A 71,805-nucleotide genomic window follows, 5' to 3' on the forward strand; every position below is an offset into this window, starting at 1 on the left:
CCCTTTCTTCCCCGGCGCGACCTCGGCGGGGCGCTCCAAGGTAGCTCGCTGGTCTGACGGCAGCGATGAGGAGCTAGACCACGTCGACTACGACTTCACCCCTTCGCCCTCCCCGCAGCCAGCGAGCTACAATGAAGTCGTCTGTCATCCCCCGAGCCCGGCGCCGACCCAGGTACCGCCCCAGCTGCATACCCCTGTTGTGTCGGTCGCGATGCAGGTTGTTGAGGTGCATGAGCCCTCTCGTTGTCGCCGCCGCCGCCCCTTGCCCCGAGCGCATCGCCGACAGCTGCCTCCACTTCGGGCCTCTGCGCCTGGCGGCGATGCTATGGCGTCTCAGGCTACCGGGCGCGTCACGGCTGCTGGGCGTGTCGTGTCTGCTCCTGTGGAATGTCACCGCCCGAGGATCGATGTTGATGGTTTCTAGGAGGTGCTCCCACGCTCCACCAGGCAGCGCCTCCGCCGAGATGGGGCTAGCAGCCCGCCTCAGCGTCTCCCACTAGAGTTAGCGGACCGATGCTTGAACTGTTTGTCGTTCAACCATCGGGTCACCACATGCAGGCTTCCCTGGAGATGCCTTTATTGTCATGGCTTCCGCCACCTCGCTCGCGAGCCGCAGGCCAAGAGCCCTGCCCCCCCCCCCCGGTCCGTGAGGCTGCTGGCGAAGCTTGGCGCGCACCAACCAGGCGCTTCGAACGGTTGAGGAACAACAGTCCTCCCACGCCTGTGTCACACCCAATTTATGAGAATATAAACCGAGCAATCATATATGCGCCAGGATCAAGTCACGCATATATACATCAGAACTATCAGGATATCACAACATATATCATGAAATAAAAGCGTATAAATTGTAAATGAATTCTTTATTACAACTGAATCAAGAATCAGTTCAAGGAGTGCGGAAGCGTAAAATAAATACATGAAGAGCAGGGCGCCACAGGGACGTCGGCTGGGAGACAAACGCCTAGAAATCGTCAAGTTCGCTGATGTAGTCCTCCACGTCGACTGGTACTGAGCAGCAGTCGAAGATATCCCAAAGAGAACAGAAGAGTAGAGAAGGCAAGTGTGAGTACACAACTTGTACTCAACAAGTATAACACGAATTATGAGGCTCTACGGTTAGCTGACTCAACTGCATTAGCTTTTAATCTTGGCAATTTTTATTAAAGCTATTTACTACAAGCGGATGAATTACCATAACCCAAGTTACTAAAGCAATTAACTAAAATTACTCATAAGTCTACTGAAATTCAAACCAAACCACCAAAGATAAATCCCGTTAATCAGACGGAGGATCTGGGCCGCTCATAACCGTGAGCACAGCTAGTATACCAGTTTTACACTCTCGAGAGGTTGCACAACTTTACCCACAAGTCATGAGCTACGCTAGTTGTTCGTCACACTTCCTTAGGTGAGATGACTAGCAAGCGCACTACGAGATCGTTACAAAGGATCACGTTAGTAAGGTGTAACCGCTAAGGTTTCTGGATCGGCGACGATGGGGCCCACCTTAGGGGGGTACAAGCACACAGCACAGACCAAGCCGGAAGAGCAGGGACCATTGAAGCTTACCACCACTCTTGCCCCACAGGTAAGTTACTCCCAAACCAAAATACCCTAATTAGTAAGTCAAAACCGTCCCATTCCAGTCTTATGGTTGCGCGGTTGTCCCAGATTGTCGCTCTATGAACCGGTCCTTATGGAGCATGGCCAACCAAGCACTAAGCACCGTGCTGGTCCCCTAAACCATGTTTCTACAAAAAAACATATTTTAACGAGACGTGAGCCGCTCAAGCACACAGCACAGAGGACCACTCTCAAGATCAAGTTGCATATACCATTAATAAAATTTAATTAAAATGACCGTAATGTGCGAGAGCGCAACACCTAGCACAACTAACCAAAATGCAACCCAAGGTATTTATATTAAAGGATAAAAGTGGCTAGGAAATTCTTATAGGCATACAGTATTAAAATGCAGTATGAGATTGTATTTAAAAGTGATAGGATATTCATGTTATACTTGCCTTCCTCAAACTCTCCTGACTACTGCTCAAACGCGTTTGAAGAAGGTGGCTCCTGGTACTCCTCCGATGGCTCAACGTCTACTCGCGATCACAACGCCAAAACATGGTCCACACATGCACATACATGCAAACAATGGCAAAAGATAAGAAACAGTACAACAATACAATAAAACAACACACAAAACTGAGCTAAAACTATTCTACGTGTTACAATGATCGCGTGAGCGTGAAAACCACCTAAAATGGAGCTAAGACGCGAAAACTAGGGCTAAAACAAGGTCTAGGGGCTTAACTGCGAGAAAACTGAAGGTTCCAGGGGGTTCTGCGCGAAAACTAGGGACTTATACACAATTAAACTACAGACGTAGGGTCTAATGTGCAACAACTACAGGGCTGGACGGCGGACCCAAAATCTAGAAAGCTCAGGGGCTTCGGTGCAAAAATAGGGGCTCAACTGGAATTACTTTTGAACTAACGTGGACTGCGGGTTGATTTCAAGGAAACTCAGGGGCTCTTTAGCAAAACCGCACGGCTGAAGCGGTATCTTCTAATCTGGACCACCAGATCTGGATCTAACGATCCGGAACCAATCTGGGATGGATCTAATCTGGCGCGTCGGCTTCGGATCGGGTGGCTAGGACCGACTGGGCGCGCGGGGACGGCGGGGCGGTCGCCGGAATCCAGTTTCCGTGGCGGCGCGCGGCTCGGGCTCGCTGGATTTCGCCAATTCCGGCGCTCTGGTGGCCAAATCGACCAGGGTTTGGGCCAGGGAGGTTCACCACACCATGCGTGATCGACCTAGTGCATTGGTGGGCCTCGGGGTGCTCTGGGCATGCGCGTGCAGCGGCGGAGGCGGGTCTGCACGGCAGCGCACGCCGGCATGCGGCGTTACAGCCTCAGGAACGGGCCAAAGTCTACGACATCTAGCACAAAAGGACCAGGGGGACGTGCTGAAGCTCACCGAGGGCTTGGTCCGGGCTGGATGGCCGTGCAGGGGTGTCGGCGACGTTGACCGGTGGCGGAGACGGGGCGGCGCTCGCGGGGAGGGCTGCTGCAGGGGCTCTCCGGCCCCTGGGCTCCACGGATCGGCACGGAGTGGTGATGTGAAGGTACTACGGGGGTTAAGGAGGACGGAAACATGCCGGCGGCGAGGAATCAAGGTGGCTGAGCAAACTCACCGGCGGCAGTCCTCGGTGAAATCCCAGCGCTACACGGGTCGGGGTCGCGGGTGAAGAGCTTTGGAAGCTTCCTGGCGGTGGGGCAAAACTGATGCGGGGGTTGGCCGGGGCTGGGGTGCGGCGGAGCAGCGAGTCCACGGTGGGGCAGGGAGCTCTGCGCGGCGGGGTGAGTGAGCGGTGGCGCTAGGGTTCGGGTGGTGGCTGTAGGTTTTAGGGTTAGGGTCCCAGGGAGTTGGAGATCCTATTTGTAGGGCGGCGGGGCGTCCTCGGCGTGCGGGCCCGGCGCGAGGGCTCGCCGGAGATCTCGGGGACTTGGGCGCGTCGGGGAAGAAGGAAAGGAGGAGGAAGACAGGCGCCGACAGGTGGGGTCAAGCGGTCAGAGAGAGAGAGAGGTGCGTGCTGGGCTGGGGTGGGGGTGCGGGAAACAGGGCCAAGCGGGAAAAGAAAGAGAGAAAGAGAGAATGGGCCTGCGCGAGGAAAGGAACGGCCCAAGGGGGAAGAGAGGAGCAGGCTGGGCTGGAGTGCAGCTAGGGTTGCTTTCCTATTTCCTTCCCTTTTTCTTTTCCAAACCAACTCGAATCTATTTGAATTCAAATCAAATTTGAATTCAAACTCCTATGCACTCACTCCAATAAAACTTATGCACCGGCATGAATGCACAAACATGTTGAACTAAAATAAATTTTAATTCTTTGTGGAATTTAATTAAATTAAATGCAAGCTAGGCAAGATAAATCCTTAGAAAATTACTGGAGCCAATTTAAATTCATTATAAATCTCGGAATTTTACTTTAGGGTGTTACAGGCTGCCGCCTCTGAGGCACCCAGCCGCACTCTGCCACCTCCGGGTGAAGATGCAACCGCCCCCAACCAAGCAACATCGACGGGTCCGTCTCATGATACCTCGCGAGCGGAACCGGAATGCTGCTACGTGGAGCGCAGTGAGGCGATGGTAGCGGAGGATGCAAGGCTCCGGCTTGCACTCATTAGCCAGCTGGGCAATGCAGCGTACACCACCACTGCTGCGGACGTCCTGCGCACCATTGCGGCAGCGCTTGACAGAAGCTGGCGACACTGCCACGGACGCAGCAGGACGGGCGGCGTTGTTGCCGGAACCTCGTCAGTGGCTTGCGGCCATGGAGGTCGATGTCAAGTAGAGCCCACCTCAGGGGCAGAGGTGTCCGCGATCCCGAAAGGGAACCCTGTGTGCACCTGCCCCGTCCGGGCATGGCAAAAGACCTTTCCTAAAGAGGCCACGATCGGGCAGGTGGAGACAAGGGCAGACCACGAGACTGTGCAAACAACCGAGGCAACCATCAGGTCAAGAGACGTTGCTACCTCCGGGGAGGTCGTGGGTGGCACCTGCGGGTCCACCGACCCGTCTCCGATGTAGGCCAGAAGGAAAGCCGCTTTGCTGCTGGAATCTCTGGCGGATGAGGTCGGGGCAGTTGGCTTTCTGATATTGCAGCACAGAGAGGAGTGGGTCTCCAGGATGGAGGACCCAATGCTTCTGGAGGCCAGCTTGGATTCAAGCATGGTGCGTTTGACAGAAGCTATTCCTGTGATGGTCCCGCCAGTCGTGCCAAACGATGCGATGGTTGACCAGATCTCTGCTATGGCTTGTATTGTCCCACTGGCTTCCCCCCCCCCCCCCTTGTTGGGCTGCAGAACCGGTCCTGCTCGTTGGGCCAACGGCGTCTGCACCTAATGAGGCTTTGGGTGTGCTTGATGGGCCGGTCTCGCCTATGCCACCCGCTGTTGGGTCTATGGCGCCTGCGTCCTTGGAGGATGAGGGGGCACCGGTTGGGTAGCTTCTTCTGCCGAGCCTAACCCAACACTCAGTCCCTAAGCCTGCTACAACAGCAGACCCAACACCGTACTTGGGCCTGCCTAACGCTGGCCTTGTAACGGAGGTCGAGGACCCGGAGGAACAGCGCACACCTATCGCGTCTGGCTGCAACACGCCGAGGATGCTGCAAGCCATGAACGTCAGCTCAAGGCTTTTGCGGAAGAGTTCAGGTGTCCCATCCGCTCTCCTCTATCACCAAAGCCTGCCAAAACCAAGCGGGTTGCCCCTGCTCAACGGGGACAACCCGTGCTGCCGAAGCGTAGTGAGTGCCTGGCCAACCACCCTCTAGCTAATGGTGCTTCCTCTAAGTGTGCAGAAGTAGTGCTGATGCGTCACTTCAAGGCCATCCCGGAGACGGCTGCGGCAAACTCAGACTCCAAGAATGCCTACTCCAAGCTTCTTCGAGGCTGTTAGGGATCTCCTGCCAGTGTTGTGCAATAGCTCGCCGGCTGAGGGCATCATGGCCTGAGAGTTGAGCCCGGCTCACCAATGATCAACGGTTGTTTTTGTTGGTGTAAATAGAACAAATGTAAAGGGCTTTCTTGCATATTGGTGAAATATAATGAGAGTGTGGGTGCTCTGTAGAGCAACACACCATAAAACTTCCCCAAATCCAACATGGTATACAGAGCTAGGGTTAGGGTATCGAGCTCCGGCGAGGACACCGCGCGTGGGCCCGCGGGCTCGTGAGCGGCGCATGCCTGCGGACCACACGCGTGGGCCCAGGCGTGGCCGTGCGAGGGAACGCGTGAGGTGGCCAGCTGCGGGCGACTGCTGGCTGGCTGGCTGCTCTGCTCCGCTTCTCGGCTGGCTGGCAACTCTACTTCACGAGTTGTGAGGACTTTGGATGAGAAGGTGAAGCGCAAGGTGGAGGCCGCTGAGCAGGGAGGAGATAGACCGCATGGTGTAGGAAGCTGCTACGTAGGAGAATTAAGAAAGGTGAAGCTGTGCTACTCTGTGGCATGTTCGGGTACCTGCTGGTAACTGATTTCGGGGAAGGAAGCCTGATTTGTGTGTGGTGAAGATGAGTCCAGAAGAGTTGGAAGCAAAAAGGAAGAAAGAAGAGGCTGCAATTAATGCAGACATGGGTAGTGGTGGTCAAGGTGGAACCCGAGGAGGTCGTGGAAGTACTCGTGGGAGCTTCGGAGGAGGCTGCGGTAGCCGTGATGGAGGCTGAGGTAGAGGTCGTGGTGGCCCTAGGGCCAATGTGGCGGCCACTGAGGAGACTCTATCTATCACTTTAACGGGAGAGCAAATCAAACAATGGGAGCAATGGCAGAAAGGCAAAGCTCCTGAGAGTTTCACCAATGTCTCACTTGATCCTGTGACTTCGACCTTCAAAAACTTCGATAACTTTGCCAACTACGCCCACATGAGCGAAGGTACTTAGGCACAAGCACTTGCATCTTTATGTAGGCATCACATAGATTGGGTCATAGATTCAAGAGCATCGAAGCATGTTATGGGCTATAGATGGCAACGGGTAAAATCCGTGCGGATACTAACTTTGTAAACTCGTACCCGCATACTAAAATCCGTGCCCACACCCGCGCCCGCAACCCGCCACGGGCACGAAACGACGCCCGTAACCGCTATCCGCGGATATCCGCATGTAGCTTTAGAAAATCAAGCACACATTACATTTCAACAGCAAATAAACACCATTTATTTAAGGAAACAAATAAATGTGAGCATATAAATAAACTAGTTACATACATGAATACATGATACATCACACATTAACATAAACCCTAAATGAAGTCGGTTTAGGACCCACATGTCAGCCGCTAAATCGGGTTTGGTGGATTTGCGGATGCGGATATTATTTTTTCAAACCCGTTAGCAAATATCCGTCGGGTTTAAGGTTGTACCCGCGCCCGCGCCCGCGGGCATAAATGCAAACCCATATCCGCGCCCTTCGGGTTTGCTATCCGCGGGCACGCGGATATTTTGTATCCGTTGCCATCTCTATTATGGGCATATCTAATTCTTTCAAAACATACAGTCCATATTCTCATTCTGAGTTCACTCAAATTGCTGATGGCACATCCCAACTTATCCATAGTGTAAGGTCTGTAGAGTGCACACCTTCTCTTAGCCTATCGTCAGTCCTGCATGTCCCATCTTTTCCTATCAATCTTCTCTATGTTAGTTCAATCATTGATCGATTCAAGTGCATAGTAATATTTGATGAAACATCTTGTACTTTTTAGGAGAGGGGGACTGGGAGAAGGATTGGGACTGGAGTCAGGCGTAACAGGTTGTGGTTCATCAATTATGAGGAGTCAGCATTGGCAGCAGCTGCAAAAGGAGATGTAATGGCAATTCTGCTAAGCACGATACAAAGTGGAAAGATGCAATGAAAGAAAGCTACTTGCCCTTCAACAGAACAAGACATGGGAACTTGTTCATCTTCCAGAAGGAAAGAAAGCGGTGGGTTGCAGTGGGTCTTCACAGTAAAATAGACCCCTGAAGGAAAGGGGGATAGGTATAAAGCAAGATTGGTTGCGAAGGGATATAGTCAGACAAATTGACTATGATGAAACCTTTGCACCTATGGCAAAAATGGGCACAGTGAGGACTTTGGTCTCATGTGCAGCCAACTTCAATTGGCCACTCCATCAGTTAGATGTGAAAAAATGCATTTCTTCATGGTGATCTGCAAGAAGAAGTTTATATGGTAATTCTACCTGGATTTGGAAATGAACAGACTTTGGGTAAAGTATGCAAACTGAAGAAATCAGTGTATGGTCTACAGCAGTCACCACGTGCATGGTTTGATAGATTCAGGCAAGCAGTATGTGATATGGGATATTCTCAGTGTAATGGAGATCATACAGTCTTCTATAAACATCGGGGCTCTTGCATTACTATCTTGGATGTCTATGTTGATGATATAGTGATCACTGGAGATGATGAGAAGGAGATCAAGAGCCTAAAGGGGAGGTTAGGTAAGGCCTTTAAGGTAAAGGATCTTGGACCAGTTCGATACTTTCTTGGGATTGAGATTGCTAGATCATCAAAAGGGATTATTCTCTCCCAAAGAAACTATGTTCTTGATCTGTTGGCGGAGACGGGAATGCTTGGGTGTCGTCCATGTGGCTCACCCATTGATAAGAATCACCAAATGTGTGCTGAGTTGGGTGATCCTGTGGATTGGGGAAGATATCAGAGGTTGGTTGGTCGTTTGATATATCTTTGCCATACAAGATCTGACATTTCTTATGCAGCGAGTGTGGTGAACAGGTGTATGCATGATCCTAGAACTGGGCATATGGAGGCGGTTTATCAAATCCTGAGATATCTGAAGGGAACCCCTGGTAAGGGGTTGTGGTTTAGGGCAAACCAACACCTGAATCTGGAAGGTTATTGTGATGCTGATTGAAGCAGCAGGGATGATAGGAGATCCACATCTGGATATTGTGTGTTTGTGGATGGAAATCTTGTTTCGTGGAGGAGCAAGAAGCAAACTGTAGTGTCTCGGTCTACTGCAGAAGCCGAACATAGAGCAATGGCATTGGCTCTGTGTGAGATGATGTGGCTAAAGGATCTTTTGAAGGAGCTTCGGGTGTTGAAGAATGAGACTATGTTGCTTCATTGGGATAATGTAGCAGCGATCAATATAGCAAATAATCCAGTTCAGTTTGATCATATGAAGCATGTCGATCAAGCATGTGGAGATCGACAAGTTCTTTATCAAGGAGAAGATTGATAGTGGGACTTTGAAGCTAAAGTATGTCAAGTCTCATGATCAACTAGATGATAGTCTCACAAAAGGTCTAGGTCCTAAGGATAATGAGTTGGCATGTAACAAGATGGGTAATGTTGAATATATTTAGCCCATCTTGAGGGGGAGTGTTGGTGTAAATAGAACAAATGTAAAAGGGCTTTCTTGCATATTAAAGAAATTAATAAGGAGAGTGTGGGTGCTCTGTAGAGCAACACCCCAGAAAACTTCCCCAAATCCAACGGTTTTCATTCCACGGATCAGCTCATACAATCCTGGAATATTGTGGGTGGTTTAAAGCGCGAGTAGTTAGTTGTGGGTCGGCCCAATGGGCATGGTTTCTTTTTTAGTGCTCCATGCGCACTTATGTGTCGCGTGATGCTTCCGGCTCTGCAGGTCGTAAACGAACTTTAATTTGTTCTTCTTCTTAATACAATGATGCGTATCTCTCCTGCGTATTCGAGAAAAAAACTCTAGCGACCGATGTTGGCCAAACTCTAGCTAGAAAAGATGCAAGGAAACGGGTGGTGAATGAGAACAACCTCCTGTCGTTCACCGTGTGGACTTTGAGGCTGAGGAGAGCCAGGGGGCAAGGCAAGGGCAAGACAGCTGCCCGTGCCCGTGTCCTCTATACTACGGTTGCTGCCATGGCGGAAGAGGCGTGCGCCACGGATGTTGCACAATGGGTGGCTGGACAGGCAGCTCAATCCTTCCGCAGCGGCCGATGGAGAGTTGAGGAGGAGGAGGAGGGTCCCCCTGGCTTGCTCCTCGCCACGTCGTGGCCGAACCCCCTGCACCGCTCCTCTAGCTCATCGGTAGAAGAAGGGGATCTCATGATGCAGATGGGAGAAGTCAGGGACAATATGGATTGAAATACCACCGTTTAACGTTGAAATGGATGGAGTGGTATATTTTGATAACGGAGTAATTTTCATAGTAGATATCTTAACATAGATCTTTTAATGGTATATTTCTAAAATACTGATCTTTCGGTGCTACCAATCCAATTTTCACTTCTTTCTACTGCCAGCCTACGAGGTGGTGTCCGTATGGACTGTGGCAGAAATTTATTTTCAGCTTCTTGTTTGTCGATTTTATTGTCACGGTAAATCATCATCGTCTCTTCAATATTTTTTCAAAGTGAAGGTTTGAATTTATAGCAGCATGGTTGTTCCGAGAGCTTTTCCGGTGGCCAACTCATGCTCTCTCATGCAGTAGCTTGATGAATCAATACAACTGCTGGAGAAAATTAAATTAACCGATGAGAGAGAAGAATCGATGCATCTATGGAGTCTACTCAGAGCCTCTCCAGCAGCTCCCCAATAAATCTTTCCCAATAATCATCTAATAAATTTTTCCCAATAATTATCTAATGGGGATGTCCTAATAATTCTTTGATGGTTATTAGAAGAGTTGCTTTTGTAGTTCCTCAAGAACCCCATCCCAAGTCAACTACCATATTGAAAGAGTTTCAACTCTCCCTCTATCTGGGGAGGGTTGAGGTGGATTATTGGTTTGTCCCAATAATTATTGGGAAAACAGAAAGATAAAGGGGATCCAGCATAAATTTTACACAAACTCTCCCGATATGGTAGTTGGACTGGGGAACGGAGGTCCATTGGAGATGCTCTCAGGCGCAATAAGATAAGCAGGACGACCTGCCATGCGACTATGCTGGTGAGAGGAAGTAGTAAGCAAAAGCCACAAGTAATTAATTTAACAACTTACGTGATGTGAGTAACTTTTTGTTGTACAACGTGACTAAAATTAGGCATCAATGGCATGTATGTCCAAAACCAGTTCACAATTAAACCAATTAGAAGGTGACCTAGATGTTTAATGAGGGACATGATGGACTTTTCACTTGCTGGTTCAATTATCCTATAATCCCTAGAAGTACCTACCTTGTTTGCTTAAGTAATAAAGAACGAATTGGCCTCTATTATTTTGATATACCGGCTGCTTAATACAATTATTGGGATGTCATGTATTTAATCCTAACTTGCAGCAAATTATCCAAACTACAAAAAGTCTTAGCAATCCATTTAATGGAAATAGAAAATGATGTAGCAAAAAGAGATCCCCTCAATTCGTGCTTTCAAGCAGTATCTACGGAACATCTGATGATTTTCAAAATAAAAGTTAAAACTTCTGAATGTGGGGCTAGATTATGGTGGAGAGCTAAGCTTGGAATGGGCTGCAGTAGTGCCACAGCCATGAGATTCTAAGTAGTGGCATTTTTGTATATTTTATGTTATTTCGGTTGCTTGGGTATCGGGACTAAAACCTAAACTTTGTGATGAGACCTGATGTTTAGACTTTGAGTATCCTCCTCGGAACTAGTTCTACCATATTATTGGTACTAACTTACACACCTTTTTAACCTTATATTCTCTTAATATTAGTACATAACCTCATATTCTCTTAATAATAGTACATAACCTCATAACCTCATCTTCCGCAGTATATGCTTGATTTTACTTGCTATATATGACTAGATCTACAACCAGAAGATCAAGGATTAAGGTTCCCTATTGACCTCATGAATATGAGCCTCTTTAGCAGGGCTTCAGCTCCGACTCTCACAGCGACTCCTGCTGGAGCCCTATCAAACGCCAATGCGGCAAATGGCTCCACCGGCGAAGCCTCTGAAAATCCGCTCTCTGGAGCCAATTTGTGGAGCGGGATCCAAAAAAAGTGGCTCCTCGCGGCTCCTTCCAGTCATTTGCCATCCTCCTCAGGAGGGGCTGCGGGTGAGAGCGAGAGCCGTGAGGGCGAAGGTGCCGGCGGCGGGAGCAAGGCGAGGGGCGGAGGTGCAGATGGCAAGAACGAGAAGTCAGGGACCTGCCACTCTCTCGGCGGCGCGGCGGCTGATGGCGGGGACGAGTCGCGTGCCCTGGCCGTTCCATCCCCGGCTGTTGGTGGCGCAGTCCCGGCACGAGCTCAACCGCATGACCCGACAGCACACCCTCCCCTGTCAACAGCTAGCAGATCTCTCCCGTGGCTAGGGGGCAGCAGCGCCCAGGCAGCGGTAGTGGCTGGGCAGCAGTAGCGCAATGTGAGAGACGGAGGAAGCAATGGCGTGACCGCAGGTTGGGATCGACCGGGTGGAGAAAGGATAACGGGTCAAGCAGGAACGGATAAGGAAGAGAAAAGATGGGAGGGAGAAAAAAGAGAGGGTAGAAAAAATAGAAAAATGAAGGGAGAAGTGGAGAGAAAAAAGAGAAAGAGAGAGAGAAAAGGACGGATAAGAACCTATAGTTATATTATTATCTTTTTATTTATTTTTTAATTTCAAATGGAACGCCAAATAGCCAAGGGTATATTGGACATTTGACCTCTCCAATCCATTCATTAAAATTAGGGTGAAGCCGTTTTGCTAAACGTTTTTCAAAATGATTTTAGCTCCACCAGAGAAGCTGCTCCACCTAGAAGCCGAAGCCGGAGCCCTATCAAACAAGCTCTATATGCCATATATGTCTATATACTTTTGTATAGTTTCTTTTGTTTATATTTTCTTAACTTTTCTATGTGCATCCTATTTAGAGAGCTTGTCCTAATGCATCCTAGAATACTCTCAAAGAAAAGCTACAACTGTAACCTTACTCATGTGGTTATCTAATTGCGTGCATTAGAAGCACCAACACATATCGAAGCAACTTGCAAAATTATATAAAAAAAACTGCAATTCATTTGCTTCCATGCATGTGCACCAAGTCTGGCATGAACGATGTAAAAACTAAATTTGTTGCATTAAAAGATATAACATGTCAATAGATTTATCAAATTAATCTGATGTAGTGTAAGCTACAAGATATGCACTAGCATGTATAGACTACTTCAGAAATATTTTTATGCATCTAAACACAATTGATCTACTCTTATTTTACTAGTAAGGCCTGAGTAATCATCTAATAGCATATATATAAGTGATAGCAAATAGGAGTTAAATTTTCAATGCCTAATACGGGCGCCTATGCGCTTTGATGGACACCTGGTCTGCATTTATAGGATAGGACCATAAAAAGGTCAGTCCCGATGAACATGTAGAAAACGACGAAAATAGGCTCCCTTAGACCAACAATGCAAGCGCTATGAATCTTATTATATGAAAGATAGAGTTTAATATAATTATTACTTGTACATTCACTTTTACATACCTACAGTAATTTATAGGATCCAATTTGAGCTTGTGTTTGACATGTGGGTCTATACAGAATGTTGTAGGTTTATTCATGCATCCCACATAGGGCTAGCCAACAAGCTAGTTTGGCTCAGCTCGAATAAGCAAGAAAAAAAAAGGGAACTCGGCTCGGCTTATTGCCGGTTAAACCCTTCCCTAGATCTTGTGCGGCAACACCTCGGATCCGTTGGTGCTGTTGTAGCGTGCTATTACAAATCCACCATACCCCATTCGCATTCGCATGGTGTCAGTTCCTAACGGGTCAGAACTAGAAATTGGCAAGAATTACAGATATAGAGATTTAGGAAAAAGTAAGGTAAAAGAGGGAAAAAAGAGAAATATGATTCGAGAGAGTTGGTAAGCGTAACAAAAAAAAATTATTTTAATTGGCATCTTGCCTTCTCTTTTCCGGTCCTGGCTATTTAAGCATCAAGTTTAACAGTTTTACCATAAGACGGTAAACAAGTTCAAATAGCAGACATAAAAATAAAGGTAAATAGCTCTCCGGAGCTTAAGTAATCCTCGATGTTCTTCTTGAAATCGGCGGTCTTGATCAACTTGGCAGCCTCATAGCCATTCTGGATCCTGACACATGGCCTGCATTAGGCCTCTTCTCGCGCTGCCACACGCTAGCATCAGCTCAATGCAAGTGCCTCCTCCATGTGCAGTGTAAGTACTAAGTAGAGGCAGTAGAGGCCATGTGCAGCATAAGTGCCTCCTCCATGTGCAGCATAAGTACTAATCACGCTAGCATCAGCTCAATGCAAGTAGCGTCGTAGCGACATAGTGTGTAACAAGTAGAGGCAGAGGGCGGCCAGACCATCTGAGGAGGTTGATGCTAGGTTCGCCTTGGCGCTAGCATGGGCGTGTGGTGACACTAGCGTTGAGATGGTGTGAGGTGATGGGCCGACGGCATGAGACCGCGGAGAGGAAGGGTTATGCTGATATGCCTTAGTAAATGTACGGTTAATCCTATTCCTAACAGGATTAGGTGGATTTTGACTTGTAGAGAATCTAATCCCTATCCATCTCCTCTAATACTTTTCGATCCCTTTCAAATTGAATATGCTATTAGCGTTGTGCAAGTGGTCAACTATCGATAGACTAGGATTATATTAAAAGTCATGGAGAGTTGGAGGCATTCCCGTTGGTCGCGGGACCTTTGGCTATCCTCTTGTGGGCTTGGACCTGGGAGGCTAGCATGGCTGGCCCCTGTTGAACTGCTGCAATGTTATTCGTTCAGTTTAGACAATGAGCTGATCAGCTACAAATTAAATGAGTTAACGAGCTTTTTTCGTAAAAATGTATGGTCTGTCTGGACGATAGATAAATGGTAAATTGCTTGTATAGCCTAAAACAAATGGCAGTGCCGCGTTTGGCTTTGGCTTTCAGTTCAAACTCCTCTTTTAGCCGTTAGGTCTGGGGTACAGGGGCGGGTAGGGCTGCTGGCTCGCCGGCGGCCAGACCCGGCCCCTAAACACCCCCTCTTCCCAGCGCTCCCTCGAGAACCCCCCGCCCCAACGCTGCCCCAACGACGGCAGCGAACGCCATGGCCAGCGGCAAGCTGAAGCTCGGCCTCCGGTGACCGGCGACGCCAGGGCCTTAGGCCCCCAAAAAGATGGCCAGGGAGCACCACAGTGGCTCCCTGAACACGCCCCAACCCAAGCCAAGCCGCGGGACGGACGGAGCTTGCGGCTCAACGGCGGCGCCCCATAGCCACGGCGGCAGAACGCATTCCGGCCGCGCCGGGCACGGAACGGGCCGGCAAGAGGCGGCTAAACCATCCCAAAGCCCAAACGATCCCCCCAGACCAACTGACACAAACCAGAGGCGCCTGGAGGACATGGCTCACTGGCGGCCCCTTCTTCCTGCCCGACGACGAATCGAGGGAAGAAGACGATGGCGAGTTAGCGGCTGCGGCTGTGGTTTCGGCTCGGGAAGGGCTCAAATGGATCGCTGAGGTAGCTATGATGCTGGTGGTTCAAGAAATTGGACGGGAAGGACTCAGCGACGACGAATTTTGCCGGCGAAGGGAGCTCGGCCGTGGTCTGAACCTGTCCCCGTTTCTTCTTTACCTTCTCTTGCACCCGAGTTTTGCAGCCCTTGGTTCTCCAGAATTCTCTACTAAACATCAAAATATGAGAACATAAAATTTGTAAAGGATACTTCCCTCTACAATTTTTATTCATGCACTTTGTTTGAATCTGGCTCTAACTTGCTCAAAAAGGGCTCTGAACATTGCTGTATACCTCGGTTTCAGTCTGAATCTTTCTGAACCCGAGCTTTGCAGTCCATTTATCTCCAAAATTCACTACTGAACTTGAACTATGTAAAAAGAGAAATTGTAGCCCCAACATTCCTCTACAATTTTTGTTTCATGAACATCCTCAGATTCATCCCCTAACTTGGTCAAACATTGCTCTGAACATGTCGGGTTCTGCCTGAAACTCAGGCTTTTTCAGTTAAACTTAAACCGCCCGGGCCTAACGGAGCAGGCCAGCAGAGGTCACGGCAGGACCATAGAAAGGATAAAAGATAAAAACAGAGCTATAGAAGAAAGTTTGAACTTTTCAGGGTTAAAGAAGGAACTATCATTTCTTTGAGGGCCAAATTTACCCATGGTTAAGCCACCTCCGCTCACCCATTTCTGCTCTGTATCTATTATATGTGATATGGCTATAGTCTATACTAGTTTTAACCTCACTTAAACATTAGATACCTCACTTAGCTATTAGATCAGTTTTCTATTTGTTTTACGAGTTATATGATTTACTACATGTGTATAATTTTTTCACAAATCGTATGATTTGTTTACTGTGCATACCATTTTTGTTCCGTGAGTCCTATGATTTTACTCCATGTGTAAGATAATTTTGTTTCCCAAGGTTGAATTATTTGTTTCATGTGTGTATTTTTCCAAGTTAAAACTATAGATTTTTCTTTTAGGAGAAATATTTTATCATAAACCTGGAATTTTTCTTCCTCAATATAGAACATTTTACTAACTTGTTTATAAAACATTCCATTTTCATAAAAAGTTTCTAAAATAATATCATCAAAATTTAGTCAAGTATTGTCTGATTTTGAATATCTTATCATAATAAATACAATAGCTTAATAGAAATTTGATTTGAATGTTTAATTTAGAATTTACGATCTTTTTAGCCAGTAAGGTAGATGATGCCATCAATTTTTTATTTTTACTTGCATGTAAAGGGAAGTGAGGAAGGGGCTTTTTTTTTTTTGATCGTAAGCCTCGCTGCTTTATTCAGGAACCTCAGGCTCAGCCAGGCCGTGAGCCAAAGAAACGTTTACAAATTCAGGGAGGGGATCCATCCAAACAATCGGATGTTCCGGGTCCCGACACCGGCCAAACTTAACCAGCTTATAAGCAGCAAAGTTACAAGAACGAGAGACATGTCTCACACTAGCAGTATTAAACAAAGTTGACATCAGGAATTTTGCCTCTCTGAAAAGTACACCACCTAAAGCTTGATCACTCTCCTTCGACTGCAATGCCTTCACCAAAACTTGCGAGTCCGATTCCAGCACAATACTCTGCATCCCCACATCTGCTGCCGCGTTCAGAGCCTCGACACACGCATGGGCTTCAGCACAAAGGGCATCTGCTACGACTTCGATGCATCCAGCTCCTGCCATGGACGCCTTTCCTTCAAAATCCCGCACCACAAAGCCCCAGGCGCCCCTCTTTTTTGCCTCACAGAAAGTACCATCTATGTTAATTTTCCAAACACCTTCCGACGGTGGATCCCATCTTCTATTACGACCTCTTGACACCGGCACAGCCTCCCTCACAGTGGCATTTTCATTGGATATGATGGCCATTCGGGCTCTAAAAATCACCTCATCTGTTGATCTCCTTTGCTCCCCAACATTAGCCTTATTCCGAGCATCCCACCATGACCAAAGCAGGCCAATGGTCATTAGCTTCCTTTCTGCCGTCAGAGACATGATACATTCTGAGACCTTCGCACACGTCAAGGTACTCAATTTGAGCCTGATGTCTTCCATGTTCATAGCTCTCCAGCATGCCTTGACATATTTGCATTGCAAGAAGCAATGTCCCCCATCCTCATCCAGCCTCCAACAGACAGGACATCTCGTGTCAAGCATCATCCCTCGTCTAGCAATGTCCATTTTCAATGGCAAATTGTTATGTGTAAATCTCCAGAAAAAATGACGTATCTTTGGCGGGCACTTCAGCTGCCATATTCTCTTCCAACTGAACTCAGGTGACCTTGACAACCCTGAGCTTGAGCTGCCTTCCCCATGCTGATGACATCTATCCTGTGTCTTGCCATCGTCCAACACATGATATGCTGATTTTACTGAAAACACACCATTCTTACCATGATGCCAAGCCAGCAGATCCCCCATACCTTGCTTAACTGGAATACACAGTATACGAACCACATCCTCCTCCCAGAATACTGATTTAATTAGTTGGCTATCCCAATCACCACTTACTGGATCAATCAATTCAGAAACTCGACGCAGAAGTGTATGACCACGTCGTGTGATCGGTCTTCTAGTAATGCCATCAGGTATCCAAGGATCAGACCAAATGTCGATCTGTGTTCCATCCCCTACTCTCCAGATTAAACCCTCCTTGAGAGCATGCACACCACGAATAATGCTACGCCAGGAGTAAGAAATCCCTGGCTTCTCCTTCACTTCCAAAAGGTTCCCATCAGGGAAATACTTCGCCCGTAGCACTTGAGCACACAATGACTCCAGGTTAGTTATTAGTCTCCATCCTTGCCATGCGAGCATAGCTAGATTAAAGAGGTGCAGATCCCTAAACCCGAGCCCACCATTCTCCTTCCTTGTACAAAGTTTCTCCTTGGATAGCCAATGCATTTTATTTTCCTGATCTTGTTGTGCCCACCAGAAACGACAAATCATTGTTGTAATGTCATCGCACAGGGTTTTTATCAAATCAAAACAAGACATTGCATAGCTCGGAATGGCTTGTACCACGGCCTTAATCAAGATTTCTTTCCCAGCTTTGGATAGCAGCTTCTCCTTCCACCCTTGTATCCTCCTCCAAACCCTGTCCTTCAAATATGTAAATGTTTTCTCCATTTGATCTTCCCATGTACACTGGCAGCCCCAAGTATTTCTCGATACGAGCTTCCACATTTATTCCCAAGGCTGTCATCAGTTGATGCTTCTCTGCACTTCTAGCATTTTTACTGAACATTATTGAGGACTTATCTTTATTTATAATCTGCCCCGAGCAATCTTCATACAATGAAAGGATATGCTGCACATGATTTGCACTCCGATCATCTGTTTTCTGGAGTAGCAAGGAGTCATCTGCAAACAAAAGATGATTAATGCTCGGTGCATCCTGGGATACCTTCACTCCCACCAGTTCACCGTCCTCCTCAGCCGCATGGAGTAGACAAGAAAAAGCTTCGGCACATAGCAGGAACAAATACAGCGAGAGGGGATCCCCCTGTGAAGACCACGCTCCGGGATTATTTCCTCCGTGAGACCACCATTTACCTTGATACGGTATTTAACCGTAGTGACACACTTCATGATTGTATTCACCCATTCCTCACAGAAGTCCAACTTATACATCATCTTTTCCAGAAAACACCATTCCACACGGTCATAAGCTTTGCTCATATCAAGTTTAACGGCTGCAAAGCTCCCCCCCCCCCCCCACCTCGCTTAGTCTGCATGAAGTGAGTCAGCTCATATGCTAAAAGCACATTATCAGTGATCATACGACCAGGCATAAAGGCACTCTGATTCAGCAAGGTAATATCAGGGAGGATAATCTTCAAACGGTTGGACAGTACCTTAGAAGCAATTTTGTAAGTCACATTACACAAGCTTATCGGCCTGAGATACTTCAGCCAATCCGGGTTAGGAATTTTGGAAATCAACACCACCATTGTATCATTCCATGGCACCTCCCATCAGCAGGTTCTTGACTTCTCTAGTAATATCAGCACCCACGATATCCCAACACTACCGGAGACGGCACCTTTGCCGAGTGCAAAAATTTTTGCCTAGAGCATTTCGTCGGGCACTCGGCAAATAAGACCTTTGCCGAGTGCCGCACTCGGCAAAAAGAAACACTCGGCGAACAATAGATTTGCTGAGTGTCAAGCGCTCGGCAAACAATAACACTCGGCAAAATCTATTTTGCCTAGTGCCCTACACTCAGCAAAGACAGACACTCGGCAAAGCTCCGTCAGCTGCGAACGACAGCAAACGGCCGTTAGCTTTACCAAGTGTCGGTATCGCGGACACTCGGCAAATGTGTGATTTGCCGAGCGTTTTTTCTGGGCACTCGGCAAAACATATTTATTTTTTTCCTTTTTCCACCCAAACTTTTTCTGTTGTAATTCTAGATTACCTTGAACTACATATGCAAGTTGGGCATATTACTCGAATTGTTTGCTATATTTAGTCAATTTATTTCATTTGATTGAATTTCTTGGAATAATTTAAATTTGAATTGCAAGTTATTCAAAGAGTGGAAAAAAATGAATCAAAAAATGATATCCATATTATTGAGCCTACTTCGACACCTTATCCATGAACAGACAAGAATTTAAAACATCTCATGTTCACGAAGCATGACCACAAATTTGGGGTCCGGTTGTTTTTAAATTATATAAAAAGCAAATTTGGTCAGAAAATCATGAAACTTGCCCAGATGTCATGATATCATATGTGGAGGCTGTGATAAAAATTTGGCTAGGTTTCGTGAAAGTTTGTCAGCTACGATGTTTAACACCTAGTTGGCCTTCACATAAAATCGTGAAACTTATTTGGACATGTTTCGGTTTGTAAGCATCGTATGTTACAACTTTCACGAAACTTTGTCAAATTTTTATCACAACCTCCACATATGATATCATGACATCTGGGCAAGTTTTATGATTTTCTGACCAAATTTGCTTTTTATACAATTTAAAAACAACTGAACCCCAAGTTTGTGGTCATGCTTCATGAATATGAGATGTTTGAAATTCTTGTCTGTTCATGGATAAGGTGTCGAAGTAGGCTCAATAATATGAATAATATTTTTTAATTTATTTTTTTTCACTCTTTGAATGACTTGCAATTCAAATTTGAATTATTCCAAGAAATTCAATCAAATGAAATAAATTGACTAAATATAGCAAACGACTTGAGTAGTATGCCAAACTTGCATACGTAGTTCAAGTTAATCTAGAATCACAACAGAAAAAGTTTGGGTGGAAAAAGAAAAAAAATAAATATGTTTTGCCGAGTGTTACAGAATAGCGCTCGGCAAATATTGTCTTTGCCGAGTGTCCAGTTTGTGGACACTCGGCAAAGATTGCCACATTTCAACAGTTCACGCTGATGCGTTGAAAAATAAAAAAATAGGAAACTTCGCCGAGTGCCCGTGATCCTCGACGCCAACAGCACGCCAAGCTCCGATCCAGCGGCCCACAACTAGAAGCATCCGAGCCGTTGGCTTTTCCCGTTGTTAATCCTCGCTCGGAACACTCTGGAACCCTACTACATACATTTGCATGCTCAGACTCACCGTTTTTGCTCCTTCCACTGTATGCGTGCAACCGTTTTCGCTGTTTCCCTTATATCAACTCTGGTCGAGCAACGTAGCCGCATTTCGTGGATACGGCAGCTGGTCCTTACAAAGCGGATTTTCCACGTACCATTTGGCTGCTTATTCGGGCCATCCAAACAACACTACTGCATCTTCTTTCAAGTGCCCGTGTTTTGGTTGCTGCCCGTGATCTGGCACTCGGCAAAAAATCTTTTATTCCTTCACAGGCTACCCGAACGCCTGTGCACTTCGTCGGCTCTTTCATTCCTTTCCTCGCCCAGCTCCTTACCATCGCCACATTGGCAGCGCCGAACGCCGGAGATCCGGAGCCGCAGCGGGACAAGGGTAGGAGGAGGAGAAGGAAGAAGAAGAGGAGGCCGAGGGCGCCGACGGAGGAGGAGCTGGCTGCGCGGAGGTCCCTGTTCCGCTGGGCCTGCCCTGGCCGCGTGGTGGCGAGCGACGACGGGCAGGCTGCGGAGCCCAGGAGGGCGCGGTTGCGGAGGCCGCGCGTCGCGGTGGAGCTACACGCGCACTCGGCGTGCAGCGACTGCACGCTCTCGCCCGCCGAGCTCGTCGAGCGCGCGCACCGCAACGGGGTAAGCTTTCGCAGCTGCGCTTCTAGGCAATAGACATTGTTCGTCTACAGATTGCGTGTACTTGCATTGTACACTGTGATCAACGAGTCACTCACGCCTGATATTGTTGTTCACTGAATCATGCCTGCGTTGCAGATCAATGCAAGTTTACATGCTGAATTGCTGATACTAGTGAACTGCCTTGTGATCAGCGCAGGTGAAAGTGTTCGCGCTGACTGATCATGACACCATGGCCGGCGTCCCGGAGGCCGTGGAAGCGGCAAAGCGGCATCCAGTCAGGATCATCCCTGGCGTTGAGATCAGCGCCGTGCACTCGCCTAGGTAAACCTCTTCTGTCTTCATTCTCACGGCCGTAATCGCAAAACTTGGGCTATGCTATTGTCATTCACTGCAAAATGTGTTTAGTTCTTAGCCCTTTTGATTGGTAGTGACGAATCAGGGTCAGGGGCTGAGGAACCCGTGCACATTCTTGCATACTACGGTAGCTGGGGTCCTGCTAGACCTCAAGAACTAGAGAGGTTTCTAGCCGGTATCAGGGAGGGCCGATATGCGCGCGCAAACGAGATGTTACTGAAGCTTAGGGGCCTTGGCATGCCAATGAAGTTGGAAGATGTGTGTACGATAGCTGGGAATGGAGTGGCTCCCGGCAGATTGCATGTGGCCCGTGCCATGGTTGATGCTGGATATGTGGAGGATCTCAGGCAGGCTTTTAGCAGGTATTTGTACGACGGAGGACCTGCTTATGCCACGTAAGTTGTATCGATCAATTGTTTCCCTTGCCCTCTCTAGATCATGTGTGATGGTATGTTTATAGTTCATTCTGTATCAGGACGTGTAGAGCTACATTAACAATGTAGATTTCGTTTTGTTCGTTTGTAGAGGTAGTGAACCGAGTGCGGAATCTGTGGTGCAGCTAGTTTGTCGAACTGGGGGTGTAGCAGTTTTAGCTCATCCGTGGGCACTGAGAAATCCTGGTGCTGTGATAAAGAATTTGAAAGCAGCTGGTTTGCATGGTATTGAGGTCTATCGAAGCGATGGGAAAGTATCTGGTATGTAGAAGATGACCTACAAAATATTTGCTATGCCTTTTATGCCTGTCAGATATATCTGAAACCTCAATGTGACTAACCAGGGACTGTTTCTTCAACAGGGTTGAGTGATCTAGCTGATACGTATGAGCTTCTAAAGCTTGGCGGATCAGATTTCCATGGACGGGATGACAAGGAGGAACCTGACGTGGGAAGTGTTGATCTTCCAGTCTTGGCTGTTTTTAAATTTCTTGAGATAGCTAAGCCAATCTGGCATAACGCAATCAGGAAAATATTTGCAAGTATCTCCGAAAGGACTACCGACTTGAATGGATCCAACGGATTCCAACGGATAAGTTCAGCTGGAGATTTCTGCATTCCGCGCCATTCTTCTGAGGACCCAGAGCTGACAAGCGTTTCTGAGGTTGATGTCCTCCGAACAGAAGTTACAGATATTGTGCTCACATATCATGAACTTGTTGTGAATTTGTTGTAATCAGTGGTTTTGAGAACTATTTGTGAACTTTGTGAATTTGTCCGTTGAACTCTTGTAAAACTATTTTGCATTGCTTGTTAACTTCATCGTTAAACTCCTGTAAAACTTGTGGTCGATCAGCTTGTTTGATGCATCTGTGTAGCTATTGTAAATTTGTAAAACTATTGTGTGAGGCTTCCCAACCGGGGAGGGAGAGAAAACAGGCGTTTCAAAAAAAAATTTATACCTTTGCCGAGTGCCTCTCCGCGGCACTCGGCAAATAAATCTCTTTGCCGAGTATCACTCCACTAGCACTCGGCAAAAAGCATACGCTTTGCCGAGTGTCACTCCACCAGCACTCGGTAAAGAGCATAAACTTTGCCTAGTGCTGACCTAGGACACTCGGCAAAAAGCATACGCTTTGCCGAGTGCTTCTCTCAGGCACTCGGCAAACGTCCGTCACCGTTTCTTCCGCCGTCACGTCCATTTTTTTGCCGAGAGCAGGATTAGACACTCGGCAAAGTCTTTGCTGAGTGCCCGACAAAAAACACTCGGCAAAGAGACCTTTGCCGACCCTTTCTTTGCTGTTTCCTCTTTGCCGAGCAAAGGGTTTGCCGAGTGCTTATATTATTTTGCCAAGTATGTCAGACACTCGGCAAATAAAGCTTCTCCCGTAGTGCAAAATTGCTTGTAGAAGAGGACCGGCATCCCATCTACTCCCGGAGCTTTTAGATCACCCATATTGTCAAGGGCTGATTTGATCTCCTCATCAGAAAAGTCCCGCCTCAAATACTGATTGATCTCAGTAGATACTTTCAGAGGAACACACGAGAGTAGCTCATCATAACGACCACCTGCACAGCTGCGAAATAAATCTTTATAAAAGTTAGTGATAAGAATCTCCATCTCCCTCATCATCCTTCACCAATCTCCTGATTCTATTCCTCCTCCGTGAGGAAGGGGTTGGTGGTAAGGTGTTTCCCACTACCGCCTATGCGGACTGTAGTTTTCCATCCCCCCCTTTACATTTCACTAGTGCCATCGAGAAGGTTTGTGTTTAAACAAATTGAGAAGAATATCGATCCAATATCATGTCCTAATTGATCAGTTCGAGATGTTTAAAGCACATCAGCGCTGGTTTGTTTTATAAACTACTCTATATCGACCCAAATATATGCTATTTAGCACATCCTACTTTCTGACTGGCTGTCTAGCCTCCCTCCTATTAAACACAACAGGCAGATTCTTCTGCCAGTTTGTTAAAAAGAAAGATGTTTAGGACATCATGAATGTATATAATTGATTCATACTATGATATTATTAGTTTTGTTGTTGTACTTTTCTGACGTCATGTAATTTTTCATATCTAAAGCTATTTTGTAAAAAACTATCTGCCTAAAATTCGAAGTTCACTTGGAGCATTATTATTTAAGATTCAAAAGGGAGTATTCTGTTCCACGATGACTTAAAGCCTAAAACTAGTACGTTCTTTTTTTTTTGCCAATTTGTGACCTCGTCAAAATTTAGGACGTACTATATAGCAAATTTTTAAAGTATCTCCAACAGATTACCATAGCTCTTATCAAAAACACACTCTCTCCATTACCAATAACTACTTTTATAATTTTGGTAATGGTTGTTGCAGCAAACTATTAAAATCCAATCACCAATGATAAAGTAGAGGGATGAATCTCTTTATTTAGGTAGGAGGGAGAAGTGTTTTGGTGATTATAAAAAAAATTTGGGTAAGGAGAATTGGACTGGTAATGTCGGAGGAAATCTCCAGCCGGGTGGCGGAATGCACCCGCCTAATCCTAGATAAGGATGGGTTTGGAGGAGACTTAGGAGCGCTTGATCTAAGGGCGGAGGAACACGGGAAATACACAAAGATTTAGAGTGGTTCGGACCGCCGGAGCGTAATACCCTACGTCCACTTGTGTGTGTATTGCTTGAGAAAGCTTGAGAGTCTTTGTGGACCTGAGAGACTTGAGAGCTTGTCTATGAGACCTTTGATGGATCGATGCCTTTCTAATGAGTACACTCTCCTTTTTATAGACTAAGGGGAGCACTTACACAGTGCGGGGTCCCGACAGGTGGGCCCGGCCAACAGGAGCCTGTTCTACGAGAGATATGGAGATCTTCATCTCCAGCTTCTCTCTGTAGTCCTCACGATCGGGAAGTCGATGTGCGTATCCACAGTCAAGATATGGCCGTGTGCCGCCTTGCCGGCACAATATCTGCTGTTAGTGTTACCCAACAGTGGAAGCCGTGCTGCCACTGTTGGGTCAGGACTCTCTGACAGGCGAAGAAGCAGCGCTGACCCTGCCGCGCCGTCGCCTCCGCGCGCATTGTTGCAGCGCACGCCTCAGCACACATGTAGCAGGTCATCATTACTCACGTGCGCAGCGCCGTGATGTGACTAGACGTCGTCTGCCCGCGCGCAGAGCACAGTGACGCGCCGTCTTGGTAACAGACGGGCTTACCGTGGTGTCAGTTGGGCAGACCATGCTTTGATTTGGGCGCGCACAGCCCACCTACCAGCATTCAATACGGTTGTTGGGCTGGCGTTCCGCGGTCGTCACCTTGGTGGCACGTGGCGGCGCCGGACCCTGTCCCGGAGGAAATAGGGGGGTCCGGGTCCCCGAGGCCAGCTGGAGAGGCAGGCCCATGGGGGTCTGGCTCCCACACGTGGCGACGCTGGACCCCCTAGGGTCCGGGCTTGTGGAGGTCAGACCCGAGCACCCTGCCCATATGGGTACGTGGAGATGCTGGACCTATATGAGCACGGGGGGGGGGTCCGGAGACCATGATCCCAGCTGTCAGGCCCGAGTCGTACGCCTCGTCACCCAAAAAGTTAGAGCTAGACACCCTAACAGGAGGTACCTCTGTCTGTATGTACCGACGGGTAATCTCCTGCAGTATTCCAATCGCCAATATTAATTTTTGGTATTAAAGAGAGAGACGAGTAATGTTTCGGACATACTCGTAGCGTGCACGCTGGACCTTTGGACGTGTGACTCAGGTAGGTCGAGCGTCCAGCAGCGTATTCAGTACGAAAAAAGTGATGGTGTGTTGGAATTAAAGCAAGGCAATTGTCTGAAGCCTCGACTTAAGGGCGGCACTGCGATGGATCTGACAGCTCTGAAACTTCCCGTCCTCTGACTATTTCACTCCCTTCTCTAATTTACCCCCAATTTCTCCTCCAAATCATTTGCGCTCCCCCCTGCCTGGAGATTACCGATCCTGACTCCTCACCGGCGCGGGGGTCGTGACCCCCTCCCTCTCGCACCGACGGCCTCCTCCGGACTGGCGCGGTGCCTAGATCCGCCCAGGCTCGGATCGATTTCTTCTTTTCTTGGTGAGTAGCCCTAGCTTGCTGGGACAAGGATTTTTCTAGGAGTTCGTTTCGTTCCTGGGATTCCTCCGTTCTTTCTCTGTGATCATAAGATAGAAAATCCAAATCAGTTTAGCTGCGGATTTGTTTTCTGCGTGCTGCCGTGCTAATGTTGTGTGATTCACCGATCCATTTCATTAGGTTCTTCTTCAGCGTGCAAGATCAATCCACCCAAACTGCCCGTCCAGTCTATTTCTCCAGAAATTCCAGATGTTTCGCAGCAAGTCGCTGCCCAGGCCCAAGGACACATCGGTCGTCGTCGTTGTTTTGGAGACGACCGAGGTGTACATTGTGATCAGCTTGTCGACGAGAAGTGATACTCAGGTCATCTATGTCGACCCAACCACCGGTGCCCTGCGCTACCTGGGCAAGTACGGGGAGGACGCCTTTGATTCTGAGGCAGCAGCATTGAACTACATCACTGACGGATCAAGGATTCTGTCCAAGAGCACCACATACGCAAAAGCAGTGCTGGGCTATGCAGTGTTGGGAAGCTACGCTTTGCTTTTAGTTGCGACACAGTTGAGCGCAACAGTACCGAACCTGCCTGGAGGTGGATGCATATACACAGTGGCGGAGAGTCAATGGATAAAGATTCAGCTGCAGAACCCCCAACCTCAGGGGACTGGAGAGCAGAAAAATATCCGTGAATTGGCTGATCTTGACATTGATGGGAAGTACTACTTCTGTGAGACAAGGGATATTACCAGGCCCTTACCAAGCCGTATGACACTACGGGAACCAGATGAGGAATTTGTTTGGAATGAGTGGCTTTCAAAGCCCTTTAAGGACATTGGCTTGCCAGGGCACTGTGTCATTCTTTTGCAGGGGTTTGCTGAGTGTCGAAACTTTGGAGGTGCAGGGCAGCAAGGTGGGTTAGTTGCCCTTATTGCACGCCGTAGTCGATTGCATCCTGGAACCCGCTATTTGGCTCGTGGACTGAATGCATGTTCAGGCACAGGTAATGAGGTAGAGTGTGAGCAACTTGTTTGGGTTCCTAGAAACGGTGGACAGTGTATCCCTTTTAGCTCATATATCTGGCGGCGTGGAACTATACCAATATGGTGGGGTGCAGAAATAAAGAATGCTGTGTCAGTAGAAGCTGAAATATATGTTGCTGATGATCCTTACAACGGGAGCTTACAATACTACCAACGACTGAGTAGAAGATACGGCAATAAATCATCTGAAGCGAATGTATCTAGGCATAAGAAATCTGGAATGGTTCCCATTATTTGTGTTAACCTACTAAGATACGGTGAAGGAAAAACTGAGTCAGTTCTTGTTGATCATTTCAAAGAATCTCTGCAGTACATGAAGTCTACTGGAAAGCTTGGTAGCACGTGGATTCAGTTGATAAATTATGACTGGCATGCCACTGTGAAGTTAAAAGGACAGCAGCAGACAGTTGAGGGCCTATGGAGGCATCTGAAAGCACCTACAATGGCCATTGGCTTCAGTGAAGGGAAATACTATGATGTAAGGCAGCAGCTTAAGGAATGTAAAGGATCAATTATCTGTAATGACGACATAAATGGTGGATTTTGCATGGAATCTATTCAAAATGGGGTGATACGTTTCAATTGTGCAGACTCTCTTGATCGGACCAATGCTGCTAGTTACTTTGGGGCACTTCAAGTTTTTGTTGAACAGTGTAGTCGATTGGGTATCTCACTTGACATAGATGCGATGTTTGGGTTATCAAGCAGATATTCTGAATATGACAGTCGAAATGCTCGTTCTTTGCCCCCTGGATGGGAGGAGCGCTTTGACTCTGTAACAGGAAAATCATTTTATATCGATCATAATACACGAACGACCACATGGGAACATCCATGCCAGGAGGCTCCACAGAAGCCGTGGAAGAGATTTGATATGACATTTGATCAGTTCAAAGGCTCAACAATGCTTGCTCCAGTGAACCACCTTGCTGAACTTTTTCTTTTGGCCGGCGATATCCATGCCACGTTGTACACTGGCTCAAAAGCTATGCACAGTGAGATTCTGAACATATTCAAGGAGGAAACAGGAAAGTTTAGTAAATTCTCAGCTGTTCAGAATGTGAGGATTACAGTGCAAAGAAGGTACCACAATTATCTGAATGATAGTTCCCGCCAAAAGCAGTTGGAGATGTTCCTTGGATTGAGGCTATATAGGCATCTCCCGTCCATCCCTATGTTCCCTCTCAAAGTAGGTAAACTTACTCATTATCAGTATATTCTTTCAAATTCATGTTGTTGGTCTTGATTTCAGTATATTATTTATATTATACTTTTTGTGTTAACATTCTTGATCTTGAAAATTTAGGTGCTATCAAGGCCGTCTGGATGCATGTTGAAGCCAGTTCCTAGTATCACCCCAGTGGCTGATGGTGGTTCCAGTCTTCTCAGCTTCAAAAAGAAGGATCTTATTTGGGTATAGTTCTTCTTTAAATACACTGTCCAGTAATTCCTGATAACTATCTGGTTTATTTCATTTTTGTCTTGATTTTTTTTTTCACATAGCATGTTAAGGACTTCTGCTCCTGCAGGTGTGTCAGCAAGGTGCAGATTACGTTGAACTTTTTATATACCTTGGGGAACCTTGTCAAGTCTGTCAACTGCTTCTTACTGTCTCCCACAGTGTTCAAGATTCTTCATATCCAGCAACTGTAGATGTTAGACTTGGTTCAAGCATAGATGCCCTTAAGCTTGTGGTTGAGGTCCTTGTCTCTTATCTTTTCTCACTGGTTTATTATCATTTCTTTTATTTTCTTGCTCCAGCTATTTCATCAAATTGTTTTTGTAAATAAAGTTATTTCACATATTTTTTCGATTTGGCTTGATGAACTATCACCCTGTACCCAATGTCAGGAACGCAGACACAAAAATGACATTCCTTGCTAAAATTTGAGCATCTGATGTGCCATCAAAATCTGGTTTTAAGACATCTTGCTATTTTGCGATTCCAACAATTTGAAATATGGAACATGACTTTTGCATGGTTCAGAACCAGAGTTAAACTGCTTGCTGATAACTTTTGCTAAAACTGAAATTAGCTAAGCAGACTTTTGGCGTGGATTTCGGTTAAGTTTACAACCATTTCCATATATTGTTCAGGTACCGTAGAAATTTAGATCTTTTTCTTTTCCTGGAACATGCATGAAGGCGAGCTGTGCGTCATTTCATTAATTGAAGATGATAAGTTTGTTAGGTTACATGCCCTAACTGCCTACATTACACTTATAACATACGCGACACAGACATGTAAAAAATGACTATACTACCAAAGAGACAGAAGGATCCTGTCTAGCTAACAGCACACGGAGATCCCTAGCTCAAGCCGTTCACACAGATGGTACTGTCAATTTAAATTTGGTTATTGCTCCATCTGGTATTGGTTTCATCTGATATATTTGTGTCATTGTTAAAGTATTGTTTTGTATTTTTCTACAATAATGCAATTAGTTCTCTAGATATTTTCTGTGTATGCCAACTGCTATGCATTTGAATAATTGATATTTTCTCCTCTATGAAATCCAATTAAAGCATGCGGATGCATTAAACTATAATTTACTTTTCATTAGAACTCTTCTGTTTTTAGGCAATTTTTAATTCTTTACTAGCCAGACAAAGGCCTGCACGTATTGTTTCCATTTGTTCCCTCTGCTGTATTTTGAACATCTTATTTAACTGGTAGATGAATATTAATTGGGAGATTACTTGTTTAGGGTGCTTGCATTCCACAGTGTTCGAATGGCACAAATTTGTTGATTCCAGTCACTGGAAGAATTGATCCAGAGGACTTAGCTGTTACAGGAAAAAGTGCTAGGCCTAACGTTCAAGAGAGCACTTACCTTCCATTGTTGTATGACTTTGAAGAGTTAGAGGGAGAACTAAACTTTTTAAATCGGATTGTTGCATTATCTTTTCATCCATCTGCCGCATCGAGGACACCCATTACTCTTGGTGAGGTAAATTTTTGATGAATTTTTTAGACAGGATGCTTTTAGAATGTTATTTTGGGCTTTACTACTTATTCCTCTATATCTTTTTCTTGATTAGTTTGATAAATTTCTTTAACAGATTGAAGTACTTGGAGTTTCTCTTCCATGGGCGGACATGTTAAACAATAGTGGACGTGCTTCTGAATTTATGGAGCTTCTCCATAAAAAATTATCACATGCTCACTGTGATCTAGGTTTGAAGTCTTTTGCAAATTCTTCTGGGCCTGGGAATGATTCTCATGGCAGTGGTGGGTCTTATACTAAAAGTTCATCATCAGTTCAACCAGGTGGTTCGGAAAATTTGTTGGATTTTCTCACAGGTGATTTTGACATGTCGAAGTCACATGTAACTGAAAATACATCTTTTGGTAATGGGGAACAAACAAACTTCTTAGATGATGGATTTGATGTTAACCCTTTTGCCCCTTCATTGGAAGTTCCTGCTCCTATAGTGAATAACCAGGTTGAAGAATGTGGCAGCACACAGCTTTATCTTCAATTTTTGGAGTCCCTGTCTGGCTATAATAAGGTATCCATTTGTTAAAAAAATCACCTTATTTCAATTCTATTTTTTATATCTTCTTGTTCTTGGTAGACTTTTCTTTATCCATGTTGAGCATTCCTTTTTCTAAAATAATCTGTGGTGAGTCCTGAAGTTACCAGTAATGGGCAAGAGGGTAGTTTCTAGTAACAACATTACTAAAACCTTTTTTCCCTAACAAAGACAGCTTCCAATGATAAGTTGTATAATCTCTAGTTCTATTCAGGTTACAGTTGTGTTGCTTGTATGGTTGTGTACTTTACATATTTTTAGAGTTCTGGCACTATTACTTTCCTTGCTTTCCAATACATACTTGTTTATTCTGGAAAAAAGGAATAGAAATGGACCTATTTTAAAGAAAAAAATGTGTTTATGAATCTAAATCCAATGTAGATGTAAACTTTATTCATCTTTCCAGGGAAAGGGTCTTAATTTTGAGCAAATGATGAAGCTAGAAATAAAACGTCTCCATCTTGGTCTTTCTGCCGCTGAAAGGGACCGAGCATTGTTATCAGTTGGTGTAATTCCTGCCACAGTAGATCCAAACCGTTCAGTTGATTATTCTTACCTGTTGAAGTTGTCCAGCTTAGCTGATAATCTAGTGCTGCTGGGCCATGCAGTCCTTGAGGATCGTGTTAATGCTTCAATAGGGCTTGAAAAGGGCAGTGAACACACCATAGACTTTTGGAACATCAGTGAAAATGATGCCTGCTATGATGGGGCATGTGAAGTCCATGCTCCGTCTTCATTACAAGCTTCATCCACTGGAGAAAATCAATCAGTATTTGTGGAATGTTCCCAGTGTGAAAGGACAGTTTGCAAAGCTTGCTGTGCTGGGAGAGGAGCCTTCCTTTTGCTTAACACCTACAAGGATCTGAAGATATATGGTGGGAGTCAAGGTGGTGGCTATTCAGCACTGGCAGATAGTTTTGTGTGCAAATCATGCTGCAGTGAAATTATCAAACGTGCATTGTATGTGGATTATGTCCGGGTTCTTCAGAGTTTGCGGAGAAAAGACCGTGCAGAGAAAGCAGCGCTGAATGCTGTGAATCAGGTCTGCCAACTAGAATCCAGCAAAATATCTGATTTATCGCATAATATTCAAACCGGTCAGAGACAATTGAAACAGATCCTTGATGGTGAAGAATCCCTCGCAGAATTTCCATATGCAAGCTTTTTACAAATGGTATTTCTCAACTTTGTACTATGCTGTCATAACTTGTACTCCTGTATGATGTGCTGCCCATTATTGATACATTCTGCTGTAATTCAAACATTATTGTGGCTGCCAATGGACCATGGGAAAACAGTTACAAACTGGCTTCATGCATATCATTTTTTTTTTCTTCTAAAGATGCCTCGCTCCCCTTTCTTTTCTTTTCTTCTATGACGTTTGCCTTACCATAGATAATGCTTTGATCAAGCCCTCATGTTATATTACTCAGGTTGAAACTGCTGATGACTCTGAACCACTGCTATCATTATTGGCACCTCTTGGTACTGGAGATTACAAATCTTACTGGAAAGGTCCTGAGAATAACACTTCAGTGGAGTTCTCGATTATTCTTGGTGGTTTATCAGATGTTGCAGGTGTTGCTATAATTGTCAGTTCTTGCGGTTACACAACATCTGACTGCCCTATTGTAAGATTGCCCAGTTTACTTTCTCTTTCTTCATCATGTTATCCTTATTTTATCTATAAAATCTGTATGGTCAATGTTAGCGAGGGTACATTAATATTGTATATATGGGAATCCCAGCTATATGGATATACCTCGCTGGACATTTCCGTTTTCTTGACTATTGAGGAGAAGAGGATATTTAAACTGGAGTTGATGAAATCATATTTTTAATCATGAAATCATGTAGCTTGATCAAATGAATGTTCTTCCAGAGCAAGAGAAGGAAGACATTTCAGTTCAGCTGTATGCTTGAGCATGCTACATGTTAATACAAGGGAAGCAATGTGTAAAATACTATCTTTCTCTACAGAATTGTTTGCCACATAAGCTTCAGACACATCCCATGCAGAGCCCACTTGTTTCCCAGAATGTCCACAAAAATGAAGGAGAAAATTTGTAAAGACGAAAATAGTTCTTAACATGGGCTCTACTGAGATCAACACCTGGTTTTGCTAAAGACAAAATGCTAATATGCTTTCAATTATCTGGAGCTGCATTAGTACTTTGGTTCTGACTTCTGAAGTCCGAACCTGAACTTCAGGATTGCACTAATGCTCTTTGCACTTTATTTTATGACAGCTTGTAATAACAGTGGTTCCAGTCTTATGATTCGTGACAGTCACCTGTCTTTTCTATACATGCACCATTAGTGTCACTATGACGACACAACTACATCTAATTTGTTGGCATAATCCTGATCTGGAGTTACGCGATGAGCAAGAGCTCCAAGACATCTTTTGCATATACGGCAGAGTTTATCTATGCATAACAAGAGGATCATTTAAACTAGCCTGTTGGGCTATTTTTGCTTTTGTCTGTTCTTTGCGTGTATTTTTTGGGGTCTGGAATCAGTGCAATGTGCAAAAGCTTCGAAGCATCTTTTCCATATTCTGGCAGAGTTAGCTATCTATGCATAATAAGATCATTTGAACTAATCGAGCTGTTTTCATTTTCAGTTCCCTTAGTGCATGTTTTTTTTTACTGCTTTGCTTCATATGCTAATAATCATGCTGCTTGTCCAGGTAGAGATATGGGCCAGTAATAAAATGCACCGAGAGGATCGGACATTCATAGGAAAATGGGATGTACAAGATATAGCATCTTCATCTCCGCATCTTTGTGGACCTGAAAAATCTAGTAGCATGATTGAAGAACCAAGACACGTTAAATTTCACTTCCCAAATCCTATTCGCTGTCGTATAGTTTCAATAAGAATGACACTTCCCCATATTGGTTCTCGTTCAACCAAGTTCAGTGAGGAGTTTGATCTTCTGTCATTGGGTGATAGCTCGTTTTATGAATCAAAACCGATCAATCCACAGAATTCATTTATCCATGCAAAAAGAATTCTCGTTTTTGGCAGTTCTTTGAGGAAGGAGATGGAGCCTGACACATCTGGGGGAATAATGAGAATGAAAAGTTATTTAGACAGATCACCACCCTTGGGGAGATTTAGGGTAAACCTGATGTCTTTTGCTGAACAGGTTCCAGCTTTTCATTGTAGCTATGACTGAAGCTTTTCTTTTGTATTTTCAGATTCCAGTTGAAGCTGAGAGGCTGAGAGATAATGATCTTGTTCTTGAGCAATATGTCTTACCTAATTCACCTGGAATAGCTGGATTTCGGCTTGATTTTTTCAGTGTTATAAGGCCTCGTGTGACCCATTCACCTTCCTCTTCAGAATTGGACACAAGGGAGTTTTCATTGACACGCTTGGAAGATAGATATGTAAATCAAGCAATTCTTTATATGCAGGTCACAATTGTTAAGGTACTAAGACACTGCCTCTGCTCAAAATGTTCTTATTTTAGTGGCTATATCTTTGTTATTTTCTGCTTCTTGTGATCTCCTTTAATGCTTGTCCCTGTTCAGTCCAAACTGCCATGGAGTCCGTCCAGGTGGCATGTGACCTAGTTTGCTGATAGGTTTTGTTGTAGACAGTTTAACATTTTGCAAAATGGAGTATTTTTTTCTTATTCATGTTAGTCTGAAATATTCAACTGAATCTTCTCTGAAACTTCATCGTTCATATAATGGTGGTTAGAGAAGTTCTCTCTTCATATCTCGAACGACTATACACAATAAAATATTGTTACTTCACCTATGTGATGGTGTTTGTGTGAAGTTTGCTGCAAGCATAATCATTTTCCACATATAGTCGAGTGTTCAATAAGCATACAGCTCAACTTTTTGATACCTATAATCCTTTTGGTGCCTTTTTGATATTTGCGTGCATAAACATTTTTGTTGTGCTTGTGATTTTCTACAGGAGTCTGGCAAGGTGGTTGTAGAGGAATACCGTTTACCAGAAGTAAAAGCGAATACATCACTATATTTTGATTTTCCAGATCTACAACAAGATGTTCGTTGTGTTATCTTTAGATTACTTGGGGATGTCACTGCCTTTGTTGATGACATTTCTGAGCTTGACGGCTTGAACTTTCGAAATCTTCCTTTGGCATCTGGATTGTCTTTGTCAAATAAGATCAAGTTGTACTACTACGCTGATACATATGAGATGGGAAAGATCGGCAGTCTCTCAGCAGTATAATGTGGAAAGATCGGCAGTCTCTCAGCAGTATAATGTATCTGAGGTATTAAGTCCTGACATTCTAAATGCTATCTTATGAGTCTGTCTTATCACAGAGTTCTTAACTTGATTTTTTGACAATCAAGTTACGCTTATTTTCAAAAGAAAGTTTCAGTTGATAAAGGATATATGATGAAGCTAAAACACATGACATAAATTGGCTTATTACTTCTCTTCTCTACCTTAAGCTAGCTACCTCTATACCCACTGGCGGACCCAAGGCCCGGCTAGCCTGGGCATGTGCCCGGGCTCCTTGCTGCGCCGTGAGCTAGTGAGCTTCTTAGTTTCTTGATCCAACGATCTGGAGATAGATCAGCTGGGCCAAATACACTGTGAACTTGTTATCATTTGCTAGGTTGGCCCAGGCTGTAAAAGAACTCTGGGTCCGCCACTGTCTATACCTTTGGATGGATCCTTAACATCCTTGAGCTAATCATGTAGCCAGCCTGTTATGGTCATGGTCCTGACCGCACACTAGGTTCGAATTAGAATTACATGTGGATGGGTATGGGTCCTTTTTATTGAGCCTCTCTTCTCTAGATTAAGCTACCTCGATACACACGGATGGATCTTTAACATCTTTAAGTTAACCACATAGCCAGACCGTCATGGTCTTGGTTCTGACCCTATGCTCCTATTTTGAATTAGAGTTACACGTGGATGGGTCTAGATCCAGTCCATACTGGCTTACCCAGATTTGGAAGGAATTAAAAATTTAGAAACACCATACGTCTCTAATCTTGAACGAATACCCTCTTTAGAAAGAGAGAGTCCCATCTAGTGACCTTCCATAGTGGACAATACTCGAACCAAATCGATTTTATCCTTGCTAGGAGAAATCGATTTTATCCTTGCTAGGAGAGAGGATAGACATGCCTGCTTAGATTGTAAGGTGATACCTAGGGAGTGTGTTGTCCCCCAACATAAGCTTGTGGTGGCGGATTTTCGTTTTCGGGTACGTGCCCACCGGGACAAACGTGCCAAGATTGCGAGAACGAAGTGGTGGAAGCTTAGAGGGGAAGAGGCACAAACGTTTAAGGAGAGGATGCTAGGCGAGGGGCCTTGGGAAGAAGGAGCAGATGTAGATGATATGTGGCTAAAGATGGCAACATGTGTTCGGAAGGTGGCCTCAGAAGTGTTTGGTGTGAGTAGGGGAGGCAAGCAGGAAGTGAAAGAGACTTGGTGGTGGAATGACGAGGTGCAAAGGGCTATTAAGGAGAAGAAGGAGTGTTTCAAACGCCTTCACCTCGACAAGAGCGCAACCAATATCGAGGGCTATAGATTAGCGAAGAGGTCTGCAAAGCGAGCTGTAAGTGTAGCGAAAGGTCAGGCTTTTGATAACCTTTATCAACGGCTAGGTACGAAGGAAGGAGAAAAGGACATTTATAGGATAGCTAGGGCCCGCGAGAGGAAGACAAGGGACATAAACTAAATCAAATGCATCAAGGATGGGATAGATCGACTTCTGGTGAAGGATGCGGAGATCAAGGACAGATGGCGAGAATACTTCGACAAGTTGTTTAATGGGGAAAATGAGGGTCCTACCTTCGAGTTGGACGACTCATTTGATGATACCAACAGACGCTTTGTGAGGAGGATTCAGGAGGCAGAGATCGGGGAGGCTCTGAAGAGGATGAAGGGAGGTAAAGCAATGGGTTCTGATGGCATCCCCATTGAGGTGTGGAGATGCCTGGGCGAGAGAGCGGTAGTATGGTTAACTAAGATTTTTAACCTAATTTTCCGGTCAAACAAGATGCCGGAGGAATGGAGGAGAAGTATATTAGTACCGATCTTCAAGAACAAGGGAGATGTTCAAAATTGTACTAACTACCGGGGGATTAAGCTGATGAGCCATACGATGAAGCTTTGGGAGAGGGTTATCGAGCATCACCTAAGAAGATTGACAAGGGTGACCCAAAACCAGTTTGGGTTCATGCTTGGGAGGTCGACCATGGAGGCGATTTTCTTAGTACGACAGTTGATGGAGAGATATAGAGAGGAGAAGGACTTACACATGGTCTTTATTGACCTAGAGAAGGCGTATGACAAAGTACCGAGAGACGTCATGTGGTGGGCCTTGGAAAAACACAAAGTCCCAACTAAGTATATTACCCTCATCAAGGATATGTACAAGGATGCGATGACTTGAGTTCGAACATGTGATGGCGATACCAGTGACTTTCCAATTAAAATAGGACTACATCAGGGATCAGCATTGAGCCCTTATCTATTTGTCTTGGTGATGGATGAGGTCACAAGGGACATACAGGGTGATATCCCTTGGTGTATGCTTTTTGCTGATGATATGGTGCTAGTTGACGAGAGTAGGGCAGGGGTTAATATGAAGTTAGAGCTGTGGAGACACACGTTAGAGTCGAGGGGGTTCAGACTGAGTAGGACCAAGACCGAGTATATGATGTGCGACTTTAGCCCGACTAGGTATGAGGATGGGGACGTTAGCCTCGAAGGTCAAGTGGTGGCCAAGAAGGATATTTTCCGGTATCTAGGATCAATGCTTCAGAAAGATGGAGACATTGATGAAGATGTTAGACATAGAATTTCAGCTGGTTGGTTGAAGTGGCGGCAGGTTTCGGGCATCCTATGTGACAAGAAGGTGCCACAGAGGCTAAAAGGTAAATTCTATAGGACGGCGATTCGCCCGGCGATGTTATATGGTGCTGAATGTTGGCCTACAAAAAGGCGACATGTCCAGCAACTGAGTGTAGCAGAGATGCGTATGCTGCGTTGGTTCTGCGGGCATACAAGAAGGGATAGAGTCCGGAACGAAGAGATTTGAGATAGGGTCGGGGTGGCACCTATCGAGGAGAAGTTGATTCAACATCGGTTGAGATGGTTTGGACATGTACAACGGAGGCCTCCCGAGGCGGCGGTGCGTAGTGGAGTTTTAAAGTGGGGCGATAATATAAAGAGAGGTAGAGGTAGACCTAGACTAACTTGGGACGAAACGGTTAAGAGAGACCTTAAGGAGTGGAATATTGCTAAGGAATTAGTTATGGATAGGAGCGCTTGGAGATTAGCAATTAATGTACCTGAACCGTGACCTTTGTTACTTTTTGTTTAACCCCTAACTCTTCCTTTAGCTTTGCCCTTTTTGTGTTTCTTATTCTTGTTTTCTGTGGATTTCATCTCTATCCTACCCCAACTTGCTTGGAACAAAAGGCTAAGTTGTTAAGTTGTTGTTGTTGCTGATGCTGTCACGTCTCTAATCTTGGGCTTCTCAGCCCCGGCAACAAACTTCTCTCTGCCCCTTGTGAAACTTATCTGAATGTTCTGCTCAAGCTTGAAACTATGAATTAGTATATGTGGTTATTGTGTACTACATCCTACATCTGTTTAGTAGATTGCTTCACACTGTTCTTTTACTTTGTCTTTACCTGTGTTTAGGTCAGAGATGCCAACATGGGATATTAACAGAGGATTGTTGTAAACTATTGTTTCTGTGTGTTGATGCGGGAGTGGCTGGCTGTTTCAACAAATACATGATGTCTTTTTGGAACATTCTTTTTCTTCGGTTTTCATGATCAGATGATCCGATTCGAGGGATCAAGGGATTTTGCCAGTAGAATTTCTGGAAGTTCATTTTTATGTAGAATATCTGGAAATTCAGTACGATTGCAGTTTCAGGAACTGCCAGGTACATTTGTCAATACCTGTATGGGACCTTTGTAGGGCTAAGAAGTGAATTTGCATTTGGTTCTTTTTGGTCATACATATTTTGAGCACAAAATTTTACCAGTCCATTTGTATGATACACGGCAATGCAGTTTATGACTCTGTTAGCTTGAACAGAACTGATGATATTTGAGACTATGGGACCAAAAAAGGTTGGTAACCAGTTTAATGGCAATGCCCGGCCTCAACTGCTAAATATCGAATCGGCTAGTAAGATGTGCTTGTATATCTGTTTTACTCCAACCAAATACTCATAATATTTTAATAAAACAGTACAATTGCTAGCCAAAATTGACAGGTAAAACATTGGTTGGGTCCGGTCATACTGGCGTGTACCCGTGGACTTGCAAATTTTACTCCTCGAGCCACAAACAACTAAATATATTTTGTTTTTAAGCATTAACATTGTCTTCAGAAAACCTTTTTTTTCCGTTGGAACTCAGTTTTGACAACTCTTTTTTATGATACTTATAAAGTGGATCATAGATGCCGGCCAGGGTTTTAGGATGGCTCTGAACATGGGTGTTGCGTGGATGAGCTTACGATCATGCAAAGAGACTTGTTTTTGGTGGGTAGTATGTGAGCGGGTTTTTTTTATAAGTACAAAACGATATACTAAAAGAGCAGTACTTTTAGAAATAGGCCCTCAACAGAGATGCAAATTACAACCCACTCCTCGAGAGAGACACGCACGCCAACACACCTCGTGGAACTGGCAACGGGGAAGACTACTGCAGGATACCATCGCCGGCGGCGGCGAGGGACGCCAGAGGTATCAGCGTCCAACGGAACCCATAAAATGATGCTTGGAACTGGTATGGAAAAGCCTCACAATGAAAGCTTGAGTTGGATGCGGATGAAGATGATGACCACCACCGCCGGCGAACCGAGGATGAAGATGAAATTGTCCAACAGGACCCACAAAATGATGCTTGGGGCTGGTGCAGAAAAGCTTCACAATGGAGGCTTGAGTTGGATGTGGATGAAGATGATGACGACCATCGCCGGCGAATCGAGGATGAAGATGAAATCGTCACCGATAGGAAGAAGAGCTGCGCCCAAAGAGCCAAAATAACGGCGAGAACTTGTAAAGAGAACTAAGAACACAAGCCTACTACTGGTCTTGAAGCTAAGGGGAACAAATTCAGGAGCAGAGGGTGGGGAAAAAGGGAAATAATTCGCTTGGGCGGAATCGGCGGAGAGGGAGGACCGACTCATCCACGGCGAGGATAAACAGATTGAGCCACTTATTTGTCCCCAAACCCAAGAGTCAGCCGCCGGCAAAGATGATGACCGCGGCAAGGACACTAGCGACAAATAAGTATATATGAAGAAAAAGGGCCAGCCCACCTCCCTCTCACCGTCCGCGAGATCGCTAGAGGAGGAGAGGAAGGGGGCCGGAAGCAACGATGCAGAGGAGGATAAGGTTGGGGGCGAGAGAGAGAGAGAGAGAGAGAGAGAGAGAGAGAGAGAGAGGGCGTGATAAAGGCCAACTCCTATTCTGAGCAGGGTTGATGGGAAGGCTTATGTGCAAAGGGTTATAAAACACACAAAACTTAGGGTGCAATGTATCAGTACTAGAAAACACACTATCAGTATCATGACAAAAGCGTCCTTAGTACTGGTTATGCAACCGATACTAAGCAACCAAGATTAAAAATTTTGGTCTTTTGTAGCGGCTGCGTGGTCCGATACTAAAAGGTTTTGTTAGTACTGATTGCAAACACCAACCGGTACTAAATGGGCCGTCACGCTGATGCACAGAGGCGACTTCTTTAGTATTGGCTGGTAGTACTAAAGTAACTTTTTTCTTTTTATCCTATTTCATTTTTTGCTGATGTTTATTTATACAGAATTGCTATGCGTACCTAAGCTAGTACTCCATTGTACGTCCATTAGTCGTGATCAAGTTGAAATAATATATGAAACTAAATAAATGTCACGATCCGTCCCGAAATTAAGTATATACAAATAGTACTACTTATTTAATTATATTAATATTTACAAATATATAAGTACATAAATATCACTATCCGACAGATCGATGATTATAAGTGTCTTTCACAATTACAAGTACATAATTAAAAATGTCATGATGATGATGGCGGCAGTTTATTAAGCTTTCCATCGTAAAAGAACTCTCTGTTAAGATTTATGATCTCGTTATTAATGAATCATACGAGCTGCTCCGACACTGCTAGGATCCTATCCGCCTCGGAAACTTCATCCTTCATACTCATCATTTGTCATTTGGAAAAGGTGAATATATTAAACCATTGTGTAAACAAAACGAGAAATAAAATTGTGAATGGTATATACGTAATTCTAAGTCCTCACTTGTTACCTTGTAACCTACTAAATTGTGCATGTACTCACGTACGAGCACCGCATAAATGATTTCCACTTTCATATCTCCAACATATTCTAGATACAACTCACATAGAGAGAAATGTTCGACAATTTGATTGCAACTTTGCTGGATATTCATTCTAAAACAAAGGACGACCTTCATGCACAACTAGATTTAGTAGAACTTGTAATATAATTCAACTAGGTGAAAACCCGTATGTTGCTACAGCCAGAAAAAAGAGTACTAAACAACGAATATATGAAAATAGAGTGGCAATGCTTCATAAAAATTTAAGAAGTTGCTAATACAAGAATGATTATTTATAAATTGACTAGAGAAATCAAATCACAATCCTACTTTATATCTTTCCGGTGATATGCCTAAGATAGTGTTTTATATTTGCAGGAAGTAGCTTCTGATATCCATATGACATTCACGAGGACCAGCATATCCAGGCATCGATCAACAAAAAAGTTATGGATACCTGTCACAATTAAGAAGCAACGTGTTAGTTGCAATTCTATCTATATCAAGATGATATGATGGTTTAGACAAATGTTATGGATATAGATGTGTTTAGCTCAGAGATAAATGAGAAACATAAATAGTAATACTATATTCCATTTTACATTATTCATATTTATTTATTCTGGTACAGACATTAAACATACATAAAAATATTAGAACAGGAAAGAAAAAAATAGAACTATTGTTACATCGCATCTATGATGTAAGAACCTCCTTATACACAATACTTTTCGTAAACGTACCATTCCCATTTGGGATATATTTCTTCTCATTCTTTTTTGTTTTCACCTTCGCATTCTTTTTACCCTTCTTCTTCTCACTTTTGTTGGTGTCATCATTTTCCTCAATAGTATTAGGTGGTTTCACGAGAATCTTAATATTCTTCCTCAAAGTAGCTCTAGACATCGCAACATACAACTGGCCATGAAAAAATACCGGCTCATGAAGGTACATACCAATATTGGGGATTGTTTGACCTCGTGATTTGTTGACTGTCATGGCAAAACTCAATCTGATTGGGAATTGCTTCCTTTTAAATTAGAAGGGGAACATCTCGTCATCGGATGGGCATAAGGATATCCGAGGAAGGAAAATCTGTTTTCTAGCATGCTGACCTAACACCTAACACAATTTCTATGTCGATTGTATTTCTTTAAAAACCTCGTACAACCAGTCTTGTATCGTTACATAGCCCGTTAGTAGGATCTATATTCCTAAGCAATACAACAGGACAGCCAGCCTTGAGTCTTAGCACGTGAGGGGGGTGCCCGCTTGGGGTCAGAGTACTAAGAAACTCCGCTAGATAATAATTATAAGGATCATCTATTGCAACATCAAAACTATGGTACTCCATCTCACCACCTTGGAAAGTGCCTATCATCTTCATATTAATCTTATCGACCCAATCATTCCTGGTAGATAATATAGCTCTCAATGTGATGTAGTCTTTCTTGAACATGCTCTCATTGATATTTGGAAATATGCAATTAATTAATGTATCAAGATTACTTGCCTTCCCAGTATACGGTACGCAAATCTCATCCGGTAGTTTCACCTCACCGTCGGAATTAACCTCCTCTGTTCCACCGCTAATGTGCAGTAAATATTCTGCGAACCAAGGGTCACTTTGTGCCCTCATGTTGCGAACCAACCTAAGATGCCGCATGGAACCCACAGATACGACCTCCGTAGCGAAGCGTCAACGATTTGAACCCTCAACCCCCTCCGAACAACAGGAAGTACTTGCCTTGCCTAAAGTCCCCACAAAACACAACCGTCTTACCCCTAAAAGAGCTTCACAGTACCACTCTGTTTCCTCATCTAGCAAACATCATCACAATCATCGTCAGTGTACCTCACAGATGCCTCCAAAGTACAGCAAACTCTAGCGTAACAGAGATTATATTCTAACTTACCCACCCGTCCGCAGCACATTTGTCAAAACAGCAAATGGAGGACTACTGCCTTTCTCCTGGCCTGGATCCATGCACGTGATCCGTCCGGTTTTCTGATACATACACAAAGAAGTTTACATGACAAACGGCATCGTCTGATAGTCGATGAGCGCATGCACGATAAAGGCATAATTCGGTCAATCTGTCGCCGCAGACACACAATGACTACGCACACCACCTCGCAGATGGACGTTAAGCACACCGTCACCGGCGCACGCTGCGTATCATCGTCGCCCTAATGTTCAAGGATATTTTTGAGAATGATAGAGGAAGAATTAGAGACAGTGCCCAAGATGAAAAGTGTGGAGGAATGTTGCTTCTACAATTTTGGTGTTTACATATTTTGAAGTTTAGTAATGAATTTTGGAGATAATTAAATGTAAGTTGGCAGGTTTACGGAAGTTAACTGAAAAGTCCCAGTTCCAGGCAGAACCCGACATATTCAGAGTAAAGTTTGACCATGTTAAGGGCTAAATGTGAGTAAATTTATCTTTTGACAGATTTCAAAGTTCAGCAATAAAGTTTGGAGATAAATGGACTGTAAATTTCGGCTTCAGAAAGATTCAGACTGAAACCGTGGTATACAGCAAGGTTCAGAACAATATTTGAGTATGATACATGCTGAATTAGAAAAAAGTGTATGTAACCAAAATTGTAGAGGAATGTGTCTTCTACAACTTTTCTGTTGGATGATTTCAAAGTTGACACGAAGAATTTGGAGAAACAGGAGATACAAAACTCGGGTTTAGCCGAAAAGAAAAGCACTGATCCTGGAAAAGCTTGAAGCTTTCCTGGCCATGAGCCCATGACGGCCGAAGCTCAGGCTGGTCCAGGCGTCCAGCTGGCCGACCATTCGATGGGCTCCTGGCTCGGGTGATGTGGGAAGAAAGAGCAGGGCGAAGGGAACTCACGGGGGTGCTCACCCGCGGCGGAGCAGAACGGGCGACGTCCCGGTCGCCACTTGATACTTTCTAGTAGTGAGAGACAAGAACTTCATCCCGTGGTAGATGACCAAGGAAAGAAAATAGTACCCAATGTTTCATTTACTATGTTATAGAGAAAAAGGAGATGTTTTGCTCAGTAATCTAGAACATTAGACCACTGATCGCTATGTCTCAAATATTTCAGATGAATCAGTATAGAAGACTGCAAATTGAGGGGACTGAAAAGTCATGATAATTAATCCTCTTCCCCTCTTAGGCTTTTCAAGTGGTATCCTAACTCTTAGGCTATACGAGCACCAATTATTTTCAAGTGGTATCCTAGCTAGGGCTCACATCTTTTTAAAAAAATTACCAATTCCATCACTAAATTGTGAAACTTGAAAGAATTAGGCTTCACTTCCTAATGAATTATCTCATCCGGGAAGGTATGGCTAATATAGATTGGCTCCACGTTTCGATGTTATGAGTTTCCAATGATGGAAAGTGCTTATGGAAGCACATCTTCAAGCAAAGGGATTAAATATTTGAAGTGTCACAAGTGAGAGAAAGAATAATCAAAATCACCAAGAGAGATAATATGATGTTATTGCTAAAAATATAACTTTTTGTCTTATCTTTGTAATAATATCTTCAATCATGTTTTTCCTTGCAAAAATGCTCATGAGCTTTGGAAGTGGAAGACTATCAATGAGAACTATGGAAGCATGAAAGATGTGTCAAATGAAATATTTTTTCTCATTGATAAACTTAACATATTTAAGCATCTTGATATTAGGATATGGAAGCTATGTACTCACGATTGAATATTCTTTTTAATGAGATAAATTCTTTAGATGTCAAGCAAATTAATGATGTAAATCTCAATTGCAAGATTCTCAACTCTCTTTAAAGGCCAGACTATGATTTGGTGTCCGCAATCCTTTATGAGAAGGAAGTTGATGGGACGACTCCAAACCAAGCCCTCAACAAGGTGAGGCCCCACAAGCTTCACAATGTCATCAAGCTGAAAAATCACCATCTTCACCAACACAAAGTGTTGCCCTTGCAAGCAAACAAGAGAAGATGTTGAAGAAGATTGCAATCAAAGTAAGCTCGAGAGAAGAAGAAGAGGATGAGGATGAAGGCTCCTCAAGTGGTGAAAGAGAAGAGATGGAATCCAAACCCATGAAACAAGATGAAAAGATGATGAAGTGCTCAAAGAAGAAGAACATCATGCGGTACATAGTCTTCCTCCAGTATCGGCACCATCGGAAACAATTGAAGGTTGAGAGGATCAAATATAAGGAGAAGACGAAGAAGGAACAGGAGAACAAGGAGAGCAGACCTAAGCATGAAGCTTATGCCATCTTTGAAGATTGGGTGAGTGGTGATGAAGAATCAAGTTCAAACTCAAGTGATGAATCAAGCAAGAGATTCACCACCCGCACAAGGAAGAGTGTCTCAACCTCATCAAACTTGTGTGTTATGGCCAGAGGTATGGGAACAATATAAGTGATGATGAATCTGATTCTCCTTCCATTGATGAGCTTCTTGATTTGATCCATTAGCAACAAAGAGTCATTAAAAAACAATCTAATGAACTAAAACAACTCAATGCTCTTAATGACCTTCATGCTACCTTGCTACAATTATAATAATTTGTCATGCAAATTTAACTTTCTTAACAGGGAGCATGATCAGATCAAATCTAAAATTGAGATCATTAAGAATGAATCTAATGACTTTTTGGTAGAAATGGAACAATCTGTCTCTTGGGCTATTCCTATCTCTAAGGTAGATGCTTCGTCATTGTACATTGGTTTGAATGATGAATCTTGCTCATCCCCTACAATGAGAAAAATACATTGAGAATTTATTTGTAGAATCATGTGATCATCTTATTGTCAAGAGAATGATGAGCTCAAACAATAAGACTCACGAGGGATATGAAAAAATTGAATGGTAAGAGCACCCAGAGCATTATCCAACCTTCTCAAGGTAACTATGATAACATGGTGAAGAAATTTGAGAAGGGAGCAATTGCTATATGCTTCAAATGTCATAAAAAAGGTCACAAGTCATACAAATGCCTGCAAGTCAACAAGATGGTCAAAGATAAGAAGAAAATGATGAACTTCACCATCAAGAATTTCCTCACCTACACCATGCCCAATTGGAGGAACGAGAGATAGAGCAACTCCTATGTCAATTAAGAAGAAGCAAAATGGCAAGGTGGTTAGCCCACAAGGTTGGGAAGAGAGAATGGTGATGGAACAGTCCCATTTGGGTGCCTAAGGAGGTTATCACCAACATGAAGTGGTATCAAATAGTTTGGGTTCAAAAGAATACTTGAAGCTCGAAGATCTTCCACGGATGATTTGAAGACTTGGCTCACAAGAAGAAGAGATGAGCCAAGTACAGAAGCCAAGTTCACAAGATTGAATATATGTTGCCCAAATCCCCATACAAAGGTAAATAAGTTAATGGTAGCTAGAATTTAACCCAAATCATCATGTAGCACCTTCTCTTAAATGGTATATGTTGCATTTCCAAGCTTTGCATATCATATAGTAGGTTGCTTGTGCCTCTCACTTTAACCCATGAGCAACCTACATGGTTTGGTAAGTGTGTAGGATTCTACACTTCAATTCTTTTTGACGGTACTTGGACTTCATGAGTCATGAGTTTTCATTTGAATATCATGAACACAAACTATAGGGTAGATGTTGGTGTATCTTATGCCTCAAAGTAATTTTTTATTCTGCAAGTGCACGAAATTACCGATGTAGCACTTCATCATGGAGTATTCTACGGTATCATGAATTTCCTCGTGGAAAAACTGTGATTAAAGAGCATCAAAGCGTTGAATGATAACTTTACTAATTATATCAACCAACTAAATTAACTGGGTAAGAAGGATATGATAACGAAGGGTATGGCAATGACCGTGACATAAAGATACTCTTACCTTACAGATAGGTAGCTGGAAGGACAACGAGCGAGACTAGATTCCTAAAACACTTCTAAACTATCGGGTGATCCTAACTAGATTAGATCATGCTCCTAACTAGCTTACCGAGAACCAGAGCTTACTTCGGGGGGCCTCAGCAATGAGTCCAGACAGGGATGAGAAGGGAACTCTGAACAATTGGCTACTACTCATATTAAACTACCCAAACATGGTGGACTACAAAGTATAGATAGGCCTGTCACCATCTTTCACCTACCACACAATTCCCCGGGGTAGAACACACTTCAAGGTAGCACTAAATCTAGACACCACGTCTATCCTTGATATTATGATTTCTCTTGGGCCTTCAAGAGAAATCCTTCAATCTAGGAAACTAACTTAAACTTCCTAGTACAGGCGAGAAAAGCGGTGACGGGGATAAATATTATGGATGCCCCAAAGTGCGGACCTTAGCGGGATCACCACATGATTAGCCCGCTCCAATCGGATGGCCGGGCCCAGTCAGGCAGACCCGCGGCCGTGGCCAGCCCACTAGCAGAAGAAGCCCCGACGGCCAGCAGCAGTCCTCGCATGGAACACAGGGTGCCTTCTCGACCCACGACACCGTGCAGGGGATTAGGAGCTGAGCCGACCCCCAAGGGAAAGGCTCCGCCTCGCCCGACCCCCGGAGGGAAGGCTCTACCTCGCCCAACCTAGAGGACGCGGGCTCGGCCTCGCCCGAAGGGAAGGCTCCGTCTCACCCGACCCCAAGGGGAAGGCGGCTCAAAGGTGTGAGACTTCAGAGGTCCCGCACCGCCCTCAACTACTACGCATTTAAGGAGAAATACTTTCATCTACAATCCGCTCAATTTGAGGACCCATAGTCCTAAGAACACTAAGCACACAAGCGGACCAAGATGCATACTTTGAACCATCAAGCAAGAGAAGTTCTAGCAATACTTCACCTCCCGTAGACATCTTCTCTCAAGGCGGTTAAACCTGAAATTGAGAGCCTCGCCTCTGGTACCAATTGAAAGGACCTTTGATGTCGCCTAGAGGGGGGTGAATAAGCGGTTCTGAAATTTTACACAAAAATTTGTAGCGGAATTAGTAACTTACGGAAACTCTGGAGATTTCTCCGAAATCTCCGCAACTTTCGGAGTTTTCGCAGAAATCTTCGAAGTCTCCGGAAATAACACAAACTACACAATACGCCTATTGAAACCGCAAAAAAAGTAGATCGATGAATTACCATACACCGGTGAGTTGTTTCCAAGGTATTTCACTAGAAGCTTGCGGCTCAAACCTTCAGAAGTGATAGATTGAGATAAACCTAGAAAGGAGCTAGCACAAGCAACAAGTAGTGAAATCAACAAATCAAGAACAAATGACACAAGGATTTGTTTACCGAAGTTCGGATCCCTTCACGGGTTCCTACGTCTCCATTGGGTGCTTCCAAAGAAGCCGGGTCGCGCTCAACCCTTTCCGCACTTCACTTCTTGATTTCTTCCCTTGCGGAGGCGAAATCGAAGCCTTCAAAAACTTCCCGCGGCACACCACAAGCTTGGGTGCTCACCGAGCGATGCCTATCCGTCTAGGAGGCTTGACCTCCAAGAGTAACAAATGCTTCGATGATTTCTCGCTATGAACTTGAGTGCTCAAGAATGGATTTGCTCACTTTCTTTCAATCTTGCTTCCCAATCTCTCTCTCAACCCCAACTCATCTCTCTTCTCAAATCTCTTGCAAATCTATAGTGGGGAGGGCTTCTTAGGGCTGTGGATATGTGTTTCTCGTGGAGGAACTCAGCAACAACAAATGGGAGACTCCAAAAACTAGCCGTTGGGCTATTAAGTTCCGGAATCTTCGGAAAATCTCCGAAGACTCCGGATCCAAAAACTAGGCGTTAGGTTCAAAACAGATCTGGAGATTCCACAAAAATATCCGGAATCTCCGGACAAAGTTAGCATTTTCCTTTTCATTTTTCTCAGAAATCTCCGGAATCTCCGAAACCTTCAGAGTTTTTGCAAAAGCCTTCGGAGTTTCCGCAGGTCTACCAGACAAGTTCGGTGACCTAAGAGAAAACACCATAACTTTTTACTCCGAACTCCGAATTCGATGATCTTGGACTCTATGGAAAGCTTATTCAGAGGACTACCCATTCCAACTGTAAATAAGGTCCAAGACCACCCGGTGCAAGTTTTGTGACAAGTGTTTCTCTCATGTTAGCAGTTGAAAGATTAGGTTTGAGCACCAAGAGATAAGCAAAGCTATCAACGTTGCATCCCTCCTGATAGTACAGCATTACCTATACGCAAGATCGAATAATAAACACAACATAAACCTCTTGAGCTTGAATATCATTATCATGCCGCTTTTCTTCAATATCATACTTTGAGGGTTTGCAAACATTTCCTTTGCCTCTTTCTTGAGCATTATCCTTCTTGAGCTAGTGCCTTACGGTTCTTGACCATATGTGATCAATAATCAACTTGACATCCTCAAGACACCTAAATCCATATGATTCAACAATGATTGATGCTTACCAACTTGTGACTAACCATGGCCTTGATTGGTCCATAAGTGCTAGCACTAACTTGATTCTTCACCTTAGCATGGGTTCATCGGTGCCAAGCCCTTTGTTTGCCCTTCTCCCTCGCTTAGTACCTTGTAGCCAAGTTCTTACTAACCCTTAACCATCTTGCCATCTTAAATCACATGTAGCCTTACACCACAATATGTACTCATTGAATTCCATTTGTTTAACAAATTGATCCATATATAAACTTTGTGATCAAGCAACCAAGAATCTTCACTTCTATTGAATATTAATCTTTTGATCACATTTTTTCCTTCTTGATCAAACTATCAATGCATTATACTCATTGAATTCCATTTGTTCAAAAAATTTATCCATATACCAAATTTGTGATCAAGCTACCAAGAATCTTCACTTCTATTGAAATAGTAAGCTCTCGATCATATTTCTTCCTTCTTGATGGAAATATCAATGAATTATCAATCTTTACTCATTCATACAAGCAATCTATTATTGGGACCATATAATAGCCCTTGCTACTATGTCTCTTTTGCCTTTTCAATTTGCTTGCCCTTTCTTCAATTTGAGATATTATAATCTTGGTATACTTCTTTGCAATGAGACCTATCCAAATCTCATCAAACTCATTAGTTCTTTAATTTTGCGTAAGAGCAGAGTAACGAGCCCATGTTGTGCCTAGCAATTCCTCCTATCGTAGGTGATGGTAGGGGTTCTCACAGCTTATCCGTGAGAAGAAATTTTCCTGAACTAGCTCTATGAGTGAGGGATGAATCTCGTAGCTAGATAAGGGATTAGGTTCCAGAAAGGATGGCTCTAAAGACTCACCCCGAAGGGTCGAAAGGTGTGTATGAGGATAACCTTCCAAGGGTAGAGGGGGTGAAGGTATGTCACACCCGATTTATAAGAACATAAATCGAGCAATCATATATGCGCCAGGATCAAGTCACGCATATATACAACAGATTATCAAGATATCACAACACATGTCACGAATAAAAGCGTATAAATTATAAAATGAATATCTTTATTACAACTGAATCAAGAATCAGTTCAAGGAATGCGGAAGCGTAAAATGAATACATGAAGAGCTGGGCGCCACAGGGACATCGACTGGGGGACAAACGCCTAGAAGTCGTCGAAGCCGCTGACGTAGTCCTCCACGTTGCCGGGCACTGAGCAGCAGTCGAAGATATCCAAAATAGAACAGAAGAGTAGAGAGGCAAGTGTGAGTACAAACTAGTACCCAACAAGTATAACACAAACTATGAGGCTCTAGGCTAGCTGACTCAACTGCATTAGCTTTTAGTCTTGGCAAATTTTATTAAAGCTAGTTACTACCAGTGGATGAGTTACCATCAACCCAATTGCATAATAAATTAATCAATATTAATTAAGAACTACTGAGAACCATCCAAACCACAACCACCCCGGGGAATCTTCCTAATCAAAGGTTGATAACCCCACTAATCAGACGGAGGATCTGGGCCGCTCATGACTGTGAGCACAGCTGATATATCAGTTTTACACTCTCGAGAGGTTGCACAACTTTACCCACAAGTCGTGAGCTACGCTAGTTGTTCATCACACTGCCTTAGGTGAGGTGGCTAGCAAGCACACTACGAGACCGTTACAAAGGACCACGTTGGTAAGGTGTAACCGCTAAGGATTCTGGATCAGCGACGATGGGGCCCACCTCCGGGGGTACAAGACACACAGCACAGACCAAGCTGGAGGAGCAGGGACCATTGAAGCTTACCACCCCTCTTGCCCACGCAGGTAAGTTACTCCCGAACCAACACGACCTAATTAGTAAGTCAAGACCGTCCCATTCCAGTCTTGTGGTTGCGCGGTTGTCCCAGGTTGTCGCTCTATGAACCAGTCCTTAGGGAGAGTGGCCAACCAAGCACTAAGCACCGTGCTGGCCCCCTAAACCATGTTTCTATCAAAAATATCTTTTAAGGACGCACAAACCACTCAAGCACACAACACAGAGGGTCGGCTCCAGAATTAAGTTGCATAAGACCATTAATCAAATTAATTAAAAAGGACCAAGATTTGTTATAGCGCAGCAACCTAGCACAACTAACCAAAAATGCAACCCATAGGATATATATAAGGATATAAAGGTGGCTAGGAAGTCCTTATAGATATACAGTATTAAAATGCAGTATGAAATTGTATTTAAAAGTGATAGGAGGTTCATGTTATACTTGCCTTCCTCGTACTCTCCCGGCTGCTGCTCGAGCTGCTCGGAAGATGGCTGCTCCTGGTACTGATCCAAAGGCTCCGCGTCTACTCACGATCATCAAGCATAGTTCACACATACACACATGCACAAACAATAGCAAACTATAAGAAAACAGTACAACATTACATAGAAATAGCACACAAAACTAGTCTAAAGCTATCCTACGCGTTACAACGATCGCGTGGATATAAAGAACACCTAAAACGGAGCTAAAACGCGAAAACTACGCTTAAAACAAGGTCCAGGGACCTACTTGCGAGAAAAACATGACTTACAGGGCTTCTGCACAAAAACCGAGGACTTAAACGTAAATAAACCCTAGACGCAAGGGCTAGCTAGCTAAAAACCTCAGGCTGGACCGCGGGCATGAAAACTGGGAAGCTCAGGGGTCTAAACGAATAAAACAGGACTAAAACATAAATACTTTTGAACTAAAGGGTACTGCGGGTTGATTTCCCTAAAGGACAGGGGCTCTTTAGCAAAAACGACGGGCTGAAGCGGTATGTTTTAATCCGGGCCGTTAGATCTAAGGCGGGTGGCTGAGATTAGATCCATTAACCGAAGTGGTACGCGCAAATCTCAGCCCTTGGATCGGGATCTGGCGGTTGGGATCTATTACGATCTAGATCTAATCCCGAGCGCAGGATGCGGATCGGACGGCTCGCGGCGAAGGGGTATGTGGGATCTAATCCTACGCGTTGGAGACTGATCAGACGGCTGGGATTAGACTCACACGGCGAAGGGGTATCTGCGGATCTGGACGCTTGGATCTCGATCGGAGGGTGCTGGTCCAAGAGGTAAGCGAGATCTAATCCTACACCTCCACTACAGATCGAGCGGCTGAGGGCTTTCCGGCCGGCTCTGGCGGCGGCGGCTACTGGGCACGGCGGAGGGCGGCCGGAGCTCGCCGGAGACGCGCGATTGGGCACTTCCGGCCTCGATTCGGGGTACGGCTAGCACAGGAAGAGAGAGTGGATGACGGCGATCCCGTCTGGGCCATCAGCGCGACGGATTGGGGTCGGGTCGAAGCTCCCCACGACGGAGGGCGGCACGGTGTCGCCGGCGAACGGTGCGTCAGGTTTCCGGCTCGGGTTTGAGCCGAGCCTGGCACGGCGCAGCACCAGCGTGACCCCAGGAGGCTACTGAGGGTCTTAGCACGGGCGTACGGCACAGGAGGGGGGCGGTCGACGGGAAGGGTCTTACCCGCGGTGGTGAGGGGAGATCGGAGCTCGTGGCAGGAGGCCTTGGGGTGCGCTGCAGGGTTCCAGGTGCTTCGGTCAGCGGCGCCCACAGGTGAGGAAGGTTGTGCCAGGGTTGGGGAGACCGGAGACGCGCCGGCGAGGGTGGAATTTGGTGGCGCAGGGGGCGGCAACGGCGGTGGTGCCGTAGCCCTGCTCCCACGTGGCACGGCGGGGTGCTAGGGTTGGAGGCGGCGGAGCACGGGTGGGGGAGGAGAGCGCAGGGGTTGGGGGTCCCACTTATGGGGCGGCGGAACCCTCGGCGTGCGGGCCCAGGCGCGGGCGGCGCGAAGATCCCGGCGGCAGAGCTGCTCGGCCGTTGCGGAGGGGAAAGGAGAAGAAGCTGACCCGTGGCCCCCGGCTGGCAGAGGGAGAGGAAAGGAGAGCGGGGGAAACGAGCGCTGGCTCGGGCTAGGGAGAGGTGGGCCGGGGCGCGGCCCACGCGGGGGAAGAGAGGGGGAGGGATGCTGGGCCTCAGGTGGCCCATGCGGGGGAGAGGGGAAAGGAAGGCTGGGCTGGGCCAAGGCTGCTGGGTTGGGCTGCCTACTTTTGCTCTTTTTCCTTTCCTTCTTTTGTTTTTCTAACTCACTAATTCAAACAATTCTAACTGAATTCAAATACCATTCGAATTCAAACTTATACACTCAACACAAATAAAGCAATGCTGCGGCATGAATGCACAAACATTTTAATCCTATGATAAATTTTACTTTCTTGCGTTATAAAATTACTTTAAATGCGAGATAAATTAAGGAAAACTCTGAAAATTTTATTCTAGCCAAAATAAATTCATTAAAATTTAAGAAAAATACCTTAGGGTGTTACAAGGTAGAGATTAAAAAAAAAGCAAAAGAGACGAGGGTGAACTGGGTAGCGGGGGTGAAGGTAGAGGTAAGGCAAAACCAAAGATATGATTTTTTTAAAAAAGAAAAGATAAAGATACGAGGACAAACCAGGTTCAAAGAAAGATACAGCAACCGTTCCCCGGCAACGGTGCCAGAAAGCTTGTTGACATTTCTTAGCATCATCACCAGGATTGTTAGTCCTAGGCAACGTCACCAGAAATGTTTGTTGGTATTTTAACGACTACGAATAAATCCGCAAGCGTACGGATACCGTCGTAGCTTTCACCCGAGAGTATTCCAAGGGTTATCAAATCCAAGGGAACGTGTGTGCACTAACTTCTACTTAATTGGTCCAAGGACACACCAAGATAAGTGGCGAGGATAGAGAGGATTCCTAAGGTAGTACTAGAGATGAGTTAAAGGTCGATCTCTCGGGCAGAATACTCGCTTCGAGCACCGGCTTACCCCTGAAATGGTTAGGAGACTCCGGCCAACCGCTCTACGCTATATCCGAACGTGGAGAATTACAAAGGACCAACAGGTCTGTCACCACCTGTGGCCTACCTCTACAAACCGTGGGATATAAGGCAAACGAAGGTAACCCTTAGCTTAGACACCATGTCTACACTATTGATTACTACTGTAGTCTGACTATGTCTGATATCCCGTTGCAAACTACGGTACTCTATATAAATACAAAGCGACGAACCCGCGAGTAAGAGAACTGATCGCACTCAAGTATAAATACTATGCAAGAAAGGAATCACAAATACTAACTTACTTTACTAGAAGGAAGCCAGCATCCGTACAGGTACATATCTAGAGCAGAGTGCTGAGGAACTCAGCACTCCTCCGAGCTACTCCTTCTCTCTCTCCCTATTCTATGCACTAGCCTAAGCAGCGCTTCGCCTTGGAGTTGAGCACTACATCTTCAAGTGAAGGTGTTGATCCAAATGGTGGTGTGTGTGAATGAGGTGAGAAGGCCTCCTTTTATAGCCTCCAGGGGTGGTTTCCGCCATCTCTTCGTATGGAAACCTTAGACACCGCCTCTAAAGAGATAAGGATGATCTTCTCGCCAAAGATTGGGCAGCCGGGAAGCCGTCCAGGTTCGGCCAAACCTGGGGGTCGGCCGAACCCAGATGGCACTGCCCCAGGTCTGCCTTCCTTTGGACAACTAACAGGTGGGCCCTGGTGGTGATTCATGCCTTGGCGTGCCCGTTTGGTCTGATTTGTGGGCTTCAATCCTGTGTAGAGCAGCGGATGATCTTCTGTGCATTTATACTGCATCTTCTTCGTGTTTACTTCTTATTTCAGACTTGTGTTCCTGAAATGTCTTATTGGACAACACATATGTGGATCTAGGTTAGTAATAAGAATATACAAGTAAGAGGTATGGTTTTCCTTTATTTGTGAGTATAGTTGACGGTCGGATTTTGCATTTAAGGACCGTCAACAGTAATCTGTCCCGTTCCCTTGGCCTATAAAAGAGAATGGGGGGACTCTGGAGGGGGATCATGGGAACACTCAACCATCAGAGACTTAGGATTCCTCTCCGTCTCTCGACCGTTTGTAACACCTACTGCAAACTAGTGCAACTTACATGAGCAGCCACGAACTGGACGTAGGGACATTCGCTTGAACTAGTATACATCCTTGTGTCTACTTTGCACACCATCCGGGCTAGATGCGCAATCACAAATGCACTAGTCGGCGGTCCAAAACACCGACAGTTGGAGCGCCAGGTAGGGGCCTTTTGCGCATCTTGTCAATTTCAGCAGCCGCAGATGGCTAGCCACATCAGAGCCTAGGTCCCGGGCGCGCTCATGCATTTCGGGAGCTTGGACTTCATCGTCACCATGGAGGGAGAGCTGGAGCAAGTTTGCACTTCCGTCTCGCCCCTTCGCGCCATCGACCTCGACTCCATCATCGAGGCCCTCGAGGAGTTGAAGCTGCCCGCACCGAAGGCCTGTGCCTAAGCGGCCAGCCCCTCGATTCTAACCACAAGAGGCCGAAGCACCAGCTCAACACCTTCCTAGGTCCCTGACCAACCCAGCAGGACTTGCGCTGCGTCCTCTCCTCGCTTGCTAATGTCATGGCACAACTCTCCGGAGGAGAACCGCTCTCCCCAGAAATATTTACCGGGAATGTCCATTTGGCTTGCGCAACGCAGCGGAGGCCGTGCGCTGCCTCGCAGCGCCGCACATTTGCCCATCTCCCATGGACATTGAATTCATGGGGATGACCAGCAGGGGGAGCCATCACCCCTCGTGTGAATGCTTCATGGCGGATACCTCTGACGGGCACGTCGAAAGTATCCCCGAGGGGGTGACTACTCCCCCGGATCGCACCCATGCCAAAACCGGAAGGGGTGCAAATGCTCCACCACCCCTACAGCTAGAACAGCTGTGGGAGCGGCAGCAAGAGCTCAAGGAAGCGCGACTCCAGCAAGAGCAAGAGCAAGCCGAGCTTGAGCACGAGATCGGTTGCCACAGGGAGGGTGGATGTGCGCGCCACCGCCGGCGATGTAAACTGGAGGATCCTTGAGGATGGTGGGGGTCCCCCACACTTCGCCCGCATGAGCCAGAACATCGCCACTACAGCAGCCTTGCTCCAAGGGCTCCAGGAGCTTCCAACGCCCGAAGGCCGCCGCGCCCTTCACAAGCTCCGCACGTTGCTCGAACGCGCAACAGAGGAGTAGGCAGAGAGCTCGCTCTCTCAATGACGCAGGCATGATTCCAGCCAGCGCCTACCTTCGGAACCGAGCGCCAAGGACAAATCCATCCACCGAACACCATGCGCCGGCGAGAGACCCGCTAGGGCCCCGATTCATAAGCGTCTCAGTACCGACCATGACGCGCGCCACACCTTGAACCCGAAGGCGCGGACGGGAAGATGAGTGAGAGGCAGCCAGCTGTGGATACTACCCTCATCGCGTCAGGCGCTACGACAGCGCAGAGGACCGAAGCCCGAGCCTCGTTGCACCAGGTCCTAGGGTTCTCAGCTCACGCATCTGCAACGTGATGTTTCTGTCGTGATATCAACCTCCGATGAACATCCTGAGGTACGCTAGGGAAACGATCCCCGGCCTATGGCTCGAGGATTACTGGCTCACCTACCGAGCTGGGGGAGCAGACAATGATTATTTCATCATCCGCAACCTGCCACTATTCCTAGCTGACTCGATGTGAACATGGCTGGAGCACCTCCAGTCCGACCGGATTCAGAACTGGTCGGACCTCAAGATCTTCGTGGGGAACTTCCAGGGCACCGACGAGCGCATTGGGAACCTGTGGGATCTAAAGAACTGCCAGCAAAAGCCGGTAGAGGCTCTTCATGAGTATATCCAGCGCTTCTCTAGGGAGTGCAACGCGCTGCCCGATGTCAACAATGCTGACATCATCGAGGCATTCCTGTCCGGGACCATCTGCAAGTCCCTGATCCACAAGCTGGGCTGAAAGGGCCCGTCGACCACCAAGGAGCTCCTCGACATCGTGACCAGCTACGCCCCCGGCGAGGAGGAGGTCGGAGCAATCTTCGACCGACCTCGACTGCGGAGCACCGAGGGTTAAGGCATAAAGCAAGCAGGGAGCAGAGGCATCCCTCGAAGATGCCATGGACCAGCTTGACGAAGCACACAACGTCTTCCTCCTCCATTCGGCCAAATACCAGCAAGCGTTGCGCCGGTACCACGGCCACCGTGTGTGGGGCCAGGCGTTCAACATCGGTGATCTGGTGCTTCGCCTCGTCCAGAGCAACAAGGGCCGTCACAAGCTCTCCTCACCCTGGGAGGGACCGTCCATCATCGTGGAAGTGCTCCGATCAGGCACCTACAAATTGCAGATTGTCGACAGCGCAATCCTCACCAACGCGTGGAACATCAAACAGCTACATCATTTCTACCCTTAATCTTTCCAAGTGATAAACGCACTCGTGTCAATTAAAAGCACGGTTGCTAGGGAGCAAAAATGTTTTTCCTTATTTGTTTTCTCACTCCTTAGTGACACTCGACCCCAGCGACAGCAGGGGTCGGGCCTCACTCGGGGGTTGCTAGGGACATACCTACTCGAGAAAACCTTTTGCGTCCGACCCCTCTCCTATGCTAAGGTCAGATGATAAGAGGTGCGAAAGAGCGCACCCTAAGTAAAACTGGTCGGCCTGCGAGAAAACCACGCCCCAGTGGCTACGGTGCCTTTGCTCACTAGTGTGATCATAGCCTTATCATTCGCAGCTCGGTTCTGTCACCTCAGCACTAGGAAGGGCCGGTTGGCATCAACCTTTTCTTTTTTTCATAAAAAGACCGAGAGCTTTCTCGGCCGAAACAAAAACTTAAAACTTGTTTAGATATTACAAGTTCCTGCGCATCATGGCCCAGTTCATCTACCGAGCTAGACTAACTAATCTTTCAGGAGGATTTCATCCTCCATACTTGCAGACAAGTCCCGTGCAAAGGGGGCCACCTCCTCCTCGATCAATCTTCTCGAGAGGCGCGCGCACGCCTTCCATGGCCTATCCCCTTGAAGGACACGCCCAACGGCAGGGAGGCCAGGAGCGCACCCACAGCTAACAAGGGATACAGGGCTGAAAACGTTCTTACAACCCATTTGAGGCCTAGGGTTTCAAAGGTTGGCCCACCGACGGGTTCACAGCCGCCCAAGGGCACCATCGGAGCGAGGGGTGGAAACGGATGGGTCCAGTAGCGGCCAGTACCTGGGCCCACGGACGCCTTGGGCATCCTGACCCACATTCGAGTCTTCGCTTGTGCATAATCCATGGTTTTTCTTCGAAGAAAGGTAACGAGCCATCGGGACCGTTCGAACGGACCTGAGAACTATATGGATTGGCTGCCGAGAACCTGGAGTCGGTCATTAGCTGACCCATGCCGGATCCCTGCGCATGGGAGCCGAGGCCCCACTCAAACCGACCCGTTATCAGCTCATGTTCTATCCAACGAGGAAAAATGTGGCACGGCTCAGCCCCTCCGTCTTGTCGAAGAAGACGCTTGAGGGAAGATGCTCGCAGGACGAAACGATCCCTCGATCGGACCGCTACGCGTGGGGGCTCGGCGGTCGGAATCGCGAAGAGACCAAACACGCGGACGCAAACAAAACACGAGGTCGGAACCAGGAGGAAATCTCCTTTGCCCCTCGGAGTCCCCCCGTGCAAAAAAAAGAATGTATGGGAATATCCAACTCCCCCACAAGCTTGAACGCTACTATTGGGCCAACACGTCGCGTGCAGCTCGATTACGACGTGCCGGCTAACCCTCTACGTGAATCTCTGATTTGCCTAGAGGCTCACGAGCTACAACCAGTGGGTACGCTCGCACGCACCCAACAAGCCTGGTGGAGAGAGATCACTCTCAAGTCACATCAATCTAGATACAAACCCAGGCACGCTATTTCACGCTCTGCGCGAATCTCTGATTCGCCCGGAGGCTCGGGGGCTACTGACGAGGATATATATCATGGACGCCCCAAAGTGCGGACCTTAGGGGATCACCATGTGGTTAGCCCACTCCAATCGGATGGCCGGGCCCAGTCATGCAGACCCGCGGCTGTGGCTAGCCCACCAGCAGAAGAACCTCGGACGGCCCAGCAACGGTCCTGGTGCGGGACATGGGGCGCCTTCCCAACCCACGACACCGCGCAGGGGATTAGGAGCTGAGCCGACCCTCAAGGGGAAGGCTCCGCCTCGCCCGACCCCCAGAGGGAAGGCTACGCCTCGCCCGACCACGAGGACGCGGGCTCGGCCTTGCCCGACAGGAAGGCTCCGCCTCGCCCGACCCTAAGGGCAAGGCGGCTCAAAGGTGTGGGACCCCCGAGGTCCCGCGCCGCCCTCAACTACTACGCATTCAAGGCATCATACCTGAGGTCAGACCCTCAGCTCCAAAACTGGGATTGACGCGCCTTGACAAGATGACACGACCGATGGAGGCGATGGGTCGTGGCAAGTCAAACCTCCAGCATGAGAACGGGGATAGGCGTGCCTCAACAGTTGACACGACTTGCGCAGGCGACGGGCCAGAACAGGTAATGATGTCCTCATGCCGTCCTCCGCACCGGGGCGTGCCGCACGGTCACTTCCGCCGGGGCGCGCCGCACGGTCACATCCGCCATCATCTACAAGACTAGTGGGGCCAACACATGGGGGAGGAGGACGGCGGGGTCGCGGAGACGCCCTCCCTCTCTCTCTCTCGTGTAATCTGTCATGTTCCCTTGGCCTATAAAAGGGGATGGGGGACTCCAGAGGGGGATCGAGCGAACACTCAGCCATCAGAGAATTGGGATTCCTCTCCCTCTCTCGACCGTTTGTAACCCCTACTGCAAACCAGTGCAAGTTACATGAGCAGCCATGAATTGGACGTAGGGACATTCCGTCCGAACCAGTATACATCCTTGTGTCTACTTTGCACACCATCCGGACTAGACGCGCAATCATAAATTCAATAGTCGGTCCGGAACACCGACAAGCGGTAAGATAAGTTTTTGAAAAACAAGCTAAGAAATAAAATCTAAGCTAGAGGCAAAAACTCTGCAAATCAAGTCAATATAACTTAGAAGAATAAAGTACAGAAAGTAATGCTGACTCGAAAGCTAAAGAAGATAAATGATATTGATAATGTCAAAGGGAAAGGATAATAGAGACCAAACTCCTGAAGATGAATCTGAAACCCCGAGACAAACTTAGACTCGGCTCAACTCTAACTCCTAACTACTACTATCTAACTCTAGATAGGAAGTGAAAGATAGTGAAGAAATCCTTTTGTGTGTGTGTGTGTGTTTACAAGTGATGCCTTCACCCCCTATTTATAGTCTAGGAGTGAGGAACAAGTAGGTGTGTTAGCTGTGGCAGTTGGCGATGAAGTGGGACCAGCCAGCCTGAGGGGGCGGCCGGCCCTTGGATCCCACCATCTTCATCATGTGCAGCTTGGATTGCTTCTTGGAGACTGTTTGTCCAATGGCTGTAGGCGGTTACATAGTCGTGGCACGGAAGACTAGGCCAACCAGCCTAAGTGGGATCTTTCACCCACACGCTGGGTTGGTATCATTTGTGCGTGTTTTCTCTGAATGTGGGCCATCCAATTCAGGGGAGACACCTTTTGGTTCGTACGATGAAACCGACCTTTAATTCAAGCGTCAGGGGCAACATACATGTGTTTCTTCACCCCTGATTGATGACATGGCCGGGCGAAGAGGGGGCTAGGCCGGCCGACCTGAGATTGGCCCCATTCTAGTCATCATTTCTGCCACATGTTTTCGCAATCACAACTTCACCAAACATGTGCAACTTTATTTGTTTAAATAAAATATGCATGGAACATAGTGTGAAGCTCACTTTTATTCTTAAGAAGCTGACGAACAAGGTGGGATTCAATGGCCGTCAACAGTAAGCTTCCCATTGTTGTCAAAAGCTTTGTGCATATATTTGATTGGTGATTCCGGATGGCATCACCCAAAGAGAATATTGTTCACTCTTAATGTGAACTAACAACTCTATAAGCGTTATAAGAGCAATTTAAATGCTTTCATACCTATCGAGTCATGTCCTAATGAGCTTAAAGTTCATATCTAAATTCATAGATCGTGTGCTTATATATTTCCAAACCTTTTGGTACCACATGTGCTCCTTCATTAGCATCTTTCGAGTGGTTGTATCAAGGTGATTCACCACCCCAGAGGTATACAATGCTGAAGTCTTTACATTGGTATCATTACCTATTCTTAGATCCTAAAGCTACCTACATGCATGGATCTAAGCTTCCTTATGTTTGATATATCCAAATGTGCACTTGATTTTCACACTATCATATTGTGCACTCATAATGGAGGAGATGAGCTCATTTCATGTTAGTTTCATGAATTCTTGATCCATCTTAGTGAGCTTTCAAATGATATTTTAATTGATGCCATCTTATACGGATCATGGTTCATGGATTGGTACCATCTTATAAGGATCATGGTTCATGGAGCTATCACGCTAGGCTACTAATATTTCCCTTTGAGCTATGTCATTTGTTATTCCTTTTTAGGCAATTTTATTCCAAAGGGGGGATGCATGGGATTTGTGACAGTTCATGTACTTGTAACCTAGGCACCTAAATTGTTAGTGTGAAGTATGTGCTTGTTAGTGAAAAGCTTGTGTATGTTTATGTGAAGCTTTTGAAAATTTAAAGTGCAAATAAAAAGGGTATTTTTATAATTACAGAAAAACCTAGGGTTGTTTTTGCAAAATGTGTTTGGATAAGGGTAATTTCAAAATAAGTGAAAGGTGGTTTTGTAAACATGTTTTTCATATTTTATCCCCTGTAAAAAATATATATTTATCCAAAAGTTGCATTAGAAATGTATGTGTTGAATTGTGTAAAAGTTTGGGTAAAATGGTGAAAATAAGGGTGTTTATGTAATTTTATAAAATTACAAGTCCTTTTGTGCAAGTAGATGATTTACAAAAGTAATTCTCAAAGTTACTCAGGGCTAAAGTGTAAAAGGTGCAAGTCATTATGACATGTCTATCCAATCATTATGACGAGTCTATCCCGTCATCATGACGTGTCACAAATACTTGCATTTAGGTCCTAAATTTTATAAAGTTACGCTCTTTAGGACAAAAGTAATTCAAATCCAACTTTTGTTCAAAATTTAACATGTAAAGATATAAGTTTTGAGTTTTTGAACTTGAGCCCTAAACCAATGTTGTAGAGTTTGAAAAACTCTCCAACTTTCGTTTTGGGCATTTCTTCATTCGGGTTTTAGATTAATGGAAAATTTATGCTTTACAGAAAGGTCCCTGCAGTTTTCTAAAATTGCGCATAAGTCCTTGGAGGAATTCTATTCCTCCTTCTCCTCTGTTTCTTCTCCCTGGCGCCCCTTCTTTTTCTTTCCCCAGTGGCGGCAGCTCTATCCAAATCCTTCTTTTCATCCTCTCTCCCTCTCCTCCACCAGGCAACAGCGGGCTCGGGCCGAGCAGGCGCGCGCGGGGCGTAGGCGCAGGCCCAAGGCTGGCGGCGGTGGGCTGGAGCCGGAGCAGGCGCTGGCGCACGCGGCTGGGCGGCCGCGGCTCGGCGCGGTGGTGGCACGGCGGCGGAGTCGAGCGGCTCGCAGGCGCTGGGCGCTGGGGCGAGCAAGCAGGCGCGGGCGGCTGCGGCTCGGGCTGCGGGGGCTGGCGGCGCAGGAGCTCGCAGCGGCTGGCGCGGGCGCTGCGCGGAGCGTGCGCGGGAGGCGTGGAGGCGCACGGGAGCGAGCCGGCGCAGGGCGGTTCGGGTGGCGCGGAGCTGGGGCTCGCGGCAGGCGGCGCGCGGGCGGCTCAGGCGCAAGCGCGCGAGCGAGCGTGGGTGGAGCAGTAACGCGGGCAGGCGTGGCTGGTGGCGGCGCAGGAGCGTGGACGCGCGAACGGCTGGCAGTGCAGGCACGCGGCGCAGACGCAGGTGGAGCTACAGCCGTGGCGTGGCAGCGTGCGAGCAGAAGACGGGCGGTGTAAGCAAGACATGATGCGGGCCAAGAACGCACGCGGTTCGGGCGTGCGCGGGAGCGATGCGGCAAGGCCGGGGCGAGCGCGAGTCCGGCAGCAGGAGGGCCTGTGCAGGGCAACGACGTGCAGAGCGATGACGTGCAAGACGACGGCGTGCAGCGCATAGCGGTGTCTTCGCTGGACGCGCTCAGGCCGCGACCGGGTCGGTGTGCGGGGAAGTCACGCGCGGTGCGGGAGGAGCTGCAGTGCGGCGGCTGCGAACGGATTCGCACGGGAGCAGCGGGGCCGCGTGTGGAGAACGTTGGAGGCCGTCAAGGAGAAGGCAGCGGAAGGCACGACCCTAATGCAGGCAGACCACGGTCCTCACGAAGGCGGAGGAGTGGTTATGTCGTGACGAGCCGGAAGGAGAGGCGGCGAAGCGAAGGCAGCGGTCGGGCGTGACGAGCTCGGAGGAGATGCGGTGCAACCAGGCACGACGAGCTTCCTTCACCCATGCGGAGGTCGAGGCAGGAGCAACGCGACGCAAGTCCGACGCACGACGCAGGACTGATGGTCGGCTCAGTTCGTTTCCGCAGGCGCATGCGTATGCAAGGCAACCGACCACGCGCATGCCGGTTGGGGGCCGTTGATGCGAGAGCAGAGCAGAAGTGGCGCACCGGAAATGCAACCAAGCGTGGCGATCCTGCAGGAGGCTACGCGGGTGTGCCGACCGTGTTTCTGCAGCACACGCACGTGAGCAGTGGAGGTTTAGCCTGTGAGCAGGAAAACCCTGAGGTTCGCAAAGGAGTTGGCATAGCAAACTAATCCGGCCTTATTGGCTTCTTCCATGAGTCCACGACATCCAGCAGCTCTTACCCTTCACCGATCGTCCGAGCAAGACCACAACACCTCAGGAAAGCTCATGAACCCTCTTATCGAGCCTCTTCGGATCCCTTCGCTGAAACATCGTCGCCATGGCAAAGCCGACTATCGTCGCCACGGGTCACCGTGAGGAATATTCCTCCGGTCATTCTTCACCCACTACAATCCCCTGGCAAGTTTCTTCGTCACCCACGGAACTTCATCACCGTCGAGCACTTCTCATCGCCAATCCTGTTCGCCACGGGAATTCACTTTCCACCCGTTCTTCTTCACAACCAAGGCTACCCCAAGGTTTGCCCTGATTCACTGAATCTTTCTAATGCCGGTGATCCCTTTGCCGGAATTGTCAGACCCGGGGCCACGGGGCTGTGTACATTAAGGAGTCCGTATTGGACTAGGGGATAGGACATGTCCTGTACCTCATTTATGTTGTATTCTACTCGCATGCGGAGTAGAACTAGTCGATACAGAAGGAAACTACTCGAGTTGTACTTGAGTACGATTCCTAAGCTAGTATCAGGCTAGGATTCATGTAACCCTGTCCCCCCGGATATATAAGGGCGGGCAGGGACCCCCTCAAAAGATAAGATCACCAGATCAACACCAAGGCAATACAAACCATCATACAGGACGTAGGGCATTACGCATATTGCGGCCTGAACCTGTCTAAATCTTGTGTTGTCTGCACCTTCGAGTTCCTGATCTCGGCGCATCCCAACCTAAAACCTACCACCTTGGGTATACCCCTTGGTGGGCAGCCGGATAAAACCCGACAGCTGGCGCGCCAGGTAGGGGAGCGCATCAGAGATCCGCTGGAGAACTCGATGGCGATTTTCAAGTTCCCCAGTCCCGTGCTCCCTGAGGGCACGACCTTTGTTTTTGGCTCGTGGGTCTGCGTTGCCAACGGCGCTGGCGGTTCCCGTCGGCACACCGTCGACGACACCTTCAAGCTAAAGACACTCGCCGCAAGGCTCGACGACTTTGTCGATAATCTCGACGAGTTGCCGTTTTCTGACTCTGCCAGGGAGACCGAGGCAGCGTCTGTTTCTACTGTTCCTTTTTCCACGTTGGAAAAGGACTTGAACTCTTTGCTCCAGGCGGGAGGTTCCGGGGCTACCGCATGTCGGGAGGCTAAAGATCACCTGGCCGCTTGCGGGCTGATGATCACCACCACCTCCGAAGGACGAATTGTTCATTGGAGGGGGATGAACTTGTCCGACTCACTCGGACATGAAGACCGATTGGTAGCCCATCTGGAGCCTTTGCCTTTTCAGGAGGGCAGGGCGTTGGCTGCCATATCCGAGGGCTCGACTGAGCTAGTCGAAGCCCCTTCCGAAGAACTCGCAACTCGCCAAGTCCTGATGGCGGAAGAAGGGGACGACGACGCCCTCATCCCCATTGGCGCACTTGACGGCATATTGGAAGATGAAGACACCGCAGAAGCCGAGAACGAGAACGATGCCGAGCGCGACGCGCGACGGGCAAGGAACAGAGCTCGTGCGGTTCGCAGAAGGCGCGCCAACGAGCGCATACGTTCTGCACAGCGCGAACTCGACGCCGAATTCGCCGTGGCAAATGAACGTGGTTTCAGGACTCCTGTGGCCAACATTGCTCGGGTAACAGCACTACTCGAGCGAAGCAACGACCCCAACGTCCGACAAGCACTCATCTACGCCCAACGGGCGTGGGTCCAGTTGGACCAGCAGGCTCCGGCATCGCTCGTCAGGGACGAACACGTCGGAGACAGCCGAAGCCAGGCCCCAAGTCGAACAACGGGTCATCGCCCGCGACCCCAACGCAGCAACAACAATGATGGCATGGGTGGAAGCCAGATCACCGGTGGGAGGCGACAGCCACCTCCGGCAAACAACCCGAGGCAGCCCAATCCTCCACGTCACCAACCTGATCTTCGTCAGAAGATCAATGAGGGGCGCGATGCCCGGTCAGTCCTCGACTCGAGGCGACGGGAGCGCGAGGTAGTCGAGCGAGACGATGCTGACTGCAGCGATCGTTTCCCCGCGTTCACTGCGAGATTCAATAACTACAAGTACCCGGAGGGTTTCAAGCCAATTGGCATTACCAAGTATGACGGCAAGCAGGCCCCCCAGCAATGGCTCTGCTGTTATTCTACTGCCATTGAGGTGGCTGGCGGCTCCAACACTACCAAGGTCGTCTACTTTCCGATGGCTTTGGAACCTGCACCGTTGACTTGGCTGGAAAGTCTCCCCAGCGATTCCATCGACTCCTGGGAAGGCCTCAAGAAGGTCTTCATCGATAACTTTCAGGGGGCCATATCTCGAGCAGGAACCCGGCACGACCTCGCCCAGTGCAAGCAAGAGCGCAATGAACTCCTCCGATCCTACACCCGCCGTTTCTTTGATGTGCGGGCCACCATCGCCAACATCTCAGAAGAGGACATTATCGACTGCTTCTACAACGGCCTCACTGACCCAGGTATATATCGTGATTTTGGGCGTAACAGGCCAAAGACAGTTGCAGGTTTACGCGACATAATGCACGACTGGTCTGAACAAGAAGAAAAGATGCGCGAGAGGTTTCCAAGACGTACCGACCTCAACCATAAGCGCAACAACGATAACCGGGCTGACAAAGGCCAGCGGGATTTTTCGGGTTCTTCCCGAAAGCGCAAGCCAGACGATCTCGTCGCGGCTGTGGACCGTCCTTCGCGGGGCAAGAAGTCGACCACACAGGAGCAGTTTGAAAAACTCCTGCAGAAGAAGTGCCCGTGGTGTGTCAACTCCAAACACGCAGCGATCGACTGCTTTCAGCTCAAGCGCACCTTCGGCTCTCCTGGCAACGGCAAGAAGAACAAGTCGACAGGCAAAGAGCCCGAAGACGAGGAACAGGAAGACAAATCTGAGACGCCCAAGTTCCAGGATGCCTCCAAGACCGTCAATGTTATCTTTGGCGGTGACGAAGATTTTTGCTCCAAGCGGAAACAGAAGTTGCTGCTACGAGAGATCCTGTCAGTTGAACCAGCGGTACCACGACCACTCCGATGGTCGGAGGTCCCCATATCATTTTCCCGTAACGATCAATGGACTAGCTTCTCCGAACCAGGGAAGTTCCCACTGGTGCTGGATCCCGTGGTCGCAGAAGTCAAGCTTACTCGGGTTCTTATCGATGGCGGGAGCGGACTCAATCTTATCTTCGCCAGTACACTAAAGAAGATGGGTCTGGACCTCACCAACAAACTTGCTCCGAGCAAAGCTCCTTTTTATGGTATTGTTCCTGGCAATGCCGCGCATCCGCTTGGGACAGTTGTTCTTCCAGTCACTTTCGGGACGAGGGAGAATTATCGTACCGAGTTCATCAAGTTCGAGGTGGCCAGCTTCGAATCTTCCTACCACGCCATACTGGGGAGGCCGGCGCTCGCCAAGTTCATGGCGGTGCCACATTATGTCTACTTGCTTCTCAAGATGCCAGGACGTAACGGTGTGCTCACGCTCCGAGGCGACTTGAAGAAGTCCTATGATTGTAACCAAGAAGCCATCCAGTATGCATCGACTTCCCGCGTGCCAGATGCTTCCGCTGAAGTACTCGCGGCCGCACAGCAACTCTCTCAAGCTGAGCTGGACATCCCGACGAAGAAGGCTAGTAAATCGGGCGTCAAGTCGACGGGCAAGGTGGCTCTCAAGACGATCCAGCTCCAAGAAGGCGATTCATCTAAGACAGCCATCATCGGTGCGGGCTTGGGTGACAAATAGGAACTCGCGCTCGTCAGTTTCCTGCGGGCTAACCGAGACATATTCGCATGGAAGCCATCGGATATGCCAGGGGTGCCTAAGGAGCTGATCGAGCATAGTCTTAATGTGTACCCACAGGCTGTACCAAAGAAGCAACGACTTCGTCGTTTTGCCCCCGATAAACGGGAGGCTATCAAACGGGAAATAGCTAAACTCCTCGCGGCTGGATTCATTAAAGAAGTAATCCACCCAGAGTGGGTGGCTAACCCTGTCCTTGTATTAAAAAAGAACAAAGAATGGAGAATGTGTGTCGACTATACCGATCTCAACAAGCATTGCCCAAAGGATCACTTTGGGCTCCCTCGCATCGATCAGGTAGTCGACTCAACCGCAGGTTGCGTATTGTTATGTTTCCTTGATTGTTACTCAGGTTACCACCAGATCACTCTCAAGGAAGAAGACCAGATCAAGACCGCGTTCATCACCCCGTTTGGGACTTATGCCTACAAGACGATGTCTTTCGGGTTGAAGAACGCTGGCGCCACCTATCAGCGGGCAATTCAGATGTGCTTTGCTGATCAGCTACACCGGAACGTGGAGGCCTACGTGGACGACGTGGTTGTGAAAACTCGAAGTCCCGAGGGCCTCATCGCGGATCTGGGGGAAACTTTCGCCAGCTTAAGGAAGTACCGATGGAAGCTTAATCCGACTAAGTGCGTTTTTGGTGTTCCGTCAGGAAAACTGCTCGGGTTCATAGTCAGTAACCGGGGCATTGAGGCCAACCCTGAAAAGATTACCGCCATCACTGATATGGAGGCACCTGCCACAATCAAAGATGTACAGAAACTTACAGGGTGCATGGCAGCTCTCAACAGATTCATCTCCCGGCTCGGGGAGAGAGGATTACCTTTTTTCAAACTCTTAAAGCGTCAGGACAAGTTTCACTGGACAGAGGAAGCCGAGCAGGCTCTGCAGCATCTCAAGCAACACCTACAGTCACCCCCGATCCTCACAGCACCATTGCCGGGCGAGACTCTTTTACTTTACATTGCGGCAACTACCCACGTTATTAGCAGTGCTATTGTTGTCGAGCGCTCCGAGGAAGGCCATGCTTTTGGCGTGCAGCGGCCCGTATACTTTGTCAGTGAAGTACTCTCGGAGTCTAAGGTGCGCTACCCGGCGGTCCAAAAGCTTCTCTATGGCATATTGATTACTTCGAGGAAATTACGCCATTACTTTGAAGAGTACCAGATCGTCGTGATCACAGACTACCCGCTGGCGGATATCCTACACAACCAAGATGCCACGGGTCGTATTTCAAAATGGGCAGTGGAACTGGGGGCTTTGTCGATCGACTTCAAGCCACGAACTGCAATCAAGTCCCAAGCTCTAGTCGACTTCATGGCTGAGTGGAGGGAAAATCAAGTCTCAACTCCAGTTGACAAGCCAGAGCATTGGACCATGTACTTTGATGGTTCTCTCAAGCTCGATGGCGGCGGCGGTGGAGTTTTATTCGTTTCCCCGAGAGGCGAACAACTCAAATACGTCCTCCAAATTCTCTGGGAGGTATCCAACAATGAAGCCGAGTATGAAGCGTTGCTTCACGGGCTCCGTTTGGCGATATCACTAGGGATTAAGCGACTACTTGTATATGGCGATTCACTCTTGGTCGTTCAGCAAGTCAACAAAGAGTGGGACTGCAACAAGGTGACCATGGAAGCTTATGTACAAGAAATACGCAAGCTAGAAAACAAATTTTCTGGCCTAGAAATTCACCATGTGCTGCGGGAACACAATGTTGCTGCCGATGCCTTATCCAAGCTGGGATCAACCCGAGCTCAAGTCCCGGCAGGGGTATTCGTTCAGGAGCTGACGCACCCGTCCATCAGCCCTTCACCACCGGTTTCCACCGCCACTGGTCTGTACAACCAGAACGGGAGGTACTGCTGGTCGGTGAGGACTGGAGAGGACCTTTCATCGACTTCATCCGAGATCTCGTCTTACCGACCGGGATGGACCCCAAAAGCGCTGTGCCGCCCGCCTCATGCGACGGAGCAAGGGGTTTGTCCTAGTCGAAGACAAACTTTATCGGCGGAGCGCACGATCCGGAGTACTCATGAAATGCGTCACAACAGAAGATGGTCTGGACATATTGCGAGAAATACACGAGGGCATGTGTGGTAACCATGCCGCCTCAAGGTCACTGGTTGGCAAAGCATACAGAGCCGGTTTCTGGTGGCCTACCGCCGTGTCCGACGCCGAAGATCTGGTACGTCGATGTCAGAACTGCCAGTTCTTCGGTAAGCAAACTCATGTCCCGGCCCACACCCTCATCACCATACCGCCTTCCTGGCCGTTTGCTTGCTGGAGCCTCGATATGATTGGCCCTTCACAACGGCGCCAGGAGGTTTTACTCATGTTCTGGTGGCTATCAATAAGTTCACCAAGTGGATCGAGTTCAAGCCGATCGCCAAGCTTACCCCAGACAGGGTGGTCGACTTCATCTCCGACATCTTACATCGTTTCGGCTTCCCCAACACTATTATCACTGACTTGGGTTCAAATTTCACGGCCAACCAATTCTGGGAATTCTGTGAAAACTCATCCATCGAGGTTAAATATGTTTCAGTGGCTCACCCAAGGGCAAATGGGCAAGTCGAGAGGGCGAATGGTTTGATTATCGACGGCCTCAAGAAAAGACTTTACGACGCCAACAGCAAAAGGGCGGGAAGTGGATTCACGAGTTGCCACACGTAATCTGGGGGCTCAGGACTCAACCTTCAAAGGCCACAGGGCAGACCCCGTTCTTCCTTGTCTACGGCTCCGAGGCGATTCTTCCAGCAGATATCATGTGGAAATCCCCAAGGGGTGAGATGTATAAAGAAGGCGAGGCGGACGAAGCACGACAGCTGGAGTTGGACTCTGTTGAAGAGGCCCGCTGCTCTGCTCTCGTTCAGTCAGCCCGTTACCTACAGGGAATCCGGCGATATCATGATCGCAACATTAAGGAAAGGTCATTTAACATTGGCGACCTTGTCCTTCGTCGCGTTCAGGATGAGTCGGGTTTGCACAAGCTTAACTCAAGATGGGAAGGACCGTTCATCGTCAAGAGGGTTACAAGACCGGGATCTTATCAACTCCGGCACCCCGATGGTCAGGATGTACCCAACTCGTGGAACATCCAGCACCTGCGACGGTTCTACCCCTAGGCAGACTCGTGTCCAATTTATGTATGCATTCATGGCAAGTTTTACTTTTTCTGGGTCGATTTGGCGGCTTTGTGCCACACAGCCCGAAACGTAAATTCTTGAATATAACGGTGGCGGCTTCTGGCCACGCTCAAATTCTATATAAAATCGACTACTTGCCGTCGGCACAAAGGTCGTCGCGATGCTAATCGTGTTCTTTCAAACTAGTTAGGCCCGTCTGGCTTGGGTTCTATCTAACTCGTTTGGCTATTCCTGCAGTGGTCACACCTCAGGGTAGTTTTCGACTGTTTGCCATAAGCATCCTAGTCGTCGCGCCACAGACTGCGCGTTCCGGGCCCGAGTGGATCCTTTTTGGCGGAATCTTATCTAGCTCACCCGATGAGCTCTCGCGAAGGGCTAAATCGACTACTCTCTGAGTCGCTGCACTCAGAGGTAGCACGCCTATGCTTCAAAGCAGATGGGGTTTTAGTCTGCACATAAGGCTACAAAGGAACAAAGGTGGTTTCTTATATTACAAAAAGTCTTAAGTACTAATGGTTCAATCCTGGACCATTTTCCTACAATTTTTTCAGCTACAGGCCGGACCTCTAGCAAATACTCGCGGAAGCTTTCATCAGAACAATCTGCAGCTGCACCCTCGCGAGTACTTCTAGCCGAGCCTTTGGCCAGAAGGACTTTACAAGGCCTAGGGCATGGCCCACGTAAGATGTGGAGCCTCGGTGACGAAATTGAGGATCTTTTGTGGCGCCCCGCGAAGACGATCAAGTAGTGGTTGCCCATCTTCCGCACCGTCTTCCCGGGGATCCACCATCTCTACGAGTTCTTGAGCTGCCACCTTCAAATCATCAAGTTCCTTCTGGCGCTGCTCTTTTTCCTCGCCCAAATTCTTGATCTGCTGGAGGCAGTCGACTAGTTGCTTCTCTGTGTCGGCCATCA

The 71,805-nt window shown here is 47.0% G+C and overlaps 2 protein-coding genes and 1 long non-coding RNA gene across 4 annotated transcripts; 2 read left to right on the forward strand and 1 right to left on the reverse strand.

Annotated features, from left to right (window-relative positions):
• Positions 1-21,371: 21,371 nt before the first annotated feature.
• LOC112892647 (3',5'-nucleoside bisphosphate phosphatase-like) lies at positions 21,372-22,666 on the forward strand. Its single transcript, XM_025959781.1, has 4 exons — positions 21,372-21,463; positions 21,571-21,891; positions 22,022-22,191; positions 22,293-22,666. The coding sequence occupies exons 1-4, from the start codon at positions 21,372-21,374 to the stop codon at positions 22,664-22,666; spliced, it is 957 nt and encodes a 318-aa protein (XP_025815566.1).
• A 3,086-nt stretch (positions 22,667-25,752) lies between these two features.
• LOC112891723 (probable phosphoinositide phosphatase SAC9) lies at positions 25,753-38,705 on the forward strand. Of its 2 annotated transcripts, XM_025958662.1 has the most exons (13): positions 25,753-26,003; positions 26,181-28,229; positions 28,347-28,454; positions 28,570-28,740; positions 29,749-29,991; positions 30,104-30,553; positions 30,984-31,751; positions 32,011-32,208; positions 33,270-33,704; positions 33,784-34,017; positions 34,517-34,774; positions 34,808-34,841; positions 38,243-38,705. In XM_025958662.1, the coding sequence occupies exons 2-12, from the start codon at positions 26,250-26,252 to the stop codon at positions 34,829-34,831; spliced, it is 4,869 nt and encodes a 1,622-aa protein (XP_025814447.1). In that variant the 5' UTR covers positions 25,753-26,003; positions 26,181-26,249; the 3' UTR covers positions 34,832-34,841; positions 38,243-38,705. The 2 variants fall into 2 exon arrangements, with proteins under 2 accessions (XP_025814447.1, XP_025814446.1); XM_025958661.1 differs by having other exon boundaries at positions 34,517-34,841.
• A 3,455-nt stretch (positions 38,706-42,160) lies between these two features.
• On the reverse strand, positions 42,161-43,840 carry LOC112895171. Its single transcript, XR_003229166.1, has 3 exons — positions 43,774-43,840; positions 42,824-42,915; positions 42,161-42,728 (listed from the first exon to the last, which is right to left on the reverse strand). It is a non-coding gene; the product is annotated as an uncharacterized LOC112895171 (long non-coding RNA).
• Positions 43,841-71,805: the final 27,965 nt, after the last annotated feature.

This window comes from Panicum hallii, chromosome 5 (genome assembly GCF_002211085.1).
Source record: "Panicum hallii strain FIL2 chromosome 5, PHallii_v3.1, whole genome shotgun sequence".
Lineage (NCBI taxonomy): Eukaryota > Viridiplantae > Streptophyta > Magnoliopsida > Poales > Poaceae > Panicum > Panicum hallii.

Coding starts and splice junctions, on each gene's coding strand:
- LOC112891723 (XM_025958661.1), top strand. CDS start 26,250: ATGTTTCGCAGCAAGTCGCTGCCCAGGCCCAAGGACACATCGGTCGTC. Junction 33,705..33,783: donor CACCCTTGGGGAGATTTAGG/GTAAACCTGATG, acceptor TTGTATTTTCAG/ATTCCAGTTGAAGCTGAGAG. Junction 34,018..34,516: donor TGCAGGTCACAATTGTTAAG/GTACTAAGACAC, acceptor GATTTTCTACAG/GAGTCTGGCAAGGTGGTTGT.
- LOC112892647 (XM_025959781.1), top strand. CDS start 21,372: ATGGCCGGCGTCCCGGAGGCCGTGGAAGCGGCAAAGCGGCATCCAGTC. Junction 21,464..21,570: donor AGCGCCGTGCACTCGCCTAG/GTAAACCTCTTC, acceptor TTTGATTGGTAG/TGACGAATCAGGGTCAGGGG. Junction 21,892..22,021: donor GGAGGACCTGCTTATGCCAC/GTAAGTTGTATC, acceptor GTTCGTTTGTAG/AGGTAGTGAACCGAGTGCGG.